General features: G+C 38.2%; 2 protein-coding genes and 1 non-coding gene across 3 annotated transcripts; all 3 read right to left on the reverse strand.

Annotated features, from left to right (window-relative positions):
* Nucleotides 1-14614: 14614 nt before the first annotated feature.
* On the reverse strand, nucleotides 14615-17388 carry LOC145594149 (uncharacterized). Its single transcript, XM_081650485.1, has 3 exons — nucleotides 16320-17388; nucleotides 15410-16187; nucleotides 14615-15062 (listed from the first exon to the last, which is right to left on the reverse strand). The coding sequence occupies exons 1-3, from the start codon at nucleotides 17386-17388 to the stop codon at nucleotides 14615-14617; spliced, it is 2295 nt and encodes a 764-aa protein (XP_081506611.1).
* A 37599-nt stretch (nucleotides 17389-54987) lies between these two features.
* On the reverse strand, nucleotides 54988-55386 carry LOC145594150 (uncharacterized). The gene has a single exon (XM_081650486.1). It carries the CDS (start codon nucleotides 55384-55386, stop codon nucleotides 54988-54990), a length of 399 nt encoding a protein of 132 aa, XP_081506612.1.
* Nucleotides 55387-59732: 4346 nt separating this feature from the next.
* On the reverse strand, nucleotides 59733-59839 carry LOC145596334 (small nucleolar RNA R71). Its single transcript, XR_014103179.1, has one exon. It is a non-coding gene; the product is annotated as a small nucleolar RNA R71 (small nucleolar RNA).
* Between the last annotated feature and the right edge of the window lie 9532 nt (nucleotides 59840-69371).

Below are 69371 nucleotides of genomic sequence, written 5' to 3' on the forward strand. Positions count from 1 at the left end.
ATGTAAGGTAAAAAATGTACCCAAAAAGAAAACGTGTCAACTAAAAAGAAACTTCCTAAAAAGGAATACGTGTCAACTAAAAAGAAACGAAGGTAGTATATTATACTATAAAGTATTCTTAGCCGTACAAGTACATATTTGCATTATCAAGCTAAGCTTGTACTTCTCAACTTTGAGGTCGGGTTCAATTCCTTCTAGTGACATTTTGAGGGTGAAAATTTCCTTACTCTTCTCCTTTACTTTCAAAGTGTTTAACCCACAAACACTAGACATAAAAAAAAAAAAATATTTGCAATTACAAACTTTTAATGTATATTTGACGCATAATAACCCCTTTATTTCTTAAAATTTGTCCCATCTAAAATTCTTATTTTTTTTTTGCACTGAAAATTCTTAATTAATTGTTGTGTGAGTCGTTGGTACTTCTTCTGAATTTTATACTTGCAACATACTTCCTCAGTTCTTCCGTTCTATTATATTGCAATTATTACGCCCAATACACATTTTATATGCTAAATATCGATAAATGTGTAAGAGTAAAAACTATAAAATGTTGATATGGTGAAAGTATTTTATGACACGAATCCAACAAGATCTCACATTATTATTATATTTAGCTCAACGTATGAATCATATAATATGGTCAAACAATAGTGATGAATAGTGCAAAAAGTCCATTGTTGCAATATTAAGGGCTTGTTCTCTTACGTTGAAATTCAGTTCAGTTCAATTAAGTTCAGCTCAGTTCAGTTCAGTTCAATTCAGTTCAGTTATTCATTTCAGTTCAGTTTAGCTGAGTTCAGTTCAGTTCAGTTTAGTCAATGAGAACATGCCCTAACAGAACGGAGGAAGTATTTGTTAGGCGCGCTATTTAAGGAAGTGATTAAGCCGAGTAAGCATATAAATTGAATTATAAAATTTAAATTGTAGTAATTTATTTCTTTTTCTTATCAGAGGTTAAATTTTGTCAATTAATTGTCATTTTATCTTGTCTAATATCTATGTGCCAAAATTTGCAAGTAAATAAAAACAAATAAAAACAAAGTAATCGTCTTTTTATGAAGGAAATTTTATAAGATACACCTTTTAAAACTAAATTGTTGTAAAAAAACACCTTATAAAATATTTCTTGTTAAAACACACCCAATACCAGAATTTTTTGCGAGAACACACCTTAGGGCGGTTTTAGGGGATTGACTCAGTTTTCCGGGATTGACCATCAAGTGCCGACACCCTTCCTTTCTTTTCCCCTTTTTTCTCTCTCCTCAAAACCACCAAACTACACCCTAGCCAGCCCAGCCGCCGACACCGACACCACCGCGAGCCTAGCCAATCCAACCGCCGACACCACCACCCACCAACCTAGCCGCCATCACCAGCCACCCATATCATTCTAAACCCACCACGTACACCATACATCACCCTCCAAAACCACTAGACCCACCATGAATACTACCAAAAAAAACCTTAAGCACCTCATAAACAACCTCAAACATCTTGACAAAAACTCTTAACACCCTAAAACAAAATAATAGAGAGAGAAGAGGGTTGGTAGTGGTTTTTCCCCATTTCATACCTCCAATTGGAAACCCTAAACTAAGGTAAATAATAAAAAAAAAATAACGAAATTAGGGGTCGTTTGGCATCACTGTGGTTTTCTGTTATTTGTTTTTTAAAAGTATAAAAGTATATTACATATGTCATATAACGAATCAAAAATTATTTAGACTTATTAAAATCATGATAATTTTTAAAACTGGCAACAAAAAAGTGGAAACACCTTTTTCTTGTTTTCTATTTTTGGTTTTTAGTTTTAAAAAAAACAGAAAACTGAAAACCAAAAATGATGCCAAACAATCCCTAAACAATCAATTTCATTAATTTTAACAACTTACCTTCCTCAAAATTAGGTTATCTAAGGTTCTTTGCAGCAATTTGAGCAAAAACTAGAGTTTACCCCATTGATAGAATTCGAAAAGTTCGTTGCTAGGAAGAAAAGAGGAGAGAGAAAGTCTAATTAGAGGGGAAAGGGGAATAAAAGAAAGGAAGGGGTTTTTTCAAGTGGTCGGTGATGGCACCTAGGTTGGTGGGTGGTGGATTCGGCTGTTGGGTTGGCTAGGCGGTGGTGTCAGTGTCGGCGGCTAGGTTCTGGTTTGGTGGTGTTGAGGAGAGAGAAAGCAATTGGAGAAAACAGGGGGAAAAATAAAGGGTGTCGGTACGTGACCTTCACGTGATGGTCAACGCCGAGAAACCGAGTTAATCCCCCTAAAACCGCCCTAAGGTGTGTTCTCGCAAAAAACTTCTGGTTTTAGGTGTGTTATAACAAAAAAAAAAAAAAATTATAAGGTGTGTTTTCACAATAAAAGGGTTATAAAAGGTGTTATTTAACAAATTTTCCTTTTATAAATGTGGGTATCACATTAACACATAAAGTAGAATGAGATTCTAAGGGTCATGTTAAATAATTAAATTGGAACAACCTAGAATAAAAAATGAGGCAAACTTTACGCTTTGTTTGGATAGCAAAGAAGGAAGGAAAAGAAGGGGAGGGAAAATGGAGGAAGGGAAGGTAAAAGAAAGGGAGGGGGAGGTGAGCTCCATTTTTCCTCCAAATCTCTCCAATTTTTGAGGGATGATGCTTATTAAAAAGAGAGGGAAAATTGATCCCTCCCTCTCCGTTCCCTTCCTCCCCCCAATCTTTTACCCAAACAAGAGAATTTGTCCCCTCCATTTCTCTTCTCTTCTTTTCCTTCCATTTCTTCGTATTCAAACAAAGTATTAATGAGGAGTATTTGGGGAGGCAATGGGGAAAAAGGGTAGAGTACCAAAAATGTAGTTTTGTTTATGTGATTTGTAAGCATAAACTTCTTTTTACAACATTATAAGGAAAATAAAATAAAATAATATGTGGAGAGCAAAGTAGCAACTAATAAGGCATATTGGGTATGCTAATTTCAGTGCAAAAAGAAATTATCGGTTAGCATAAATTCAATGGTATTCAACTAAGGTATCAAAAAATGAATAATGCAAGTTTTTTTATAATTAGTTTTATTTTTCTTTTATTATTTTTTTTTTCAAGTAACTTTAAGGTAATATTACACTCAGTGACACCAACTGAACGCGTATTACAATCATTGATACAACCTTGTCTCTAGAATTAGGCCCCGTTCTCTTCACCTTATTTTTGCTGAATAGAAATTATTTTTTCCTGAAACAAAATTATATTTGTTGAACTTAAATTATATTTACTAAATTTAAATTAATTTAACTGAATTGAAATTATTTTTGCTGAACTGAAATTATTTTTACTGATTTTCAGTTATAATTCTTCTTTAAGAAAACTGAATTTTACTGAACTGAACTTATTTTTACTGAAATGAAATTATTTTTACTGAACTGAACTTTTTACTGAACTGAACTTATTTTTACTGAACTGAAATTATTTTTACTTAATATTATTTTTCAAAGGTGAGGAGAACAGGGCGTCAGGGCTTTGATTTGATGCTAACTTGCTCATTAAAGACTGTAATAATAATGATATTTCAATGATTGAAGGGGGTTTTTGTCCTCAAAATTTTAGGATATTAATTAAAAAAAATAATGGCTTTTTAATCATAATTTTTTTTTTTTTTTGAGGAATATCTACTATAAATAAACTAATTCTCTCTCTCTCTCTCTCTTCTTCTTCTTCTTTTCTTTCTTTTTTTTTTTTTATAGGATTATTTTAATTTTTTTTAAATTGAATTCTTGCAACAAAACATTTCTGATCACTGAAATGTCAATTATGGATTGTAATTAGTGCCCAAGTTGGAGTTGATTTAATTATAGAGACATAAGGTTGTATCAATGAATATAGCATACTTTAAGTTTGTGTCACTTAGGGCCTGATTTACTGAACTCAGCTGAAGTAGACTAAATAGGACTGGAATAAACATTTTATGAGAGAAGGAAATTAGTAACTGAATTGAGCTGAACTGATTGGAGCTGAATTGAACTAAACTGAACTGATTGGAGCTAAATTGAACAGAACAAACTAAACTAAACTGAAATTCAGCTGAATATATAATTTTGCCTAAAACTAACAAGGAGAGTTCAAGCATTTGAACTACAAAAATATCAACCAAAAGGGGAGGATGTAATTGTCTAATGCTCACTTTAGGCGAGAGGAGTTGTTTGTTATGATTATATGTTTTGTTTGTACATTGCTGATGATTTTACCAAAAAGTAGAGAGCTGGGCTACAAAGATTATTTTACTAAGAAAGAAAACATATTTGGCAGACTTTTGGTCTTCACTTTGTCAAACATAGGGTCTTATATATCCAACAACTCCACGATGTCTTTCTGTCATGTAACAGCTATATAATCCCCACATTTGCTATCATGATAGTGCATGATTAGATTAAAGGTTAAACTTGAATAGTAACTAATTAATTATCAGCTTATAATAACTTTGGTTTTTAAAGACCTGTTACTAAAAGTTTTTTCAATCTACAAAACCACCATATTCTAAAAGTTTTTTAAAAAGGGAAAGAAAAGTCACAAATGAAATACTAGTAAGCAACCAACAAGAGTTGGCTCAAGTGCTAAGCGATTTGATGTCGCTTAAGAGAGGTCTCGGATTCGAACCTCACCGTATGCAGTAACTCTTTTTGGGAGACTCGCCCATCTTAAGCAGTGACGGTCCAGGATTTTAAGTTAGGGGTAGCACAATCTAAAAAAAGAAAAAAAGAACAGTCAGTTGAACACTAATCTGGGTTAATTATTTTATATAACGCGTTTTGTTGTCGCTAGTATATTCCTTTCGGTTTTTGTAAAGTGTCCCATTTAAACTTTTTTTTACGATTCTTTAAGTAATATTAGTGTTTTACACGTACGATTAATCGTATAAATATGGATATTTAGCTTGTTATAATTGTCTCAACGTACAATTTGATTTTCAACTATCAACGTTTACATTATTGACAATATTAGCTTAGTCAAAATTTTATGTTGGCATATGTGTCAATCATACTGTTGAAACTTGAAGGTTTTGATGACGATGAACATAAACTAGCAAACTTCAACCAATAAAGAATTTTCTTAGTGTCATGATTAGATAGGTGAATTAGGCTTTGTAAGTGGAAGAGTATCTAAGAAGACATGAAGAAGTTCCAAGGAAAGTTTAAAAAGATAGAAGAAGAGTTCTCTCACAAGAACTAGATATGTTCCTTAACAGGAACTTGAAGACAGCAAGTTAAAGTCATTGACTCGGTCTGCGTTGAAGACAACAAGTTCCACAAGAACTTGGCCTGTAAAGTTCCAGTTCTGAACTGGAGTATAAGTGACAGCAGGAACTTATTAGTCATGGTCTGTGTGAAGCCCAAGTATTCTGGAATACAACATATTGATAAGGAAATTTAGTTTTGCTAAGTTTTTATCTTACAGATTTGCTGTAAATATGATGGTTAAGTTTATGTGTGAAGACCTATTAGAAACGTGACAAAAGAGCTTGGTAAGCTTAAATTAGGAAAGTTTAAAAAGGATAAGTTGTTAAGAAAAGATTTTCAAAAACGATTTATTTCTTAAAAAAAATTATCAAACGATATTGTTCTTTTGATGATTTATCTTTGTTAAGTTTTCCAAAAAGTTTTTCTTCAAACTGATTTACTTGAAACCGTGTTTTGGAATTTTGGTAAAATAATATATTTATCTTTTGAAAACCCTACTTTTTATACGAGAAAGTCTTGTATAAATTGTAGAAATCTCGTTTCATTATTTTCTGTGAGTTTATGAGTGAAGAAATAGAATTTCGCTTAATTGTGTAAGTTTGCCAAGTTCATAACTTTGTCATATTAGTTTCGGGTTTCATGTGTAGCTTACCTTTCATATATATACTAGAAGTCAATTGTTTGTATTGGTTGGGTTCTTGGGTGTATGTATTATTTATCTTTGCATACAGTGGTGTAGGCTTCTAGGTTGAAGCTGAGTGCTCATGGAGTACGAGTGAATCTAAGTTAGGGACTTAGGTTGGGTAGGATAGAGTCCTAATGTGTAGCAAGTTTAGTGTGGAACTTGTGATTAAAGGTCTGACTATAATAGGTTGTAACTTGTGTGTTTGCTCTACTATAGTGGATTGGTTGCACTAGGCGGAAAAAGCATTTGCCCACCGGTTCAAAACCGGTGGCAAAAGGGGGTTTTGAACCGGTGGTTTTTTGGGGGGTGGTAATAATATGTTAAAAAGCCACCGGTTCAAAATCGGTGGCAAAAACAAGTATTGCCACCGGTTAACCGGTGGCAAAACTAATAGTATTGCCACCGGTTTTTGATGTGAACCGGTGGCAATAATGCCCTTAAAAAACAATTTTTTTTTTTTTTTTTTTTTTTTTTTTTTTTTTTTTTGCATTTTTTCACTTAAAATGTAGCAGACAGGTATATAAATACATAATATACATAAACTACATATATATTGATCAATAATTAGTAATCATACACTTTTTAAGAGTGAAAAATCTAAATTCATAACTACAAATAAATTACTCATACAACAATTCCAATTTAAAAGAACTAAATTAATCAAATTACACCAAACAAATGGTTAATACATCGGTATTCTTCAAAGGATGGTAAAACTTAATCTGTAGAGCATCAATAGCAGCAACATTTCCTATTTTCCTGACAAACAAAAGATGTCATGCAATTAGTATGGATTAGGCTAATTGGCCTAATTTTTAAGGCTAATCTTCTAAAAAAAAAAAACAAAAAAACCACCATAACCCACCACCTAGGAACACACGACCCCCTACCACCACCAACCATCACCCCACACCACCCCAACACCACCAGCTCCAACCACAGACCCGCCCAAACCCTCGCCCAGAACTCATGACCCCCCTACCACCACTAACCGTCACCCAACACCACCCCAACACCACCAGCTCCAACCACAGACCCGCCCAAACCCTCGCCCAGAACCCACGACCCCCCTACCACCACCAACCGTCACCCAACATCACCCCAACACCACCAGCTCGAACCACAGACCCACCCAAACCCTCGCTCAGAACCCACGACTTCCCTACCACCACCAACCGTCACCCAACACCACCAGCTCCAACCACAGACCCACCCAAACCGCATCCATGCCACCAAGACCCATCACCGAAACCCACCACAACCCATCACCTAAACCCACCACGACCCGTAACCGAACCCACAACCAAACCAAAACCCTACCCAACGCCACACCCACCACGACAACAACCACAACAGCGACTTAAACCCTACCCACCGCCAAAACCACCACGCCAGTAAACAAAAAACAAACGGATCGGAAATTTTTTTAAAAAAAAACCAATAAACATACCTTTATAACCGAAATTGGAATGAATTTGGTTTAATAAGGTCAAATTCGACCATGAAAAGTCTAGATCTAGATATTTCATGGTCGAATTTAACCATAAAAACCATTAATTTTTTAACACCACCGCCGGCGACGAGATAGCTTTGAGATGAGAAAGGAGGAAAGAGAAGTGAGACGAGAGAGGGGTGAGACAACCGCGCGGCGACGAAGCTAAGCTTCGAGATGAGAAATCGTAGAGAAAGGGTGGACGAACAGGAGAGAGAAAGGGTGAGACGAACATACAGGAGAGAGAGAGAGCAGGAGGAGAGGTGAGGGAAGAGAGAGGCTGAGAGAGGATTTAGTTAGGGTTAGGGGTTTATAAAGGGGAGGGACCGTTTTTTTTTTTTAACAAAGCCACCGGTTTTGAACCGGTGGAATTAATATTTTGACCACCGGTTCGGTTTGAACCAGTGGCAATACCCTTCCCAGAAAATCCCGCCCATTTTCCCCTATTTTTTTGCCACCGGTTTTTAAAAACCGGTGGCCATTTGGCGGTGCCAAATTCAATTTTTCTACTAGTGTTAGTTTTGGAAATCCCTTAGAGGGTCGACGTTTTATTTACAGTTGGGCCTTGGAAGGTTTTTTCCTCGTAAAATACTGTGTGCATTGCAAGTTCCTTTACATTTTGTTTTTATATTCCGCAAAAGTAGCCACTATAGGTTCGTCTCAACTAACACATACCGAGTAGAAGTAATTATTAACCATTAAATTCACCCCCCTCTTGTAGTGTTTCGTCTCAACTAACACATACCGAGTAGAAGTAATTATTAACCATTAAATTTTAAGTAATTATTCAGATGGAAAATTCCTGCAAATAATTTATATTCTATGTATCAAAATACATAATCAAATTTTGTGCTGTATATATATGACAGGGTAAAGTTTTATCCCCTAATCAAAAGTAATTACCTAAGTCCTCTAACTAATGCAGATAGGGAAGTAGGGTCGAATCCACAGGGAAACAAGTCTCTCTATTCCTAATTAATTATTATACTACGTAATCTAAATTATCAGGGTAACCAATGTTGTTATAATTAAAGTCCATACTATGAATAATATGAGTAGGGAAAGTAAAGTAGGGAGAAATCAAATAATAAAAGCCTAGGGCATAGGTTCACTAATAAATAATAATTCAGGGTAAAACATAATAATCAATCATCAATTAATCAAATCATAAAGGGCTTTCGCTACGTATTACAATCACATAGTTTATTTACCGGTATTAAATCTCATCTCTCGAATCTCGACCTAACCATTTATAAATTAATCTGCCTTTGAAACTAGACTTAAACATCAATTCTCATCTCTCGAATCTCGAATCAATATTGTCAAACTCATACAATTAAACCAGACCTAATCTAATTGCATATCATTAAATCAATCAATAGGAAATTAATTAAGCATTAACAATCAATAATCATAATTTACCCCTCCATATTATTTATTAGATTCCCATAACCCTAGAAAGTAAACTACTCAGACATAATTAAAACTAAAAAAATCAAAGCAATTAAACAAGTCATAAGGAATTGAAGGAATAAAAATACTGAAATTAATAAAGTAGAAATCGTACCGAATCGAGGGAATTACAAAACGGAGTTAAGAACAAGAGTAAAAAGAGTTGAGAGAAAATCTAGAGAGAGAAATATTAAGTAGAGAGAGAATAATAGTAAGAGTATCTAAAAGAAGGTCCTCAACTTGCTTAACAAAATTATATTTATACTAAGCAAGAAATCCTACCGAAAAACAAACTTAATCCGGAGCACAATCATTCTTCAGAAGCTCGCGCCCGGTCCGGCGCGACCACCGGGCGCTGCTACTGCTGTGAGGTTGTCTCGCCCCGTCCAGCCAGGCGCGCCTTCGGCGAGGCTTCATGCCCGGCGGAGCACTTGGGCCGCCAATTGGACTTCGATTGGGCTTCCGATCCTCGGCCCAATCGGATTTCCTCTTTGGGTCTTTAACACTTGGTCCAAAACGCCTCGGAATCTCAAGTATCGAGCCCTTAATGACAAGTTCGAAAACTCTAACCGACCTTGGGCTTCAACGAGTGGTCGTGCTCCTCCAATGCTCGTAGTCACTCCATAAAAATCCGGGAAAATGCTCCAAAAGTGCAATTTCCTACAAAACTCAACCAAAACTACGAAAACACTAGAAAACAGCAATTAGTAATAAAAGTGGGTCAAAAGAGCTAAAAACACTAATAATTATGACCAAGGGACGGGGGTAAATCACTATATAAAATAAACATATCAATATAAAAAAGGAAAATGATAAACATTACCCTTCTATGTATAAGAAGCTCAAAAAGGAAATATTGAGGAAAGATTAACATTAATTACACCTATCTACACATGATTTTATTATTAATTCCCAACTTAATTACATTTTGGGAAGTATATTTAATGCTTATACATAGATCTAAGGGTTGTATATATCATCACAAATGTTAAAAAAAACCCGATTTACAATAATGTATTGTATGGCGGCAACAAGGAAAGAAATTTGTTACTGCCAATTTCATTCACACGTGTGGCCAGTTGGCAAAATTAAAGACACACATTTTTATTTTTCTCTGTCTTCCTCTATTTTCTCTCTCTTACAATTTGATCTGATTTTTCTCCAGTTTTTTGCATTTTGATCTGATTTTCTACTTTTTCTTTCACTTGCGAATCTGTTTGTCGCTTAATTTAGGGTTGTTACTTAATTTTTGTGTATTTATGTTAGTTTTACAATTGCATTTTTTTTGAAAGAACGACAAAGGACGCAAGGGAGGAATTCGGGTCGGAGGAGTTTGGCGGATTTCGGTGTTGGGATTGATTTCGCCATTTAAGGAGAGAGAAAATGGAGGAAATTACTTGCTAATTATAGAAGAAAATTTTGATTTTGATACCCTGTTTTTGTGAAAAAAAAAGATCACTTTTGTGAAAAAAAGGGTAAATTTTGTGAAAATATAGGTCTTTTTTATAAATAAAAGGGGTCAATTTTTTAAATTAAATAAAAAAGGGGTCATTTTTTTTAAAAAAAAAGGGTCACTTTTGTGTAAATATGGGTCACTTTTGTAAAAAAAAAAAAGGGTCACTTTTATAAGAAAAAAGGGTCACTTTTGGTAAAATGTTCGATGTACAATAAAATTATTGTAAACCGGGTGCATGCAAAAGGTTTTGATATATCATTACCCTACAAAAAAAATTATCACATAGGATTTTTTTTTATATACTATATTTAAATTATGTTGCTATAGTTGAGCATTAGAAAACATGTTACTTCCTAAATTAATGGGAAAATTTTCAATTAATAAAGGAAGTATTCCAAATAATAAAGTTTGTCAATAGAGGGAGTATTATAAATTTAAAAGTGTGTAAAACTGTAAATGAATGAAAGTAAAGAGCTACGACGAAAGCCTACAATGGGTATTCTTAAAGCCTAAACAATTCGAACAGAGACCCCTTAAACAGTTCCTTATTCTGTTGCACTTTTCAAACCACCAAGACAATGCTATCTTTATCAATCTAACAACCAAACAATAATTTGTATACTTTATTTTTCTGGAGCTTATTTTAACGAAAACAGATTGTTTTTTTTCTAGAGTAGCATGTTGTTTCTCTGTAAATCCGCCAGTAATCATAAGTCAGGTGTGCAACTCGAGTCGGATCCAAATGTAGTCGGAGCTAAGCTCTGGTGAATTGGGTGGGCATCTTAAAAAAAAAAATACTACTAAGTAAATTACTCCCTTTTTATTGAAATAATTGGCATGTGTTTAGGCAGATCTCAACAAGGACATATGAGAATCTGCTAGGTTTGAGGGGTAATAACAATCATACTACCAAAAACATATAAAATAGCAGTAAAGCAATAATAAAGCAATAAGTAAGCAATGAATAAACGATAAATAAACAGAATAAGCTCTACTATGAAAAGAGTAAGTTTAGAGATACAGTACTGAATAAGGACTAGCCTCCTTCTTCAGTAGGGACGAAGCTCCGTAGATAAATGCAGAGTAATTCTATTATATTTAGAGTATATGTGCGTACATGAATGCTCAAAATGTCTAGTTTATGCTTATTTATACCTAGGGATCTCTAGGGTTTACAAAGATATTCGGAATATATTTAAAATGAGGAAGATCTTCTTGATTTATCTTCTTCCCTGTTCTGTAGGTGTATCTTTGGCAAGTATCTCTTTGATTGATATCCTTGATGCTGCTTTCCTTGTTTATTCTAATCAAGCCGTTTTGCTCATTTTGTTGATGTATTGCTTCTTGGACTGGTGCCCTAAATGTAATAGGTCGCATTACAATACGGGCCCAACAATTGCCCCTAATTTTTATTTCCAAGTATTTGGAAGTGAAAATTACTTAAAGAAAACTCTAGAGAATATTTCGAATTTCAGAAATTGTTCCAACGGTTAGCAAAATAAAAAGTGGAGGCAGTTTTAAGGCAACTTCCTCGATAACTGTGAAGGGCGGTTTATTTCCGTCTTTGGTATTTATTGGGTGTGCAGGCTATTGTCTAATCACTTCAATTGCTTTGCCCCAATTTCAATTTCATCAGGTATTTTCTCTCTCTTCTCTGTTTGCTCTGTTTTACACTTTGTACTTTTTCTTTGTTTTTTGCGATGGATGATCATGTGAGGGTGGTGTTTGCTGGGGTGGATGAGGGTGTAAAAAGGCCAAACTTGGTGGCGCAGAACGTTTTTCCTGTCAAGGATACCTATCCTTCCACCATTACGAAGGAGGAAGTTCAGAATATTGTTGCAATTGCGCGTTTTCCTGAGGGGTTGTGGTAAAAATTCCATCACCTAGGGAGAGGGCTGACTGGACTGCCCCTGGTTGGGTGTGCTTCTTTGAGTACCCCTTTGTAATTGGGCACACTTTTCCTTTTTCTGCTCTTGTTCGTCAATTCCTTTCTAGAGTTAGGGTTTCCCCTTGTCAATTGTTGCCCCAGACTTGGAGGGTGTTGAGAATTCTGGATTTGCTGAGTATAAAATTGGGCATAGAGCTTGATGTGAGGGATTTGTGTTACCCTTATACTATTAGGACCAGTGGTAAAGGTCGAGTTGGTCTTCGCCTGAAGGATGGTGTTGGTCCTTTGGTGACTGACTTGGAGAAGGCGTTTGACAAAAAGTGGTATCACAAGTTATTCTTTGTGAGGATTGATTCACTGGGTGATGATTGTGATTTTTTGATTGACACTGTTGAGGCTGAAGGTATTCTATTTTCTTATTCTTTTATGTTTTTCTTTCCCTCTTTGTTAATTTGGGCTTATTTGCTTGTTGGTTGCAGTCAGCAAATTGAAGCAGCGTTCTTAGTCTCAATCCCTGATAGACAAGTTGTACGAGTTGAGTGCAGACGAGAGATCTTTCATCAAGTTGACACAACCTGAAGCACTTATTCAAATTAAGTCTTTGGACGATTCTGATTCCGAGCAGAAAGCTGCCCCAACCATGTCTCAAGGTTTGTTTTCTTTCTTTCTTGTGTTTCGATGTTTTGCTGTTCTTATACTTTTGTGAATGTGTGGTTGATGTCAGTTTAGTTTGTGGTTTTTATTTTGAATTGGATGTATCATGTTTGAATATACTTGCATACAATTGTTAATCTTATTTGATTATTAGCGTCCTTGCTATATACATTTGATGTATTCCTTGTTGTGTGCATTTGTTGTGTTCCCTGTTGTATTACTTTTTGAACAAGCTATGTTCCTTGTTGATACATCAAGGTCACTGAGGTCTCATGATCTTCTTAGCACGTCTTCCATCCTGGGTCGTCTTAAGTCTCGTTCGTCACCCCAGACTTCTGAGTCTGTTCCTATCAAGATGGTTGCTCCCAAGAGTGTCCCTCCTCCGCCTCCGTCTCGTCCCAGTCTCAAGAGGAAATTGGAGATGCCCATTGATGTTGACGCTGCTGAATTTTCTTTTGACTCCCTTGCTCCGCATGTAGATACCCTGCTATTTCCTTCCTTCAAGGATCGCCAATCTTCGATGACTTTTGCTGACCTTTCACAAGAGGCGGCCGTACAGTCTTTCCAGGTATAGTATACTCCAAATTTTTTTTTAAATAAAATCGACCTTATTGAAATATGTTCCTTACACTTCATCTTTGCTGTGTAGAGTCTTCAGTCCTGCCTTGGTGTTTTAGGCAAAGTGTCAGAATTTTCTCGGGTGTGTGAGGCTATGAAGAAGGAACGTGATGCTCTGTCTGACAAATACTAGGCCGCTTCTGAGGCTTTGAAGGTTGAACGGACTAAGCACCGGGACTGTATTTCTGAGCGGGACGGGCGGAAGGGTACCCTGAAGGAAGCTGCTAATGAGGCCATTGATGCTGCTACGTACTACTACGGGAAGGCACGTCTTGAGATGATGGAGGAGTTCCAGCAAGGAAAGCATGAGGCTTGGGACTATGATGGTGATAAGGCTTCTTTTGAGAAGGCGTTTCCTGAAGGGACTGCTGCTCCTGGATCACTACTGCTGAGCTTTGCTGATGAGGAAGTGAATTCTCCTCACAATGAAGAGATTAAGGATGCCCCAGAGGTGATGAAGCCTCTTGCTGAAGATGTAGTTCCTGCTGACAACATGGGGGAGAATTAGTTTAGCTGGTGCTGTGTCACCTTTTTTTTTTTAAAAAAAATGTAAAACTTTGAATGCTGTTTCTGTGTACTGCCTTAGTGCAGTTTGGATAATTTGTTTTTATTTTGCGCTACACTTCTGTAGCTGGATGCTTTCTTTCATTTTGTTGCAACGCGACTAAGTATTTCTATCTTTCTTGCTGTGTGATTGTCTTTTCTGTATAGTGTGTTGTGATTGCAGCTGTATCACGAATGTATTACAGTTGTATTACAGTAGTGATGCTACTTACATGTGTTTGTATGTCTTGTAAGGATAGTAGGTATGTTCTTCTTAGGAATGACTTGTCTTTGTTCTGTAGTGAAGGGACTTGTTGCATTCTTGCTCAGTAATGTCAGTCGTGTTCCTTGCAAAACAGAAGAAGTTGAGGGGTGGTTGTGGGTTTCCCCAACGGCCCTCCGATGCCAAAGTCAGTACTCATAATGATCATAAAGTAAATTGACAAAAGATAGAGATAGATGAGTACCTTTCGTGCTGATTTTGGTTGTTGGAGATTTTTGTGTTTTTGTGTTTTCTGTTTTTTTGTATTTTTGCTTGTTTTCGTGTTTTTTTTGTGTTTTCTTTTTTTTTTGTATAAATTAAAAGGCAAAATAGAAATGACAACTGCGTACCTTTCTTCAGAAATGATATAACTTTAAATGTGCTGCGTTCCAGCTTCGCTGCACTTCTTTTCCTTCTGCATTCCTGAGTCTGTATGCTCCATTACCTACTACCTTCGTGATTTCATAGGGTCCTTCCCAGTTGGGTGCTAACTTTCCTGCATTGACTTCCCTGGTGTTTTCGTATACTTTTCTGAGGACCCAATCTCCTAGCTTGAAGACTTTAACTCTAACGTTCTTGTTGAAGGATCTTGCTACTTCCTGTTGATATGCTGCCATTCTTATTTGTGCATCTTCCCTAAGTTTCTCCACTGTGTCTAAATTGTGAATTAGTTCTGCTTGATTTCTTTCTTTTGTCATTAGCCCGTACCTTGCTGTAGGCACTCCTACCTCTGTTGGGATTACTGCTTCACATCCGTACACCAGTGAGAAAGGGGTATGACCTATAGCGCCTTTAGGAGTTGTCCTGTCTGCCCACAATATGTTGGGTAGTTCGTCTGCCCATTTTCCTTAAGCTCCTTCCAGCCTTTTCTTCATGTTGCCTATAAGGACTTTGTTGCTTGATTCTTCTTGTCCATTTGCTTGTGGGTATCTTGGTGTAGATGTGATAAGGGAGATGTTCCATTCCTTACAGAACTTGATGGTTTTGTTGCTGATGAATTGGGACCCATTGTCTGTAATGATCTCTGCTGGTACCCCGAATCTGCTTAGAATGTTCCTCTTTATAAATAAATGACGTGCTTATCCTTGATTTCCTTGTACCCTTCTGCTTCAATCCATTTGGAAAAGTAGTTTGTCATTGCTAAGAAGTACACTCTCTGTCCTGATGACGGTGGTAGCTTTACTATATCCATTCCCCACTTCATAAATGTCCACGGTGTCAATGTTGAGTGTAATTCCTCTAATGGCTTGTGTGTCAAGGGCGCATGTTTTTGGCATGCTAGGCACTTCTTGGCGAACTCAGCTGCATCTTTCCTTATACTGGGCCAATAGTATCCCATTCTAAGTGCTATGTTGGCTAGATTCCTTCCTCCGGAGTGATTTCCGCACTCTCCACTGTGTAGGGATTGTAAGACTTGCTGAGCTTCTTTTCTTTCCAGGCATCTTAAGAAACGTCCTGCTGCAGATCTCTTGAAGAGTACATTGCTGATTAGGCAGTACTTGGAGGCTTTCTGAGCGAATGCTTGAGCTGTTACTTTCCCTGTTGGTTTCGTGTTGCCCAGGAAGTATTCTTTCAGAGGTGTTATCCAACTGTTGTCTTCTTCTTCTGTAGGGCCTGTTTGAATTTCGTAGACACTCATGGTTGATTCCTTCTCTATGGCTGGTGAGAGTACATGTACTAGTGGGATTGCCCCAAATTCTTCTGGATTGATGTTTGACCCCAAATTTGCCAATGTGTCTGCTTCGGTGTTTAGGTTTTGGGGTACTTGTTCTATCTTGAATTCCTTGATGAGCTTCTTTGTGACTTCTAGGTAGGCAATCATTCTAGTGTCTTTTGCTGCATACTGCCCGTTGACTTGGTTTACCATGAGTAGAGAATCAGAAATTACTTCCAGGTGTTGTATCTTCATATCTCTTGCAACGGTTAGCCCTGTAATTAGTGCTTCATATTCAGCTTCATTATTGGTAGCCTTGAAGTTGCACCTTATTGCCTGTGCTATCTTGTCTCCTTGGGGTGATGTCAGTACTACTCCTAAGCCTACTCCTCGTATGTTTGCTGCACCATCTATATGGAGTGTCCATTTTTGTGTAGCTTTTGGTTCCTGTAGAGCTAGTACTTCCTTCTGTGCTTCTTCTTCAAGGGTAGGGCTGAAGTCTGCCACGAAGTCTGCCAAGGCTTGATATTTGACCGCCGTCCTGGGTTCGTACTGTATGTCGTACCTGCTTAGATGTAGGGCCCATTTCTCCATCCTTCCTAACATTTCTGATTTTCTCATGATAGCTCTGATGGGGTAGTTGGTTCGTACTTGTATGGAATGACTCTCGAAGTATGGACGTAACTTTACTGAAGCAGTGAACAAGGCTAAAATGATTTTCTCCAACGATGCATATCTTGTTTCCGCACTAAGTAGGGTCTTGCTGACGTAGTAGATTGGAAATTGTTCCTTCTCTTCTTCTCTTGTGAGAACTGCGCTGACCGTCCCTTCAGATACTGCAAGGTATAGCTGGAGTGGTTCTTCTTCTTTGGGCTTGGAGAGAATCAACGGGTTGGCTAGGTATTCTTTCAGCTTCTGGAATGCTTCATCGTGTTCTTGTTCCCACTTAAACTCCTTGTTCTTTTTTAGTACCTCGTAGAAAGCTCTGTTCTTTTCTAAAGACTTTGAAATGAACCTGTTCAATGCCGCGATTTTCCCTGTTAAGCTTTGTACATCCTTCTTGGATTTCGGCCGCTCTAGATCTAGGATGGCTTTGACTTGTTCCGGACTGGCTTCTATTCCTCTTTGCGTAACCATGTATCCCAAGAACTTTCCTAATTGTACTCCAAATGTGTACTTTGTGGGATTTAGCTTCATCCCGTATTGTTTCAGGATGACGAATGCTTCTCTAAGGTCTCTGACATGATCTTCTGCCTTCTTGGATTTAACTACCATATCGTCTATGTAGACTTCCATCGTGTTTCCAATTTGTTCTTCAAACATCTTGTTTACCAACCTTTGGTACGTTGCCCCTACATTCTTCAATCCGAAAGGCATCACCTTGTAGCAGTATATTCCTTGACTGGTAATGAAGGTTGTCTTCTCTTGATCGTCCTTATACATGAGGATCTGGTTGTAACCACTGTAGGCGTCCATAAAGGATAGCAGTTCGTGTCCTGCTGTGGCATCTACTATGGCATCGATATAAGGTAAAGGGAATGGGTCTTTTGGGCAAGCCTTGTTGATGTCTGTGAAGTGATAAGTCTATTTTATATATATTTTATTCCCCGTCCCACGGTCATATTTGTGCTTATTTGAGCTCTACGGAGCTAATTTTATTACTAATATTCGCTTTCTAGTGTTTTTGTAGAATTGGTATTATTTTGTAGGAATTTGCAGATTTATGACAATTCCCGAGCTTATTAAGCCACTACAATATTATTGGAGTTTGATCGTATTTTATGACTGTATATATGAACCTCAAGGCCTAACTAAATTAATTTAGTTTGGTGATTAAGAGCTCGATTATTAAAGAGGTCCAAGTTCTTAGAAGCTAATCAATCAAGTTAAGAGTTGGGCTCAAGGAAAACGGAAACCCGATCACAAGATATCAGTTGCTGGGCTGCTAGGCGTGATAAGCGGGCCCGATCGAGTGGATCAAAGTCCAATCGGGTGAGCTTGTATCTGGGCCGTTAGGATGCACTTCAATTTCGTTGGGCAGTTGCTTTGTTTCTTCCATTTTATTGGATTTGGGTTTGTTGTTTTTAAAACCAAGTAGGCTTATTAGTTGTCTTTAGTTAGGATTATGACTCCTAGCTAGGTGAGGCGGTTACTTTGCCTATTTATGTTAACTTTTAGTGAGGTTTTTAGGAGAAAAACTCTTCACGTAGGATTTTCGGTAGTTTAGATTTATTAATTAGTTTTAGTTTTAGTTTTGTTTTTATTAGTTTTAGTTTACTTCTTTCTCTCTCTAACTTTTCTCTCTCTCTCTCTCTCTTAATTAAACTCTTAGTATTATTTTCTCTCTTGTTTCTCTCTCTACAACTCTTGGTTTAATTTCAGTTATTTATTTTCTTTCTTCTATCATGTCTTCTATTATTGCTTTGATTAGTTTAGATTTAATTATGCTTGAGTAGTTCTCTTTCTAGGGTTTGTGGGGATCCATGAATAATATGAAGGGGTAATTTATTGTTGTTAATTATCAATGCTTAATTGATTTCCTATTGATTGATTTAATGCTCTGTGACTAGATTAGGCCTGATCTTTTATGCATGAGTTTGACAATATTAATTCGAGATTCGAGAGATGAGAATTGATGTTTTGGTCTAGTTTCAATAGGCAGGTTAATTTATAAATGGTTAAGTCGAGATTCGAGAGATGAGATTTAATACCGGTAGATTAATTCTGTGATTGTAATACGTAGCGAAAGCCCTTTATAATCTGGTTAATTGATGCATTGATGATTGATTATTATGTTTTACCCTGGAGTATTATTTATTGGTAAACCTATGCCCTAGGTATTTAATTCATTGATTTTTCTCTATCCTTTATTCTCCCTACTTATATTCTTCGTAGTATAGACTTTTATTCACAAAAATATTGGTTACTTTAATAATTTAGATTATAATAATTAATTAGGAGTAGAAAGACTTGTTTCCCTGTGGATTCGACCCTACTTCCCTATCTGCATAAGCTAGTGGACTTAGGTAATTATTTTTGATTAGGTGATACGACTTTAGCCTGTCATGAAGTCTATGCAGATCCGCCATTTCCCATTCTTCTTTCTTACTACCACCACGTTGGCAAGCCCTTCTGGGTACTTTACTTCTCTGATTTTTCCAGTCTTCAGTAGGTTTTGAATTTCTTCGTTGATGATCTTGTTCCTTTCTGGCGCGAATTTTCTTGTTTTTTGCTTCACTGGTGTATGCATTGGGTCTACGTTTAACTTGTGGGTGATAACTTCTGGGGAAATGCCTTTCATGTCTTCATGGGTCCAAGCAAACACATCTTTCTCTTCTTCCAGAAAGTCGTAAATTTGTTGTCTGAGTTCCGCTTTCAGCTCTGATCCTATTCTAACTTTCTGATCTGGATGTAGGGGGTTCAGCTGGACTTCTGTAGCTTCTTGCTCTTCAGATATACTCAACTTCTCTTGGCCCAGCTGACCCTCTGATTGCTATGCTTCTTTTCTGCAGATGTTGCTTTCAGTGCTATCTAGTAACATTCTTTGGCTTCCCTAGGATCTTCCCTGATTTCTTGAATTCCCCATCTAGTAGGAAACTTTATGACCTGATGGTACGTAGAAGGGATGGCTTTCATTTCGTGTATCCAGGGTCTTCCCAGAATCATGTTGTATGATGATAGGGTGTCGATCACTAAAAATTTGACTTGCAGGTTGATCCCTTTTGCATACGTTGCCAATGTAATCTCTCCACTTGTCTTCTTGGTTTCCCCCCAAAATCCTACTAGCATTGTTGATTTGTTGACGATATTCTTCTCATCTATGTTCATGTGCTTCAAGGTGTCTAGCATGATGATATTTGCAGAGCTTCCATTATCAACTAGGATTCGCTTAATCATGCAGTTTCCAACTGGGAGTGAGATCACTAGGCCGTCATGATGACCTTCTACTGCATCGCTTTCTTCAAACATGATAGGGATGTCTATCTTTGACTTCTCCCTCTTGTTTGGTTGCTCTTTGTTGCTTTCTTTTGTGTGCCGCTTCGCTGCTGAATATGTTAGACCGCATACTTCTGACCCTCCTGATATGAAACAGATGGTTTTGACAATTGGCAGTGGGGGTGGAGGACCTCCTTGCTTAGATTCTCTTTCCTTCCCTGAAGGTTTAGATCTATCTGACAAGAGTTCTTTGAGGTAGCCTTTCTTTAACAAGTATGCAACTTCCTTTCTAAGCGCGACACATTCGTCAATAGTGTGACCAATATCTGAATGGAAATCACACCATGTGGATGGATCCTTCTTCTCCCCAGGCCTATCACTTCTTCTAGGCCATTGAACATTATCCCCCATCTTGTTTAAGGTCCTTATTACTCCTGCAGGATTGACATTGAAGCAATACTCGTGCAACTTGGGTGGGAGCTCAGGATCTTCTCTCCAATCAGAAAAACTCTCCTTCGACAGCATTGACTGATCCTTCATCAAAGAGGGAACGCTGATACGACTTGAATCGATGATCTCTCCTGGGGAAGTTGTTGTTCCTTCTTGACGGACGATCTTCATCCTTTCTGAGCTCTGGAGTCTTTCTTGCATATACATCTTCTTCGAATCTGACTTGAGCCATTGCTTTAGCTTGTACATCTTCAAAGGTTGTGCATGGATATTTGGTTAATTCCTTGTAGAGCTCACTGTGATCTAGCAATCCTCTCCTGAACGCTTCAATGGTTGTAGGAGCATCGCACTTGTGTATTCCAATCTTTTCCTTGTTGAACCTGTTAAGGTAATCCCTCAAGGATTCACCGTTTCTTTGCACAACACGGTATAAATCCGATGATTGTTTCTCTATTTTCCTGCTGCTGGCGAACTGGACCTTGAATAGGTTTACCATTCCTGCAAAAGATCGAATTGTCCCATTATCTAAATTAATGAACCAAGTTAAAGCTGGACCTGATAATGTGGCTCCAAAGCCTTTGCACATGATGGCCTCCCTGATGTCTCTAGGGATTGAGCTGGTTATCATCTTCTGCTTGTAAAGGGATACATGCTCATTAGGGTCTGTTGTTCCATCATACATGGCCATGCTGGGTGTGCTGAACCTCTTTGGCACCTCTACCATGGCGATCTCTTCTGAGAAAGGAGACTCTATATAGCCATGTGATGCTTCTTCCTCCATGGGCTTTGGCATTCCAGGGATCTTGGCGATCTTGGCTTTGATTGCTTTGAGGTACTCTTTGACTACCTTCTCTATCTTTCCCTCCTCAGATCCTTCTTGACCATTCTGCTTAGGGGTTCATGCATTCAAAGATTCCAGATCTAGGGGTGCTTCCCTAGTGTTAGATCCTTTTTTCCTGTTAGGGGTATGAAAGACACCTGACATATCAAGCTGCATGGCTATACTTTCGGTGTTTTTTCTGGTATTAATGGTTTTGGAAGCGACTGATTGTATTTGGCTATGGAGGGCTTCATTTTGCTTGGTGAGATTGGTAAGCTTGGCTTCAGTTTGGACTTTTTGGGCCAACAGTGTTTCAATTTGGCTTTTTTGTTGGTTTAAGGTTTGACGGAATGCGTTCATTCCCTCATTGATTTCGGCTATGGTAAAGGGTACTTGGTGCCCAGACATGGTGTCTGTATTGATTTTTTGGCGAATTGTTAGGTTAATTGATCATTAGCCCCACGGTGGGCGCCAAATTGTTTAGGCAGATCTCATCAAGGACATATGAGAATCTGCTAGGTTTGAGGGGTAATAACAATCATACTACAAAAAGCATATAAAATAGCAGTAAAGCAATAATAAAGCAATAAGTAAGCAATGAATAAACGATAAATAAACAGAATAAGCTCTACTATGAAAAGAGTAAGTTTAGAGATACAGTACTGAATAAGGACTAGCCTCCTTCTTCAGTAGGGACGAAGCTCCGTAGATAAATGCAGAGTAATTCTATTATATTTAGAGTATATGTGCGTACATGAATGCTCAAAATGTCTAGTTTATGCTTATTTATACCTAGGGATCTCTAGGGTTTACAAAGATTTTCGGAATATATTTAAAATGAGGAAGATTTTCTTGATTTATCGTCTTCCCTGTTTTGTAGTTGTATCTTTGGCAAGTATCTCTTTGATTGATATCCTTGATGCTGCTTTCCTTGTTTATTCTAATCAAGCCGTTTTGCTCATTTTGTTGATGTATTGCTTCTTGGACTGGTGCCCTAAATGTAATGGGTCGCATTACAATACGGGCCCAACAGCATGCTACTTTGAATGTATTGTTTAAGAAAAAAAAAAGGTTGGATACATTAATTAAGTTGTTTAATGTAAGTTACAAGTATATAGTTAGTGACTTTATGTTTATATTATAAGGCAAAAGCTAACAAGTGTTCCAGGGGCGTTAGATAAGAAAACTAAAATTATAAATATTAAGGCCCCGTTCTCTTCACCTTATTTTTGCTGAACTAAAATTATTTTTACTGAATTAAAATTATTTTTGTTGAGCTTAAATTATTTTTACTGAACTAAAATTATTTTTGCTGAACTAAAATTATTTTTACTGATTTTCTATTATATTTCTTCTTTAAAGATATTGAATTTTACTGAGTTGAACTTATTTTTACTGAACTGAAATTAATTTTACCGAACTGAACTTATTTTTACTGAACTAAAATTATTTTTATTGAACTGAAATTATTTTTACTTAGTATTATTTTTATAAGGTGAAGTGACCAGGGCCTAACTTGAAATAAACATTAATTACACAAATCTAGAGGACATATGACACCTCGGGGCGCTCGTTAACAAGATCCATATTATAAAAAAGAGGACATATGACTGTGAGATAGAGTGGAAAAAGGTTGTGAGTCAAAGTGAGTATGTATGTTGAATATGGTTTAATAATGATAGTCCTTGCCATCAATAACATAATACCAAAATAGACACCAAAAATGACACGTGTCATTTTCTGATGTTGTTCCCTTCAAAACTCCTTTTATTTTTGGAAAAAATTGTATAATACAACTATAATAGTATTCCAAATCTTATATATTATCTTCACATAATTTTTATTTTTTTAATTTTGTGTTCTTAATTCTTCCATACACATTTGCTTAAAATATTATACTAACTCTTTTTTAATTATAGAAAAAGTGGGTCACTGGTTCAGGTAACGCATAGGCATCTTTTAGCCGGAGTATTATTGAATTTTAATTTCGCCGTAAAAGTAATAATAAAATTGATTAATATAATTGATATTAAAGAAATTACTTTAAAACATCACTTTATTTATTTTTTATTTTTTTATTTCAAATACCTCCTCTAAAATTTTGTTTCTTAGACTAATGGTGTTCTACATATGATTATATGATAAATGTTCAACTGTATTATACGTCTAAATATAGGAAAATGTGAATTATTAATCAATTTTGTTTTTTTTATTATGTAATTAAATAAATTTATATCTTAGTAAATACAAAAAAAAAATTATTTTATGCTAAAACATATGATTGAGATGATAAATTTATTATATTCGACATTATAAATAAGATCCATAGTAAAAGACACATCAGACATAGTGACAAGTGACATCTTCTTGTGTGTATCCTTTTTTTTCGATAAATATTTATCATCTACAAATGAACTTCTAAGACAATACACAAAAAATAATTAAGCTACAACTATTGGATTGGATAGCTTCAAACACATTTTTATATAATATAAGAAAGAGCGACGATATCATGTAGTGCTTTAATTCATAAACAAAATATGCATTATATATTAATAATAAATTCTTTTTTAAGAAGATTTCTGAGAGGGACTAAAGTAGATAGCTACGTCAAGAATTTCTACTAGGTGAGATCAGTTGTCTAATTGTTGATTATAATTGCCTTTAATGATCCATGTAGTATTTGTTAATGCCAAAAATTGTCAAGGAACGACCTTTGGTTGAGATACCAATAACTAGATCAAAAGGGGGGTTACCAAATGTAAACAATAGAAATAGAAAGAATAAAGACACAATATGGTGACGCGGAAAACCCCAATGAAGGTGGGTAAAAACCGCGGGTGGCTACTTGTCCACCAATTTACTATGATACGGGCGTTATAGCCATTATTTATACTAATAATTCGGGCGTCTAAGGCCATGGATATGATGGAAAACATAAGAACAGGAGATAAAGTATACATTAAAACTATTGAGAAGATATATGAAGATTTAGTTGATCATTGCAGCTTGTAGAACAATCGGAATAGAAATGGCGTCATGCAGACCGTCGAACGGAGCCTCGTAATGTAGCTTTTGATGATGTATCTTGTTGTGTATTCTTATGTGGTGATTTATGCTTGGAATATGGCGTGTATGATCTGCCTTAATGGCTGGTCGTTGCTCCCCTTTTATAGGCCTTTAAGTGGTAAAAAATCGGTTGAGGAAGATAGGGGTGACTTCCTTGATTCTAGGAAGTAGTTGGGTGACTTCAAGGCTTGGTCATATGATGAATGTAGACTTGTTTAGGCTTTATATTCATTGTAACAACCTTCTTTGAGTGGTTAAAGGCTGCCAGAAATTCTCTCCTTGATTATAGGATCCACTAGTAACAACATTGACTTGTTCCGCAGCTTTCTGGCGTCGCACTACGTGACACGTCATGGTTGGACGTCGGGCGTCAGCGTCAGTTTCATCTTCAGACGTCGCATGACTGAAGGACGTCGGAGGCCATTGGAGGTTGACGGAGGTCATTAAAGGCCGTTAGACTTCGTTGTAGTTGTCGGGCGTCGAGTATTGACGTCCGTCATTAAGGTGCGTCATTGACATTAGCTATTGCTTGGAAATGGACATTAGTTTCCTTGGAATTCCCCATCTTATTCAATCTTGAACACCAAGACTCGTCTAACATACAACCGTCTTGGTCATAGGACAACACTTAGGCCTTTACTTTGTGTCGTGAGAATTTCGCCCATAACAATAGCCCCCATTTTCTTAGTTGAAGCACGCCGTAAACTAAGAAAATAAACTTTGCACATGATGTTACATTCATATTGGTCCTAACATTGTTCAATGGAAACACTGGTTTGTAAGTTGTCATACTTTTGTCTTTACATGCGTTGTTGATATTGAGAGACTTGTGATCTCGTCTTTTCTTGAGACAACATGACTTGGTGTCAAAATAACCTGATTGCAACACTTATTGGTGATAAAGCCACTCGAAGAAAAATAAGTTTAATAATCATTGATAGCGACATAACCATGTAAAATGATAAACATATGATATAGTTAGGTGTCAAGACCATTTATGTTGTTGTCAAATAATGTTAGACAACATAAACACATAAGACACTGTAAAGTGATATCGGGCGACATGGCCATATAAGAAATGATATATGGCGATAAAGCCATACTGGCGACTAGGCCATATCGAGTGTCATCGAAAGATGTCGGGCGACTAGGCCTCTTAATGATAAACTGGCGTCAAGGCCACTGGCGTCTGAGGCCATTTGTGAATCTAGCGTCAAGGCCACTAGCGTTATAGCAATTTATGAATCTGGTGTCAAGGCCACTGGCGTTATAGCCGTTTATGAACCTGGCGTCTAGGGCCATTTATGAATCTGGCGCCAAGGCCACTGGCATCTAGGGCCATTTATGAATCTGGCGTCAAGGCCACTGGCGTCTAAGGCCACTTGAATAGCAAAGAGAAAACATTTGGCAACAAGGCTAATAAGATGTCAAAGCATAGTGTTTCAATGCTAAGATCATTAAAGAAGGATATTAATTAAGTAAATATCACATATTAGTGTAATTACTTAATTAAGACGTGATACAAGCGTCGTATGCTTCATGATTTCTTATGTATGTTCTTATGTATGCGAATGTTAAATGTATGCACTATTCAAATCGTATCGATCGTCGTCACGCGTAAGTAATTTGTATGTGTATATAACTATACATGCGTCATGAATTTTAGAAAATATAACAATGATGAGCAATAAATTGTAACTTAAGAGATAACATCATGACTTTCGAATTAAACTTCTGCTTTAGCCATCTAAGACATGAGTCATATGCATAACTAATCGACATGAATCACATGCTATATACTTAGGTTGATATCATGATATCAATAGTACATGAAATGCATCAACTAAGTCATGAAAATCATACCATTGAATATTGTCATCTTGTATCTAACGTTTAGAGTCAATTACCTTCGTTGCCAATCGAGTGTCATCGAGCAATTGTCACTAGAACTTGATGTTATATTCGTGTATCATGGTGTCAAGACGGTGATCATCGTGGTAATGTCAACAGCAGTGCTTTGGAAAGCATATGCAACAACACATGTAATGACAAAGAAACATATGAATTCATTAGATCACAAGTGACATGGGTTACGTGCAAGATAAATCATATGAAAATAAAGCAAAGTAACTAGATAGATATTGCCTGTGGGTTGTATTGAACATGCATGCCACGAATGATATTTATGTGGCATTAGATCTTCTATTGAAGAGGTAACTTGCACTCGTGTTACTTTCATCACTCGACTGTTCATCATCGTCGGAATCTGATGACGTTACTTGACTTACCGACGTGTCTTAGCTTGATGTCACGTCTCAACTCACTGTCACGCATCGGGATCTGATGACGCGGCTCAACTTACTGACGCGCGTCGGGATCTGATGACGCGTCTCGACTTGAGTCGGATCTGATGACGCGTCTCACCTCGCTGTCGCGCGTCGGATTTGATAACGCGTCTCGACTTATTGTCGTGCGTCAGAATCTGCCAACATCAATTATTAAGATTTGTTGCCTGCTTATACATCGTTCGAATGTTGATAGTCAGTTCACCATTGGAAAACACGACTTGTTTCTAATGATCTATAAAGCAGTACCATAACCGTTAGTATGGTTAAGCTTAAATATGTTAACATGAGTCCATATTAAAGTAATAATCACTTTGTCATATGCATGGGAAAGCTTGTTTCAACCAATAGAGAAATTAATGGTAATGAACGAACGAGTGTAAGGCATGCTTTTTCTCAAACGGTGGATATATGAAAATGATAAGGAGTATCAAATCACAAAGAGTTGTATGACATACCTTAATAACACTCACCAATGTTAAACTTTAATTTATTGCTTACATGACTATATTCAAATTTACTTACAATCATGGTATCATGTTCAATTGTAAGGGTACTAGCCCCCAACTACTGTTGTTGCAACATGTGGCTTAAGTTTCTTGTAATTGTCTCCATTAGGTTTGTTCTGGATGTCTTTAGGACAATCCTGTGCCAAACTCACAATAATTCAAACGTTAATAGATAATGGACATAGCGTATGCTGACAACTTAGTCATAGTCATATACTGACAACTTAGTCATAGTCGAAGTTTCCGTCTCTTCGACTTTGATGTCAAATCACCATGTTGCTATTATATACTTTTGTTACCATCAACCCTATGACATGTGTCGCATGTGTGGTCCTACACACATTGCAAAAACATAACAATATTAGGAAAAATTTACTTTGAGACTTAGGAGTTTACCTCTCATGCACTATGCATGATGTTGTGTAACTTATCGTTTTTGGCATGATCATTGAGTGTGTTTAGTATCACCACTATCTTGGTGATGATTAACTTAAGGTCGTCAAAATTTGGTCCTTATGATCTTTGATCCTGTCACTTTATTTTATCTCAAAAACACTAGACATAGAGGTTAGTCATTACAAACATTGAGAAATTCGTAGGATAGCAATATGATACTAAACTAGCATCATGAACCAAGATTAACATAAAATATAATAATGTTGAATTCAAGGATGTCAAAATAAGTAAAAGATGGCTTATTGATCACTTTCAAGGGGGCAATAATGTCGTTGATGTCTGACGTCATAGTCGAAGTCGTTGCAGCGACAGATTGAAGACAGCATCTGCATGAAACTTTCTAAAGGCGTAACTTTTAGCTCCGAACTCCAGATTGAGTGATTCTTGAGCCTAAATTCATTAAAATTTCAAGATCTACAATTTTTCAGTTGCAAAAGAGGGCTAAAAACGAATGCAGAGTCATGAAAATGTAAGTAGACAGAAACAGACCGAAAATGGCTAATATTAGAATAATGGTAGTGTGGTGTAGCACTACGACTATAGGCTTTTGTGTTTAGAGAATATTTTGTGGAAATGTGTTTGGCTATAGAAATGGAATCTAGTTATCTTCCCCACAGACGGTGCCAAATTGTTAATGCCGAAAATCGTCAAGGAACGACCTTTGGTTGGGATACCAATAACTAGATCAAAAGGGGGGTTACGAAATGTAAACAATAGAAATATAAAGAATAAAGACACAATATGGTGACGCGGAAAACCCCAATGAAGGTGGGTAAAAACCGCGGGTGGATACTTGTCCACCAATTTACTATGATACGGGCGTTATAGCCATTATTGATACTAATAATTCGAGCGTCTAAGGCCATGGATATGAAGGTAAACATAAGAACAGGAAATAAAGTATACATTAAAACTATTGAGAAGATATATGAAGATTTAGTTGATCATTGCAGCTTGTAGAACAATCAGGATAGAAATGTCGTCATGCAGACCGTCGAACAGAGCCTCGTAATGTAGCTTTTGATGATGTATCTTGTAGTGTATTCTTATGTGGTGTTTTATGCTTGGAATATGGCGTGTATGATCTGCCTTAATGGCTGGTCGTTGCTCCCCTTTTATAGGCCTTTAAGTGGTAGAAAATCGGTTGAGGAAGATAGGAGTGACTTCCTTGATTCTAGGATGAAGTTGGGTGACTTCAAGGCTTGGTCATATGATGAATGTAGACTTGTTTAGGCTTTATATTCATTGTAACAACCTTCTTTGAGTGGTTAAAGGTTGCCAGAAATTCTCTCCTTGATTATAGGATCCACTAGTAACAACTTTGACTTGTTCCACAACTTTCTGGCGTCGCACTACATGACGCGTCATGGTTGGACGTCGGGCGTCATCGTCAGTGTCATCTTCAGACGTTGCATGACTGAAGGACGTCGAAGGCCATTGGAGGTCGACGGAGGTCACTAAAGGCCGTTAGACTTCGTTGTAGTTGTCGGGCGTCGAGTATTGACGTCCGTCATTAAGGTGCGTCATTGACATTAGCTATTGCTTGGAAATGGACATTAGTTTCCTTGGCATTCCCCATCTTATTTAACCTTGAACACCAAGACTCGTCTAACATACGGTCGTCTTAGTCATAGGACAACAGTATTTATTTCCATTGAAATTGTTTTACTACTATATATATAAAGGTGAGATATTAGTTTTTTTTTAATGATTAAATTCTATTTGCTTGAATTCGAAAGCATTGTTGTACATCTTGAAACACATTAGCTTCTTTTATCATCTAGCTCCTATGACTCGCATGATTTTACACTTACATCATGCTTGGATTGAGGGAGATGTAAGTAATAAAAGTCAAATTAAGAAAAATGAAAGTGAAGTTAGGAAAGGAGGAGATAGTGATAGTGTGATTGTAAGGTAAATTATGTAGTTATGGTGTGGTATGAGGTGAAAAAAAGGAAATAATACCCTCATTTTGGGGTTAATAGTTACACTAGGGGGAGAGGTTGGGTAACTATTACCTTCATTTTGAGGGTTCCAACTCTCTCTTTTCCTCATGGCACAACTATCATATCTCATTTGTAAACACCTTGTCTTCTACAACACCTCTAATTACTTATAATTTTTCAGGTTTGACTTTTAGTATCCCCTTAATATAATACCCCCAATTCAAGTATGCCCTTAGTCCAAAATTCGTCTAAATTATTTTATATGTAAACATCGCAACAATATACAAGTAAATAAAAATATTATTTTATATGCAAACATCGCAACAATATACAAGTAAATAAAATTCATTCTCAGCCTATACATTGTATTTTATTTGGGACAACAGCTAATCATTCAAAATTACAACTTCAGTTTGGGAAGCTATTTTATGTGCTCTATGCGCAGGACTACAATCCAACTTAAGAATACACACTTGGCAAAGTGTAAGGATTTGGTAAAAATTGGAGAAGAAACATCAACTTCAGTTTGGGAAGCTATTTTATACGAAGAATCGGTGAGGAAAACAGTTGCCATCGAATTTATGAACAAAGAGGGAGAAGGAAGATGATTTTTTAGAGGATTTAATGAAGAAAATGAATGAGGGAAGGGTTTGGTTGAGTTGAATTGAATAGTAAGAGGGTGAAATCGAGAGAAAATAAGAAAAAAAAAAGAGGAAGGAAATATGTTAGAGGGACTATTGACGAAAAAGCCACCTGGTTTTTGAAAAGGGTGGGAATCTGAGTAATTTTTTAATGGGTTGTTTTACATTATAACTCTCTAACTTTCCATTTTCTATGATGTGCCCCCCTTTTTGAGAAATCTACACTGTAACCTCAAAATACACTTAGATTTTATATGGTAAGATTCGATTTTATATTTTCGTAAATTCTAAATCTTCTGCGAACGCATCTCTAGAGGTTGCGCTGAGTGTCGCACGTAACTGAATTAGTTGCGCATGCCTGCCTAGCGTGACTTATTGAGATGCGTGCAGCTTTTTCTGCGGCAACATTAAAATTTAACCTAGGCGCTTCTAAATCCATCATTATTGGGTTTTAAGCACATGCTTAAGCCTAATTATTATGATCGGCTTTAGTTAATTGCACCTTGTTCACACTTGTTATTGGATTAGGTTAGTCTTTTTGTGTCTTTGCGGTTTAACTAGTTATCCATAAGCATTCTTTACTTCGATCTAACACGAAGATGGTTTTATTTATCATCATCGCACTTCCTGTCGGGACAGGAAGCCAAAAGTAGATGTCTATAGTTAGCCCCCACTTTGAACGAGTCTAGAATAGACGAGGATCAAAGTAGTCAAGGAATTAAATCCGAGACTTGTTCTGCAAAGTTCTCAAAGAGTAGAGAATCTTTCAGAAATGGTAAGGATGTCGAAACGATCCTTGGCTCTCTAAGTGTTAAAAACAGGTAGCTATTAAGGCTAGAAAAAAGTTATTTCTAGTCTTAACATGCTAAAGAATCTAGATTGATCCTTTGCTTTTATAGAACACTTTTACAAGTAAAGGTGTTCTTGGTGATGTCAAATCATGAGAAGAGATCGGTTTAAAAAAGGAAAAAAGGGGATGATTTTCTCTCAATCATGTCATCGTTGGTCTAAACTCCCTCGATATGTCATTGAAACTTTAGCCTAAATTTCACAAAGTAAAAAGATGAAAAAGGTGTTTCGGCTTTCGCGGCCTAAACGTTTCAACTTTCGCAGTCGGAATAAAGTTCTGGACAATTCGCTTGTCAAAACGCAATACTCGATGTCCACAAGATAGAAATACATGTCTCAAGACTAGAGGCACGTGAGAGAGAAGAAAGTCAACAACTCTCTCAGCAGTTTTGTGCAAAAGATGAGTACATATGTCTCAGGACTGGGGGCACGTGACTACATAGGTGCGACATCGTCTCGTCGCTCTTTATACAGGGGGTGGACGGACACCCTAACTGTCCGGTAAGCTAGTAAGCTCACTAACTACCGTATTTGCTTCCAATCAAGAAGTGTTTATTCCTGATGGTTCGGCGCGCCTATCGACTCATGAGCTAACGCCTTAAGTAATCCTCTACCTTTTAGTTCCAAGAATTAGATCTCGCAAAGCTTGGGCTAAAGTGAAATTTTACGCAACAACTACGCCATACAATTTTGTGTTGTACAATACGCCTTGCATTTTTACGCTACATGATAAGGCCTTCCTTTCTGCTTTGGATGTGAAAAAAAAGAAGAAAAGTCGGACATTTATAACGTTAGTACAGTAAAATGACAAACCTGTCTTTGGGAGCTTTTACGTAAAGCACCACTACGGAACGTCTTAAGACACTTTTACGAAAAACGTTCAAAACGTATGCTTAGGAAGGCACAAAGCACGGTGCGCATGCATAAATGATGCAAAAAATTATCAAAGAAGAAAAAAAAACTACAAAATGCAAAGCAATCTGATAATAAGAAAAAATCGTTAAAAAATGATCAAATGGATCAAAATCTGGATATCGGTCATTTTAGTGACCATTATCCACGCGCAACTCAGTAGGTCATGCTGGAGAGGCGCGCGCATCATTCGGATTTGCGCGCGACACATATTTTAGCAAAAAAGAAATCGCTAAATGCAATTTTCGTTTTGCATTCTCTCTTCTCCCTCTTCACCATTTTTGACCCTTGCTCTATCTAGAAAGCTTGAATTTTTGCGTTTTTCAAAGCCAAGGGAAGCTGATCTCGCTCTTAATTCACATTTGCCGCAATCCAATGTAAGTTTTTTACTTGGTTTCATTCGCTTTGGCTGGCATTGAGCGTTTTTCGAATTGTTAAAACCCCAGATTTTGAATTTGGAGGTTTTTAATTCGGTCCATTATTCTTGAAATTGTTTGTTCCATGATGTTATGCTATGTTTAAGGAGTATTTTGCAACAAATTTCATGAAAAACGGTTAAGTATTGAACCTTGTATGAGAATTTCTTTGTTTAAGTTCGTTCTTGCTTTTTCTTTCGAATTTTGCTCGAATCTGTTGCTTTTTTTGCTCATTTTGGTTGTATTTGCTGATTATGAAGTATATTATAGTATTAGAACTAGTATTACTTTCATAATTCTCATTTTGCAAATTTTGGAATTGAAAAATGGCGGAAGTATACTCTTAGCTCATGTTTTGCCATGTTTAAACCTCAAAATTGTTTGGTAGATGGTAATTATGTCTGTTTTACTGTTATTCGTCTAGGAATAGTTTAATCTTTGAGATTTTGAAATACAATCCCTTGAATGCTTAGTTGAAACTGGTATAGGATGGCTTTTAGAAGCCCCCATTTACTAAGTTTAACTGCAGGTATAGTAGCCCCCAAGTATGTGTGGCATTCGATTTATATGTTTTACCCTATCGGCAACCGTTATGCTGCCGAAATGGGTCTAAAACACGTATATTAGCTTAATTTAGAAAGAGAATAAACTAATAAAGTGATGTGTGTCATAAATGGCACACATTTGACGAGCATTTAGGTCATTTCTATTCTCTTTTCATAGCTTTCATGCTTAATAAGTGATTAGTTTTATGCTTTGTTGCTTAGTTTTACCTTTCTTCTCTTATTTTGTAGCTTTTGTTCATTTCGTTGGTTTTCTAGCCTTTTCTTCTTTATTTGCTCTATTTTCGTGGTTGTAGGTATTGGAAGAGGTTCGGGTCTTGATTTTGGTGATCCACTATGGTGGAAGAAGCTTTTGGATCAAGTTCATGGAGTTTGGGAAGCTCAAGATGCAAAGAAGTGGAAGTTCCAAGTCTTGGCTCTTCTCTTGTGCTCCCTTCAAAGGAAGTGTGTGCCCTCAATAATAAGCCTTAGCTTCTGCCTACCTTGTCCTCCATCACCATCATAAATCATGTGTGCAGCCCTTGAGCTTGAAGAGTTGAAGATTCGAAGAAACCCAGCTGAGTGCGGCCGCACGCGCAGTATGTGCGGGCGCACATCATGGTGGTGCGGGCGCACATCCCCTGTTGTGTGGCCGCACCAGCGTGGGTCTTTTCCGATCGGATTTCGACGATTTTCTCTCTCTTCTTATACCTATTTGAACCCAATTTTTGTAAGAAGATTCAAAAGAGAATTAGATTATATTCTTAGCTTAGTTGAGAGCTTCTCTCTCTAGATTTAGGGGTTAGTTTTAGGAGTAGATTTTAGAGAGAGAAAGTGAAGAATTTCAATGGTGATTGAGAGATTGAAGATCCAATGGTGACAATTGTATTGGAGATCTACTCTATTATCAATGAGCATTTCTAAACTCTATCTCATTTATTGTTTTGTTTAGTATTCATGTTTAGATTGTTGATTTTGATTGAGTTTTGATGATTTGATGATTAATGTTTGATTAGAGTAATTGTTCTTCTTTAATTGTTGATTCTTTGATTGTAGATTGTTGATTTCTTTAGTTGTTGGTTGAATTGATGATGTTGCTAGAGTAGTTGTTTGGTTAGGGATTTGGTGAAGCTTGTATAATCCATATTCATTGTTAGGACTTAGCCTTTAATCAGCTCTTCGAACTTAGTCTATCAACTTGACTTGGTTCTTCTCCTCTGCGTCTATCGACCCTACAATAATCTTGTGTTTAGGGACTGCTGATCTGTTCCGGATAAACCTTTGCCACCTGAAGTGTCTACCATATGTAATGAATTGATGTAGATTGGGGATTTTGATGGAGTTCATGATGTGATTAAATTGGTTAATTGATTATGTGCATGTGTGTGTTTGATTTAGGCTTGATCACCCTTATTATTCACACTAGATTGCATTGTAAGTTCACATTGATACGGACCATTGATTTGTGGCTTGCATTTACACGATTGAGGTATCTTGTGATGTTTCCTAGTTAGAGTTTATCGTAGTTGATGCTAGTTAGACCTCTAGGAGAATAGCTCGACATGCTCTTTTGGTTGCATGATTGATTTTCCCTCACATTGCTTGACTTAGTCGACTTTCCATTTCAATTTGCTATGTTCATTACTATTATTTGCGGATCCTAATCCCTAGCTCTTATATTCGTTTGGTTTCTTCGTTTTAGTAGTTGTTAGAGTAACCTTTTATCTCTCGTCTTCGACCTAGCTTAGGCATATAATTGGAAGCACTTAAGCATTACCGTTCCTTTGGGTTCGACCCTTGACTTACCTCTATACTTGTATTTAGGTTTGTTGAGTGTTTATAAATTTTGTTTGGCTTAGGGAAGATTAGCCCAACGACCTAGTTTTCCCCACGTCAAAATGGCGCCGTTGCCGGGGAACGGTGTCTATGTTTGAGTGTTTTTGATTGCTTGAGTCTAGGTCTTTGTGTATACTTTTCTTTTATTTGATTTTTGCTTGTTTTGTATAAAAATGGAAAACACCTCGTTTCCTCAATTTGAGAATGAGTCATTTTGGGTGTACTTCAATAGACTAGAGGACTTCATTAGTTACCATGGTTATGATCTTTGGGAGGCTTGTGAGATTTGTTATCATATTTTGACTAAGCAAACTAGAGACATTGTTGAAAGCATGTTTAATGGTAGATTTCGGGCATTGTCAATTGATGATGCTTGGGATTTTTATGTATGGTTTGCTAGAGATAGTTATAATCTTGGTCATGGTTGTTCAAATGCTTCTATTGATGATTGTTATGGTCCATGTTCCATGAATAATGAATCTTGCATGCCTTCTTGTGCCCCTATCCCCCATGTTAATGATGCCACTCATATCTCTAGTGTTGATCCTCATCACATGCTTGCTCATAATTCTTTTCCTCATTATGCTCCTCAACTCCCTTCACCTTTGAAAACCTTGGAGCCTAACATTGAGTCTTCTTATAATCAAATTGGTGGTTCTTTGAGAAAATTGGAGATGAATTCTAATTTGGAACCAAATGAGATGAGACATTTGGAGATTTTAAGAAGCCAAATGGAATTGTTGAAAAAGTTGGAAGAGAGCAATGAGGTTGTTTCTAGAAGGAATGAGGAGATGGAGAATCAATTGTCATCAATATTGAATGTAAATGAAGTTTCTACTACTTTGGTAGATGTGGAAGAAGATGATGATGATTGTTTTGAGAGGCCTAAGGTGTGTGAGGAGGACATTAGAGAGCCTATGAGTGAGGAAAAGGGTGTAGAGATGGATGTTCCAAAAGAGAGTTTGCATTTTGAACCTCCTTCCCAACTTGAATTTTGTTCCATTGACCCTTTACATGGAGTTGAAGAGAAACTAAAATGGTTGACTTCTTTTAATTTTGAGGAAACATTAATTCAAGTTAAGAAGAATGGGACATTGCAATTTTTGAAGCGTGGAGAAGTTGTGAGGAGAGAGAGTGAGGATGAGAAGGATGAAGTAGTCTCCATGGGAGATTGGATGTTTGAGGGTGATGAGAACCAAGAGGTTTTGAGTGTTGAAAAACCAATTGAAGAGTCCATTTCCCCACCCACCTCCCTTGATTGCAATTTCATCCCCCCATTCCTCAATTTTGAAGACCAACCTTCTTCCACCCCATCTCCTTTGCATGATGACCATGGTTTCTTTGAGGGTGAGGCCTTGAGCTTAGATGATTTTGATGAAAAAGAGGTTCCATGTGATAAGGTTGAGGAGGTAGAACCTACTTTAGATGATTGTGAAGATGAGAGTGAAGTGTTTGGTGAGGTTGAATCTCCAACTCCTATCTCAAATTTTCAACCATTGCCCTCCTCTTTCACCTTTGATGACCTTTTCTCTTCTACATTTTCCACCATTGAGATGGATGAGGCCTTTTTAGAGGGAAATTGTACTTTTCATGATTATTTTGAGCTACCTCCCAAGTTTGACCCTCAATTCTTTGATGAGCTTCCTTTAAACCTTGATCATGATTTAAAGCTTTTGAGAGCTCTCTTAGGGTGTGAAGTTTGTGAGGAGGATGTGATTGAGAATGAGCTTGATTTGAATGATGATGAGTTGGAGGAGAACCCTTTGGATGTGAGTTCATTGGATGAGAGAGCTTGTGTTTCAATGGATAGTGGTGTAAGTGAGCAACCAATTCCTATTACTTCACCTTACACCTCATTTTCAAGGAAGCTTGATCTTGTTCCCTCTTATCCCATGTCATTACCTTCTTTTCTCATATCCCCTCCTCTTGAAAAGCCTTTAGTCCCTCAAGTGCCTCATTTGATGACTTTTGAGGATGATGGTGGAATTTTTAACCAAAAATATTTTTTTGGGAAGAGTATGCCTTCTTCTTTTTCTTTAATTTCTCTTCCTTTTTCTTATATTCTTGTTTTTCCCTTCTCTCCTTCTTCTTCTTGGCATACTTCTTCTCAACTTCATAGGTGTGCACTATGCTTGTTGCATGCCTTATTTTTGTCATATGCATACTTGCTCTCATATGAAATGTGTAGTAGTGCATTTGACAAGCTCTTGCGATCGTTGCAATATTATTTTACTAGAGCGGTCAAGCTTGGACCTTAAGCAAGCCTTTCTCGGGAAGTAACCCGTGTTTTAGATTAGTTTTCCTTTTTCTTTTTAGAATAGATTTTTCTCTCATGGAAATTTTTGTGTGCCTTTTGCTAGGTACATGACTTGATATACTTTGGTGCTTCGATTTGGATCAAGAATCAAGCAAGGTTGACTCCTATCTTTGCGAGCATATGGAGACGAGGTTTAATTCTTGAGAAATTAGCTTTGAAAGGTTTAAATTGGGTCATTTGCGGGTATTTACACCCACCTAATATCCGGTAATATCTTTCCTTGCTCTTTCTCTAGTGGATGATGCCATGTTGGACATATGTTGGTTTGTTGGATTAATCTCCTTGTTTTCCCCTCCCATGGATTATATGATTTATGTTTGAGTGTATTGTCTCATTCAAGCTTGGGGGACGGTATTCTATCATGTTTGGTGGAATGTTGATTCTTATGTGTTGTGCACCTTTGTATATGGTTTTCCATGTTTCTTATATTTTGAAAAACTCCAAAAAGATTTTTGTTTCTATCAAGGCAAATTTGCAATGTGTTTGGTTTTGTTCTTGCTTTGGACATAATAACATTTGGACTTGTATAATTGAATGCTTTTCTTCCTAAATGGTAGTGGTGTGCACAGTTTGAGAGTACGCTTGGTTGATTCTAGGATAAAGCATGCTAAGGTAGTTGGTTAGAACTAGTGGGAACATGAAGTCGGATTCTACTTGTTTGCTTGGTAGTTGCTTCCTATAGTCGATTTGACGCCAATAGTGAGTTTTTGCTACATCCGTGTGAGTTCTTTGTTTTTCAAGCCTTCTACCTATATTTGCATGAGCGGCATGGATCCTTGACTTCTTGCAAACCTAATCTTGAAACTTAACTCATAGACCTTGAATCCGAGACCGAACCATTTAGGGAGGATAAAGGCACCTTTTTCGGGGTGGTATTTTTCATTTTTAGGATAGTTCGTTTCTTTCTTTATTTTTGGGTTTACATTTGCCTTCTTGCAACCATTTGAGCCTTATCCCTTCTTTTCAAGCCACATCTTTAGATCTTTGGCCTTGTGTTTCATTTTTCTTTCTTTCTTGGTTTTTGTGAAGCAATTGATCATTCTTGATGGAGTTTGTGGAGGAGAAGTTGAAATGTTTGGTTCTTATGAAAGCAAGTTTGTGTTTTATCTTCTTTGCGAATAATGGCAAATGAGTATGAGTAAAAGTCGTCCTATATTATAAAAGGCATGGACAAATAAGTGCAAAATCGAAAAAGCCGTCCAAAGTTAAAAGAGGCGAGGACAAAGCACTATTAAAAAAAAAGAAAAAAAGTGAACAATGAAAAATTCAAAAAATATTTTGATGTGAGTATTCTCCCTTTTTGAGCATTGAGGACAATGCTCCATTTAAGCTTGGGGGGAAGCGTTCTCACGCTTTATATATATATGTTTGTGGTTTATAGCTTTGAATAAGCTTGGGGGTATGAGTATTTTTGTTTGGATTCGTGTCTACTTGATTGTGATTCTAAGAATTGGCCGTTCTTTGCTTCACTTTTAGGAAAACCACCAAATTTCAAATTTTTAGCCTACCTTCACCCTTATTGCCTTACGTTACAACCTTGGGGAAAGACCTTTTGACCTAAATGGTTGAGTCATTCATCGGTGGAGAGGAATGTGAGTTTTAGGAATAGGGAGAGGGGATGCAAAAGTCAAGATGTCGAGTAGCCTAAAAATTCTCTTTTTTTTTCCGGTTCCTTCGTGGAATCATTGGGATGCTCACTTGAGGTCGATTTGAAGCTATTAGGAAGAACGCGGTAAGATCGTTTGGGATGAAAGTGGATTGTGAAAGCTAGTTCCTATGCTTAGCATATTTATGTTTCAATCAACCTTGGGTATCTTGGAGCGTGCACTCCCTTACTTGTTTAGAAAGATTTGCATCCACTTGTGCATGTACATTTGCAAAAAGTCCTTTCATGAACATTTGTTTGCTTTTCTTGTATTTTGTTTTCTTCTTCATGCTTTACCTTGTTTGTATTATTGTGAGAGTTATGGGTCAAACTCTTAGGATACCCTTACGAGACCTCACTCGTCCTCATAGGCGACTTTGGGGTTTAAAGGGCTTGTTGTAGCTAAAAACAACCGTGATTCCTACGAAAGTGAGTTAGTGTATATTCTCATCTCGTCTCTTCTTTAGTTTGTTTTAATAAGCTCGTCATTTCCGCTCCCTTGGTTTTGTTTTGCTCGAGGACGAGCAAAAGGTAAGCTTGGGGGTATTTGATGTGTGTCATAAATGGCACACATTTGACGAGCATTTAGGTCATTTCTATTCTCTTTTCATAGCTTTCATGCTTAATAAGTGCTTAGTTTTATGCTTTGTTGCTTAGTTTTACCTTTCTTCTCTTATTTTGTAGCTTTTGTGCATTTCGTTGGTTTTCTAGCCTTTTCTTCTTTATTTGCTCTATTTTCGTGGTTGTAGGTATTGGAAGAGGTTCGGGTCTTGATTTTGGTGATCCACTATGGTGGAAGAAGCTTTTGGATCAAGTTCATGGAGTTTGGGAAGCTCAAGATGCAAAGAAGTGGAAGTTCCAAGTCTTGGCTCTTCTCTTGTGCTCCCTTCAAAGGAAGTGTGTGCCCTCAATAATAAGCCTTAGCTTCTGCCTACCTTGTCCTCCATCACCATCATAAATCATGTGTGCAGCCCTTGAGCTTGAAGAGTTGAAGATTCGAAGAAACCCAGCTGAGTGCGGCCGCACGCGCAGTATGTGCGGGCGCACACGAGGGATGTGCGGCCGCACACCATGGTTGTGCGGGCGCACATCATGGTGGTGCGGGCGCACATCCCCTGTTGTGTGGCCGCACCAGCGTGGGTCTTTTCCGATCGGATTTCGACGATTTTCTCTCTCTTCTTATACCTATTTGAACCCAATTTTTGTAAGAAGATTCAAAAGAGAATTAGATTATATTCTTAGCTTAGTTGAGAGCTTCTCTCTCTAGATTTAGGGGTTAGTTTTAGGAGTAGATTTTAGAGAGAGAAAGTGAAGAATTTCAATGGTGATTGAGAGATTGAAGATCCAATGGTGACAATTGTATTGGAGATCTACTCTATTATCAATGAGCATTTCTAAACTCTATCTCATTTATTGTTTTGTTTAGTATTCATGTTTAGATTGTTGATTTTGATTGAGTTTTGATGATTTGATGATTAATGTTTGATTAGAGTAATTGTTCTTCTTTAATTGTTGATTCTTTGATTGTAGATTGTTGATTTCTTTAGTTGTTGGTTGAATTGATGATGTTGCTAGAGTAGTTGTTTGGTTAGGGATTTGGTGAAGCTTGTATAATGTAATGAATTGATGTAGATTGGGGATTTTGATGGAGTTCATGATGTGATTAAATTGGTTAATTGATTATGTGCATGTGTGTGTTTGATTTAGGCTTGATCACCCTTATTATTCACACTAGATTGCATTGTAAGTTCACATTGATACGGACCATTGATTTGTGGCTTGCATTTACACGATTGAGGTATCTTGTGATGTTTCCGAGTTAGAGTTTATCGTAGTTGACGCTAGTTAGACCTCTAGGAGAATAGCTCGACATGCTCTTTTGGTTGCATGATTGATTTTCCCTCACATTGCTTGACTTAGTCGACTTTCCATTTCAATTTGCTATGTTCATTGCTATTATTTGCGGATCCTAATCCCTAGCTCTTATATTCGTTTGGTTTCTTCGTTTTAGTAGTTGTTAGAGTAACCTTTTATCTCTCGTCTTCGACCTAGCTTAGGCATATAATTGGAAGCACTTAAGCATTACCGTTCCTTTGGGTTCGACCCTTGACTTACCTCTATACTTGTATTTAGGTTTGTTGAGTGTTTATAAATTTTGTTTGGCTTAGGGAAGATTAGCCCAACGACCTAGTTTTCCCCACGTCATAAAGAAACCTTATCCATTCATAGCATGGACTCGCCGCCATTCGTCGATGCTGAGGAGGTTCTAGGAGTACTCGTACCTGACGAGGCGGTTCGCCCTCGAAAGAGGGTGACTTGTCCTCGTGAGGAGGTTCGGGAGCGACACATTGGAGGTGATCGACGTCGCCAAGAGGATGTGGTTTGGGAGGCTCCCCCCAACTGGACCCTAAGGTCCTTAAGTGGGACCCAGACCATCACGTCTCGATCAGAGGGTGGTGCGGCATTGTGAGTCTCTTACGCCTTTGTTTTGTTTTTTTTTTCCTTCTCAAGCCATGACTATTTTTAACTGTTTTTATTATTCTTTACTTTTTTTATAGTGAGCCTAGCATGCGTCTATACGGCTCTGTTGACCTGCAAGCTCGTTTTGAGAGTTTAACCAAGGTGGTAAAGGAGATTGTGGAGCTTTTAGGGATCAGCCCCCAGCTAACGGCTCTACGGGATTTATCGAATCAGCCTGCGTCGTCAACTTTCCTTCGCGGTTTGCTGGAGTTTAGGCGGGATTCCACCAACACTTTTCAATTTCCGTGGGGAGAGATGACGGTTACCCCTTACGATTTTTCTATGATTATAGGTTTTCCTTTTGGAGGCGAGCCCGTAGCCATAGATATCGTTAAAGGGTCATAAGAGAGACTGCATGACCTTGTGGGGGACCGTCTTATGGCGGCCCTTCACGTGTGCCTGCAGTCTTGTTTGTACTCGGTTCTTGCTGATGAGTTGTCGGCCGACGAGGTTGATCGACTATACATTGCTGAAGTTCTTTTCGTCACAATTTATAGTGATCGGGGAGAGAGTTTCGCTATCGAGTTACTTATTTTTGCCTCAATGATTTGGGGTAAGTAGGTAACCTGAGCTGGGTGGAGGTGTCGTATGCCCATATGCTTACAGCTATAGGCAAGGCGACCCGGGTGATGGATCCTGCGGCAGCTACTGAGGCGCCTCGGATCTCCCTTACGTGGCATGGTCGTATCCTTGAGGTACTTAGTTTAAATTTTCTTTCAATCATCCTTTTTGCTTTTTCCCTTTAAGCTTAACATTTTTTGGTTTTCTTTTAGGCTTGGGGATACTTGTACCTGCCTTTCTTAGCCCCCAGGGTGCTCGGTGCTGCTCGCTAACCTATCGGCCATCGACTAGTCGCGATTAGGAAGAGGTGAGCCAGTTCAGCCTGCGACTTTCGCTAGAGGATTCTTTCGGCGACTCGTGCGTCGGTGAGTAATTTAATATAACGTGTACCTTTCTCTTTGATTTTTTATATTATTTCTTTTTAATGATTTTCATGTGTTTGTATTTTGTAGATCGATCTCCGTCCTTGGAGTTTGATCGACGGAGTCCCTAAGGCTGTCCGTTCTGGCATGATTCGTTACCGTTTCCAGGCCCTCTATTTGGGACTCCCGGTGCTTCAGAGGACAGATGCTTGGTTTTTAGGCGAGCATGTTCTCTGGCAGCTTACATCCGAGGAGCCTTTGGTTCCTACGGTTCGTCCACTCTGGATATTGTGTCCGGATTTGATGTCTACCGAGGATCAAGCTCAGACGATCCCTAGTTATCTAACGGAGCAGCTCGTGCTGCCGGATACATCTTATTCGACTTTCATTGCATCCAAGCTAACTCCTTTCCCAGCTTTTGTTTTGGTTAGTACTTTAACTCTTTTTTTTTATTTATATTTATTTTTTTTCGGAACCTTGACCCTTTTATTGCATTTTTAGCGGGTCAATTAAGCTAGGTGGTTGGGTGCCTCCTACGGCGGAGATCAAGTATACTGATGTTGTTGGATCGGTAATTCATGAGATCCTTCCAGCAACGGAGGACGAGGAGATACCGTTTGTTCCCAAGACGGTTGAGTCGGTATGTTCCTTTTGTATATGTATTTATTTGTTTTTTTTTATTTTGTTGCAATTTTCATATACATTTGTTTACTAACTGTCCTTGTAATTTTGGAACAGGTTCCGCGAGAGACCGTGAACAGCATGGTGAGGACTTTGCGTGCTTTCCGAGCTGCTTATCAGAGAGCCCTCGTTACTTTGTCATGCCGTGATCATCGGATGGTCGTGGTAAGTTTATTTCTCTTTTTTTTCTTTGAACGAAGTTATCACACATTTTATGTATTAATCTTCGTTTGGATTTTGCAGTACGTGCAGCAGCCGTCTGCGAGTCGCCGAACACCCTGACCTCCTTTGTACACATTTTTTTTTAGTTTAGGAAACAGATGTACATATTTTATTATTTTTATTATATTTTTTTACTTATATATTTTTTTTTATGTACATATGACACACATATTTGTATATATGTCCTTATTATTTTCTTTTGCTTCCATGCATACATTTTTTTATTAATTATATATATAAACAAAAATAAAAAATTTTCCGAGGGAGGGAAGGGTTCCCGACTTACCTCCCTTGAAAAAATAACAAAATGAGACAAAGGAAAGAGAATAGGAAAAAGAAAAAGAAAAGGAAGGAGAAAGGAAAAGAAGGGAATAAAAAAAAGGAAAATAAGAAAGAAATAAAGAAAAAGTCAAGAAAAAAAAAGACACAAGATTTAACAAAAAAAGTGTATGATTAGTCTTAAGACTTCGTCAATTTTCCGTTATTATGTAGTCCAAAATACGAAAACAATTAAATCTAACTCTCATGCCGTGACAGACCAAACACGCGTAACTAGATGAGTTGCGCGCATGTAAATTGGTTGCGTGCGGCTGGCGCACGCAACTTGTGAGTTGCATGTGCCGTCTGCTGGTGAACTTTCCTTTGAGTGAAAATTGCCGAAAATTTGCCCCTCTTGGGTCTATTTAACGTGATTTCGTGTAGGCTTTTGATTATCTCATATCCAATCGCTTAGTAATATTATAAGAAACTAAAAGAATTAATAATCTCTCTAAATTCTGTTTTTATTTTGTATTGAACAATGGTGAAAACCTTTGAACAACGTTTGAAGCAATGGGTCACTTCCTTTTCAACCGAGGACAAATTAGCTTTCAAAATTTACCACCTAGACTCTTTATTGAGTTACATGCAACTAGTGATAAATTTTTATTTTCTACATGCCGCCGTTGTAGGGAATTATTTCAAGCATTATGACCCCAAACTTGAACCCCACTGTGATCATACACTAAAGTATGGTGGCGTTCCAAAGGGAAAGAAAAGAGAGCAAAAGAGTCGCCAACAAGTTTTAGGAACTTGTAAACCCAAAAGACAATCCAAAAGGACCATCAACTCCATAAGGTCTTGAACAAAACAGGGTCCGGGGATGAGGGTACGAATCAAATCTACAAAAGAAAGGACCCGCCCTATAAAATAGGCCTCTACTTTATTCTGCTCGTATTCATGTGCGCTTTTCGAATAACATACAAACATTATATTAAACCTAAACCTGTTTATCTATGTTGGTTGAATATTAATGCACAAATAAGACTATTATTGGCGATCACTTGAATTAAAATCACATCAGCCTAAACCAAATTATTAATTATCTTATTAAGCGTGATTTCAAGTACAAATTCCCTTTAACAATCATAAAAGGTGTGATCAAGCAATAATAATAAATATATCAAACAACATAATAACAACAATATTATAATAACAATCATCATATTAATAATAAAGCTTAAATATAATAGCAAGATCCTAGGCATGATACTAACAAGATTAATAACAAATCCTAGCATGTCACTAAACATAAAGATCAAAGCTTTAAACCTAACATGGTACTAACATGCTATTAGAAAGAGTAAAGGCATCCTAAACATGACACTAGAAAGCAATAAAAAACATCCTAACATGATACTAGAAAGCATTAAAAGCATCCTAACATGACACTAGGAATATTAAACAATAATAAGCATGCTTTCTACATTGTTAAAGAAATAGAGAATAAGCTAATCTACTTACTTTGAAACCTCGTACTTCTTTCTAATAACAAAATACACAAGAAAGTAAACTTTAAGGAAAATAATAAATCAAAGAATTAAATTAAATAAATTGAAAGAAAGAGTTAAAAAGTTTAGACTGGATTTGGGACCAAACCCTCAGAAAAATATTAAACCTTTCACGTCTAGGGCGAAGGCAACTTCGAACTTGGCTAGGTGATTCTAAATCTTGTGTATGCGGTATTGTGTTTAAAAGGTTGGTTTAGAAAGAGAGAAAAGAAAAGAATTAAGTAATTCTTGATGAGAGTTGATTATTGTAATGAAAGTTGATTTAGAGAATTGATGAAAGTTGATGAATAAAAACAGAGGTTTGGACCCTATTTATAGGAAAATAGTCCGGAAAATCATAGAATTTGATAAGGAACAATACTCCACCCTGTCGCCAGAAAACTAGACCTGTCGCCAGAAATTTATCTTGTCACCAGGCGACAGGCTTGTCGTTTCGCGACAAGACAGTTTTTTGCGGATTTTGTTTTTATCATATCTTTTGATCTAGAAGTTTAAATAAGTCATATAATATGTCTTTGGAAATCTCTTGAAGTCTACTTTCTAATTCAATTAGAATCAGATTAAAATATTTTGTATATAAAAAGATATGAACGAAATAGTAGAAGGGTGTCAGTTTTGGATAGAGTTTCGTATATCTTTTATATCTTTTTCGTTATAGCTCGGATTTATTATTATAATATATCATTGGAAAGAGAATTTCAAGATCTATCCAATAATATAAAATTTGGATAAAATATATGAGGCACGAAAATAATATCTGACTATCTTTGAACATCTTTAAATCCGAATAGAATTAGGAAAGTTTTTAAAAAGGAAAGTTTATATTCAAATCAAATTCCATGATCTTGTCTTTTCAAAAAAGGATAATTAAGATATTTTAGAAACTTATAGAATATTCTAATCAATCCTAATTAGTTTCGGAATAGGATTAAAACTTTGATCCCTCCTCATGATCATTGGGTCGTAGGTAAAATCCGGTTTGGGCCCAGTTTAGTATTTTGGCCATAACTTCCTCATTATTCATCGGAATTGGGCTTATAATATATCGTTGGAAAGGACTTTTCAAGCCCCTTCCAACTACATTATTATTGTACCCTTATCATGGACCAAACTAAACTAGATTGGACGTTTTCATAAAATAGAGTGGGTTTTTGAAAACAGAAAGAAAGATTTTAATAAAAACTAACCGCAACACTTGACTTTTCCACAATTTCACCTTATTCGATTATGGTTCGACGCGACAGGTATTCATCACTGGGTTTGGTTTTGGGGAGACACAAATGGGTGTTTACAGCCGTCAATTATTGGGACTCTAACCACCATCTTTTCTTGTTTAAAGGGGACGATATTGTCCCACTACCTGGTGAGTTCGAGGCTTTGCTAGGCTTCCCTGCAAATACTCTCCTTGTGACCTATGCACCTATCTTATCAGATCCCAAACTTGTATTTCAAAGATATTTTGGTTTGACTGACAATGATATGACTAAACATTGGAATTGAAGAAGGCGTAAATTTGATCCAATTTATTGAACACTTCGTCGCCTCTCGTGACAACGACTTAACAACGCTTTAAAATTCGTGCTTTATGTTATTGTCTTGTTGTTAATTGTTTACTTAGGCTAGGTAAAAAATATGATGATTACTCCATGGTGTCCATAGTAGAGAAGATAGATGGATGTCATTCATCCGCTCCTTTAGCTTTGGCGGAAACCGTTCTATGCTTGAACCGCCTTAGAGGAGACCCTAACGAGAACGGATTCACGGGAAGTCCACTCCTATTACACGTACTTCTTTTTTTTCGTCGTATAGTAGTGCAAGCTAAGAAGTTGCGCTAGAATGACCAACACAATCTTCTGTGATGCGCGCAGATGGCGCGCACAACTAATTTTGATGAGCGCGTCACCTGCTTGTGTAAAATCGCAAATTAATTATTTTTTTATTTTTTCAGATTTGGCTCATGGAGCGCTTGTGAATTGTTGATCAGCCACAAAACCTTGAGGCTAATGGAGTAAGGACACTCCCTGGATGTCGAATTCTCTACAAACACAAGAATGAAGAAGAATGGACGTCGTTTTTTTGTCACGGGGTTCCTAACATACGCTTTGTCATTCCTTGGTGGAACATAAGTAGTATGGTTGGGATTAGTTTTAATTGCCCCTATATTAGGCTTCTAGGCCTATCTAGTACTACTTATATTTTTCCTTGCAGGGTGATGAGACAATATGGGATGAAACAAATTATTCCCCCGCAGGATTGTGATGCCCCTGAAGATGTGATCTTTAAACCCGAACGAATTCCTTGTTGGATGGAATATTGATCAAGTCTTCCTAGATGGGTAGTACAAAATCCTACTACGAGTAATGTATTATCTTCCTTTAACCAGGCTTAGATGAATGCGGCAGATAAGTGCGAGTTAAACAAGGCTCGATCACAACATCAAGCCGCCACGGCTCGCAATCCACCTAAGCCTTTGATGCATTCGGCCACCACTACTCCTTCTAGTGGCCAAAACAAAGGAGTGAGAAGAAAATTGGACTTCTCATCTCCTGAGGCTTGTTCGAAGGAAACAAAGAGGAAGGCTCCTTCCAAACCAGCACAACCAAGGTGTGATAATTAAAGAACCATCGCAAAATACTCACAAAAAGCCCCCAACAAATGTTAAAGGAAAGGGAAAAGAGTTGAAAAGACCCTAATTCCTAAATTGATGAATAATGTGTGGGTGAAAAAGAAGGGTGAAGGGGAAAGCTCTAAGGTTAATGACACTACTGCGATGGAAACTACGCCTCCGTCGTCTGTGATAATCGAGGACATAGTAAAGCCTTAGAGTGTTACACAATTTTCTCATTAGTTTAATTTTAATAAAGTATAATCGCTAATATGTTTTTTTTTATTTATTATCTAGTTCAATAGTGCCTCTTATTTTTGAATTTTGAATGAAATAAAATGAGCTTTATATTTTTCTTTTGATATGACCGAATCATTACGAATCAGGCCTTTGCGTAGTTCTTTGCAATGTTTATTTTTATTATTATTATTGTTTATTTTTCTTTAATCTCTTATGTAGAAATTAAATGAAAAATTAATCAAACTTTGTTTAGGAAAAACTAAAATCAAAGTTTAATTTTTATATTTCGAGTATTTGTTATTTTCAAGAAACACCCCTCTTTTATCGCAAGTAAAAGTCGCAACTCTATTCAAGCGTAAAAATTCTGGGTTCGCAGCTCATCATCAGGTGGCTCGCGCAACGTCTGAGGTTGCGCGAGCCTGTCGCGTGCAACATGATTTGTTGCGCATGACATCTGGGCGCAACTATTCTGGTTGCGCGCGACACCTGTACTACGTGTGTTAAAATTTTTTTTTTACTATTTTTCGCATTATCCCCTCCCCCCCAAGTGTTAAGAGTTTTTCGTGATGTTCGAAAAAATATGAACACTTAGAATGGTCCTTTTATATTTAAATTACCCCCCAAGTGTTATGTACTTTACCGTGTTATTCGGTAAAGTGCATAACACTTAGAATCTTTCAATTGAATGCTAAAAAAATGGTTTATTTAATGAATGAACGAGTTTATCCAGATTTCATATGTAATATTTTTTAAGTCGATCAATGTTTATTAATTGACGAATTTCATCACCCCCCATATCCATTAATCTGACGGCTCCTTCCTATAGGATTTCAATTACGCAGTAGGGACCTATCCAATTAGGCTTTGAATTTCCCTCTTGGATTGGTTGGTGGACTCCTAACCTCCTTTAGTATAAAATCACCTTCTTTAATATTTCTAGGTCGTAACCTTTTGTTAAAATGACGTGCGATGCGTCGTTGGTAGACTTGTACATGATGCAAAGCTCTTAATTGTCGTTCATCGAGGAATAAAAGCTCTTTATACCTCCCTCTTACCCATTCAGTTTCCTGTAGCTTACTTTCGAGTACGATGTGTAGGGATGGTATTTCCAGTTCGATTGGTTGAACTGCGTCCATTTCAAAAACTAAGGAGTATGGAGTTAATACTATTGATGTTCGTATGGACATTCTATAACCCCATAGTGTAAAATGTAGTTTATTCGGCCAGTCCTTATAATTTTCTGCCATTTTCTTAATGATGACTGTTTTGTTTTTATTTGCCAATTCTACAACTCCATTCATTTGAGGTCTATACGGAGATGAGTGATGATGTTTTACTTTATAACGAGTTAAGAGGGTCTCGACTTCAGCTTTGAATTGAGATCCCTGATCACTAATTAGGTAATGTGGAACTCCATATTTACAAAATATGTTTCGTTCGAGAAACTTTGCGACATGTTTAGTTTTGATATTCACGTAAGAAAGCAGCCTCAATCCACTTGGTAAAGTAATCGATGGCTACTAATACGTACTCGTGCCCTCCTGCTCCTGTTAGAGAAATTTTACCAATTATGTCAATTCCCCAAGTTGAATAAGGCCAAGGGGAAGTGAGATTGTATAGTTTGGATGGTAGAAGGTGTTGTAAATTAGAGAACATTTGGCACTCTGGACATTTTTTAACATATTGTATGCAATCATGTTCCATAGTGGACCAATAGTACCCTTGTCGTGAATTTTTTTGCAAGCATTTTACCATTTATGTGAGGTCAACAAACACCTTTGTGAGTATTCTCCATAAGGCGTGGGGATTCAGGTTAGTCTATACACAATAAACTTTAACCATTAGGTCCTTTATTGCATAATTGACCATTTAATAGACCATATTGAGCCGCAAGTGTTCTCAAGGCTCCTTGGTCTTTCGATGAAGTATTTTCAGGATATGTGCCATGGATAATATATTGGAGGATATGATCATACCAAGGATTGTCTCCTTCGATGTCATTTATTTCCTCTATTGCGTTCCAATATGCTAGTTCTTCTCTTCTATCAATGCATAATGGCATCATATTTAAGTGATATGGAATGTTGATCATTGAGACTAACTTTGCTAGCGCATCAGCAAATTGATTATCATCCCTGGTAGATATTTGAAACCAATATGTTTAAAATGTTCGATGAGTTGCTCTAAGTGTGCTTGGTATAATATCATTGTCGAGTTCTTTATTTTCCACTTTTTTCAGTATATAATTTATAATCAAACTAGAATCTCCATATACCTCTAATTTTTGCACACCTATGCTAGCTGCTGCTTCTAATCCAATAATGCACGCTTCACATTCCATGGAATTATTAGTAACCTCAAAGTCTAGTTTGACAGAGATTGGAGTATGTGCTCCCTCTAGACTTATGAGTAACACTCATACGCCACATCCTTTTTGATTGGATGCACTGTCAAAGTACATTTCCCATTTGTCATCTTGTGTCATGAGTGTTTGGGGTATTTTTACCCTTGACACTTGGACCAATGAGGGCATGCTACGTGTCAGAGGCTGGCAAGTCACCTCTGACTAATCCACAGCTGACACGTGGCAATCCCAGATACTTCCTCATAATTGCAGCTTTAAGGGTCCAATTCCCCCAAAATCCGCTCTTTTGCGGCGTATCCCATCTGTCCTAGGTCATTCTGACCTAGGGGATGGCACTTTTCCCAATGATCCTATAAATAGGGAGATATTCCCCCATTTTGGGGACATCTACAATCATTTATTACACCCCATTTTCTCTCACATCAGAGAATATCTGAGCTTGGAATCTAGGCAGATCCCCACCTAAATTTCCGCACCTTTTTACTCCTCTTTGAGTTACTGACTTGATCATTGGAGGCGGAGCTCCACCATCCGGAGTCTTCGTTGTTTTACAGGTACAGATCCAGTCGGACCAGTCTTCGAGTTGTAACTCTCCCGAGGGACAAAAACACCCAAAACATGTGGCACCGTCTATGGGGAAAGTACCTCTAAGATGGTTCAAGAGTCTGTACCACTTCCTGATCCTACTACTTTGCAACCGGTTATCCAACCGGGTAACCAAGATAACCCTCAACCCGTTTATCAACCGGGTACTTCTGGAATTCCTCAGTTGTTCTCTCAGCCTCAGCCGGAGGTCTTTACTGAGGAAGAAGATGATGATGATGATGACGATGTGGAGACCTATGTAGCCAAGGATGGCTCCTTTTTCTCCAAGTATAGAAGTTCCAAGGACCAACTGGAACGTAATGTAGACCAGGCAAGTCCAAGCAAGCGGCCCCTTGGGCGGTCAAAAGGGGAAACCCGAAAGGCCAGAGGAGAGGCTCCAGTCACCCGGGACGAGCTCATGAAATTCATGAACTCCTTCAAGGGTGAAATCAAGGAGATGATCAACAAAAACAAGGCTGGCTCTAGTAAGGGTCAGCCGGCTAAAAAGACTCCCCTAACCGGGAGGAAAAAGCCAGTCAAGGACAGGCAACCATCTTCCCATCCCAAGGAGAAGGAGAAGGCAACCGCAAAAGTTGACTGGAGCAAGATTATGTTGCCTAAGAGGCAGCCTCGGCAAGAATAGCCGGAGGCCAGTAAAAAATCCGTCTCTAACGCTCGACACATCATTGAGCGGAAAAGACACCAGCAGCTGTCTGAGTCAGCCTCTACTTCGAGCTTTTCGGACAACTTCAAAGAAACTTCTGTAAGGCACTCACTGTCCTTGCATGAGAGTCGAATAGGCGGCAAGACCGTTAACACTGAACCTCAACTGATGATAGGGTCTATGCCATACGCACCCCAGGCGCATTATGGGCAATATGACCTCCAATTCATGCAGTCACCCCCATTTGGAGGTCAGGCGGCATACAACAACGTCCAGCCATTGGACTGGCAGCTCCGGCTGCTAAAGCTTGGTCAACAACCCTTTGCGTTTGCCAAGAACAAAACCGAGGCGGCCTAGTCGGCCAAGGTTAAGAATGTGTTGGTGGGTACCTATGATGGTACCTCCAACCCAGAAGACCACCTGATGGCATAAACCAACCTCATGTGCTTGCAGGGTTGGGACGATGCCACCTAGTGCCGATGCTTTCCGGCTACATTGAAGGGCATTGCCCAACAATGGTTTGGCAACTTGCCAGCCGGATATATTGATTGCTTCAAGAAGTTAGCCTTCTTGTTTGCCACTAACTTCTCAATGAACATACCTGCTAAGAAAACAAGTTTAGACTTGAGCACCATTAAGCAGGGTGAGAGAGAAGGGCTACGCTCATATGTCAGGCGGTTCAACCTGGTCCGAATCCAGATCCAGGGACTGTCTGACGAGGTAGCATTTACAGACTTCTTCAAGGGTATGAGAGACGGGTCGAACTTCAAGTTCGACCTTGTAAGAAAAGGGGCATTTACGCTGCAGGCGACCCTGAGGGAGGCGCAAAGCTATATTCAAGCAATTGATCTCTGCACGCCTAGCAGCCAGTCGGACTCCAAAAAGTCTGACAAACAAAAAGAGAGCCGGTCTGCTCAGCCGGCGAAGAAGAAAGAAGAGAGCATGAAGAGAAAAGAAGTCTAAGCAATCAATGATTCTAAGTAGTCGTCCCAGAAAAAGAAAAAAAAGTTTCAACCATACGTTCCCCGGTACGAGTTTAACAAAGACTACAATTCCATCCTCATTGAGGTAAAGGATCGGCTGTCTATTGAGAAGCAGAATCCAATGAAGAGTTATGTCCAGTCACGGAACAAAAACAAATTCTGCCAGTTCCATGAGGAAGTTGGCCATGACACCAACGACTGCTTTAGTCTTCAGCAGACGTTGGACCGTCTAGCTGACAAAGGGATGTTGAAGTCCTACATTTCTAAGTCCCTCGCAGGGGCAAAGAAGAAGAACAAGGGTTAGTGATCCAAGACTACCCATTAGCCTGCTAGTAGTTCCGATACCTACAAGGATCCGGTGTACACTATAGCAGGCGGATTCTCATGTGGTGGCCCTACCATCCAGGGCACCAAGTGCCATCTTCGAAAGATGGATAAGGATGATGATGAGCAAGCGTCTGCTAGTTCCACCTTCCCAAATGTCCTCATAACTGAGAAGGATCGGGGAAGCATTCACCGTCCGCATGACAACCCGGTCATCATTGAATGTAAGGTCGCCAACCAACTGGTTAGCCGGATCCTTATTGACACCGGCAGCTCGTCGGACATCATCTGTCTCCGGTGCTTGCAGATTTTGAAATACAACACCAGCAGCACGCATCCGGTTACCCACCCCTTAGTTGGCTTTGGGGGTGGGATGGTCAACCCAGCCGGAAGAACTGACTTACCCATCTAGTTGGGAGAAAGAGGAGAGGGACGACATATAGTCGTTAGATTCTTGGTCGTTGAGGAGCTGACCGCCTAAAACATTATTCTTGGCCGGCCAACCCTCTTCAAAGCTAAGGCTGTAATCATCCTGTCTCTCACGCTCATCAAATATGAGAGGGATGATGGCTCTGTTGGTTCCCTGAACGGGGATGAGATGATGGCCCGGGAGTGCTATCTCTCAGCCGTCAAAAATACTGTGGCCGTAGACGGCCAAGGGAAGGAACCAATAGACCTTGACGATGTCAAGGATGCCAATCCATCCCCACCAGTAGCAGGAAAGAAAAGAAAAGCTACTCAGCTGGTGGATGTGAAGAAAGAGAAGAAATAGCAACTACTAACCTGTGAACGGTCAGATGAGCTCCGGCCCGAACCGGCTGGTGAAAACATTGATCTCGTTCTGGATGACAGCCGTCTAGAACAAACTGTAAAGGTTGGGACGGTTGCTTATGTTGTTCTGGGTGCAAGCTTGCACCATTTGAAAGAATTCAAAGACAACTTTGCCTTTAAGTGGAAGAGATGCCAAGCGTCAGCCCAGATCTCGCTGTTCACAAAATCGTCGTGGACCCAATAATAAAGCCCATCTGGCAAAAAAAGAGGAATCACGATGAGGAAAGAAGTCAGGCGGCAGCTGCCGAAGTTAAAAAGCTATTAGATGCCAAGTTCATTCGGGCCTGTAATTTCCTCGACTAGGTGGCTAATGTTGTGCTTGTGAAGAAGCCGAATGGTACCTGGCCTATGTGTGTTGATTACACATACCTCAACAAGGCATGCCCAAAGGACATTTATCCACTTCCAAAGATTGACAGCTTAGTCGATTCTACAGCCGGACATGCCTTGATGAGTTTTATGGATGCCTATTCCAGCTTCCATCAAATACCCCTGTGGAAAAAAGATCAAGAGAAGACGACATTCGTCACTGATTAAGGGTTATTCAGTTATACGGTGATGTCATTCTGGCGTCCAGCCCCACGCGTCTGTAAGCAAAAGAGCTTTGATGATATGTCCACGCGTCTTTGAACAAAAGAGCTTTGATAAGATGTCCACGCGTCTCAGAACAAAGAGCTTTGAATGCTTGAATGTTTGTTGAAGTCGTTCGGTTGGCTGCGAACAGGAGCTTTGCTGAATGCTTGTATACTGTAAAAATCAAAAGAATTGCCAAAAAACTCTACTGGTGTTTTTCTTAGGGTTGACCTAAGGTGATTGACTGACTTGAGGTTAACTCAATGTGTTTTGACACATTTGTGACTCTTGTGTGACTTAATGTGTTTCGACACATGTGTTAGACTTAACTCGATGTGATATGACATGATATGACTCAATGTACATGACTCGTGTGTGCATTGTATTGTGATGTGCTTGACTCAAAAATGCAAAAAAGCAAAATTTTCCGTCATTTTTGTGGAGGGTACCGACTTTCTCCCGAAAAAGAAAGACCCGAAAAAGAATCAAAGTGTTTAATGGTGCATGTTGAATGAGCTTAATGCGTTAATGTTGACTCTTGTAGTACAAGGATTTTAACATCTTAGAGCATAGCCATCCATTGCCTAAGGCAATGGTGGTCATCACATTTTTAATTAATTTCTCTCTCTTCCACCTCATTCATGCCCAACTCCCATACCCACTTATGCCCATGTCCTCCCATTGGTTGCCCTCTAATTTAGTGGTTATTGATTTTCTCTTTCTTACTTTTACTCTACCCCATCATAACTATATGAATTAAATAATTAATAATAAATTATTACATTATTTAATCAACATTAATTAAAAGTAATTACTAATTATTCATTGTTAAAGTAAAATGTGATCTAATAATCGTTAATTAAGTAAAAAAAATGATAAAGTGATACGATAACATATTATTTGACAATACGATAATAAATCTTTTTTTTTTTTTTGAAACTGATAATAAATCTTAAAAATACACCAATACATAAAACATTTCTTAAGAAAAAAAAGTTAGCATGATATTTAAATAAAGATAGCTAAAAGTGAAATAATACATTACTGTTGATTATTATGCCTATTATTACATCCAAACTTGAGCCACAAATGTTCCACTAAATCCGATTTTAGGGATCTATGCATATCTTCATCAGAAACACGAGCTCTATTAGACATGTAATTATCCAAACTTGCAATTCGATTTACACTGTTTTGATATTGAAAGGGTTCATTATTAGTTCTGTTGCTTGAAGATGGAGGTGATGCTTGATCATATTCAGTCGGATCATAATATGTTGTATATGTATTTCGTTCATCCTCAACAATCATGTTGTGCATAATAATGCAAGCTATCATAATTTTTCCCAACATTGATGCATCACGAGCAAGAGCGGGATTTCTTATTATTGCAAGGCGAGCCTGTAATACCCCAAAATCACGCTCAACGTCCTTTCGCATACTTTCTCGTTTCTTAGCAAAAAGACCATCTTTAATTTTTGTTTTGTAGGAGGGACATGGTGGGAATAAATGCTGCCCATCTAGGATATATACCATCAGTAAGGTAATATCCCATATTGTAATGGTGGTTGTTTACGACATAGTTAATAGGTGGTGCACGACCTTCAAACACATCGTGAAATAATGGAGATCTATCAAGAACATTGATATCATTACGACTACCTGGTATCCCAAAAAAAGCATGCCAAATCCAAAGATCATATGACGCCACAACTTCCAAAATTAATGTGGGCTTTCCGGCTTTTCCAAAAAACATCCCTTTCAATCTAAGAGGGCAATTCTTCTACCGCCAATGCATGCAATCGATGGATCCGAGCATTCCTGGGAAACCTCTTCGTTCTCCAATTCTCAATAATCTTAACAAATCTTCTTCATTGGGTTTCCTAAGGTATTCATCGCTAAAGTAAGAGACAATACCTTCTATAAAATGTTGTAAGCAATCTCTTGCAAGAGATCCACTAATCCGAATATAGTCTTCCACGGAATCAGCAGAGGTGTTGTATGCTATTAACCTCATAGCTATTGTGCATTTTTGCAATGCTGAAGCATCAAATCTACCAGTAGCATCCTGCCTCTGTTGAAAGAACAAATGACGTTCTTCCAAAGTGTTTTTTATACGGAGAAAGACATGTTGCCTCATTCGAAATCTTCGACGGAATAGATGTGCAGGGAACACCGGAGGATCTGCAAAGTAGTCATTCCATAAATGAGTCCTTCCATCTTCACCATGTCTTTCAACAGGTTTCCTTGGTTACCTCGGAATGTGATTTAAAGTTTGATATATTTCAACTGGATTGGACATCATTACTTGATCCATCATTCAATCAACAGCTCGATTTGTTTGTCTACGCCTTTCATAACGTTTGTCATCACTGTCATTTGATAATTGGGTTAGTAGGTTAGAAACATTTTCAGAATTTGAAGAATTAGAAGAGGAATTAGAAGAGTTAGAAGTTTCTTCTAAAGACATATTTTATGAAAGATAGTTTAATTTGAGAATAGAAGGTTGAATGAAAAGCAAATTGATATAAACCATTTTATTACACAATGGTGTATATATGCTATCAAAACACATACGTACACACAATAATTGCATTACTCAAAACAATAAATGTCTTCCATTGAGTAGTCATATCAATTGTATTTTTGTGATAACTCATGTACGTAAAGATGCTTATATATTGATACTTTAGGTAGTGTATTATCAATGCACCAGTTTTTTCAGTAAATAATTGTTACTTGTTGCAATGATACATACATCAATGCACTATACTCTTCAAAAAATAATTGATACTTTTGCAGTGATATGTACATCAATGCACTAGTATTTTAGTAAATAAGTCATAAAATAATATATTTATTTTTAAAAAAACACCAGTAAGTAAACATATATTATTAATTAAAAACGACAATACAATAAAACATAACTATTAATATCTAAAACACACTTAAACTTAATTGCGGAAGAAAATGAAATACAACAATGGTGGACATAAACTAATTAATTAGAACCAAACATAATAACTGAAAGCGAACAATAATTAACTAATCTGATGGAAATAACGTTTTCACCAAACTATTCCTCAGCTCCTGATCTGCTTCAGATAAGTATGGCTTTGAATCAAGATGCTTGAACAACTCCATATTACTTTTCCTTTGCTTTCTTGCTTCTCTTTCCCTTTCTAACTGAGTCTTTTCCCTTTCCACTTGAAACAACCCTACTTCCTTTTCTCTCCGGTACTTCAATCTTGTAATTTCAATTTATGTTTCCGTTTTTCGTGTTATGTTCATGTTTTGGACCGTGTCCAACCAATTTTTCCATGCTTCTGATGGCATATTCACCATCTTACTCTTACCTTTGTTTTGGCTGGATTCATTGCTTGAAGGGAAGCCAGAACACCCAATATCACCACTGGTTGGTGTATCTGGGTTTGTTGATGATGAGTAGTTAGCATCTTCATTGATCCTCATTCTTTTTGAGTCGCTGCCTTGAGTGGATGTCTTTTTCTTGCAAGTGCGAACAATATTTTCAGCCGGCTTCCAAGCAGCATGTTGAGTTAGAATATCCCAAGCATGCTGATCGTGAAAGGTTTTAGACATCAACTTTGTCTTTGTGTTGTCGGTAGCATAGATCTTATATGCTGTCTTCATAACATCCTCATCATTCTCACCACTTCCCCTTGTAGATTGAGCACTGGCAAATGAACCACAAAACTTAGAGCATGAAGCATTTATCCTTCTCTACCGACATCTAAGTTGCTGTAAACCTCTAACCTTTAACAAATCTTCTTGTGTAACCCCTTCAGTACCTTCCTCAAAACACTTTTGTTTATATACTCTAACATTATCATACATTTGTTTAATTTTCTTCCAAAAAACATCCCCTTTTTGGTTGGTGTTAGTTTTTTATTTTGACTAAGCTCAAGCCAAGCTTTGATGTGTTCATTTTATATATATATTTATCCCCGTCCCTTGGTCGTAATTAGTAGTGTTTTTGGCTCCTACGAGTCACTTTTATTACTAATTTATGTTTTCCAGTGCTTTGGTAGTTTTGCTTGAGTTTTGTAGGAATTTGCGTACTTGGAGCAATTTCCCGGGCTTTTCGAGGAGCATCTACAAGTATTGGAAGACCGCGACCCCGTTCGATAGCCCAAGGCCGATTGGAGGCATTAAATCAGTGACTAAGGGCTCAGTTCGATGGCATTTGAGCCAAGTTCGGAGGCCCAAAGGTAGAAGACCGAGGCTAAAAAGCCTCGCCCAAGCCACAAGGCTCCGCCCGAAGGCGCGCCCGGCCGGGCGGGGCGAAGCTTGAGGAGCGCCCGGAGCACGCGCCCGGACGGGCGCGAGAAACCCTTAGAGAGGAAAAAAGGCGGGCCCGGTCGGGCGGCCCCTTGCCCGACTGGGCGCGTGTAGATTTAAGGGAATTTGATTTCCGATTAATTTGTTTTAGCGGATAATTCTTGCTTAGTATTAATGTAATTTTATTAGGCAAGATTAGGACTTCTTCATTATTACTTATCTAGTTTTTATTCTCTTCCTTCTCTCTACTCAACTTTCTCTCTCTAGACTTTTATTTTCTTTCTTGTTCCTCAACTCTATTGTAATTCCGCCGTCTTGGTACGATTTCTCTCTTAATTAATCTCAGTATTTTATTCATTCTAATTTCCTTCATGTCTTGTTTAATTATTATGTTTTTCTTAGTTTTAATTATGTCTGAGTAGTTTTCCTTCTAGGGTTTATGGGGATCTAATAAATAATATGAAGGGGTAATTTTATGATTGTTGATTATTAATGTTTAATTGATTTCCTATTGATTGTTTAAATGCTATGCAATTAGATTTGGCCAGGTTTAATTGTATGAGTTTAGCAATATTGATTCGAGATTCGAGAGATGAGAATTGATGTTTAGGCTTAGTTTCAATAGGCAGATTAATTTATAAATGGTTAGGTCGAGATTCGAGAGATGAGATTTAATACCGGTAAATTAATTCTGTGATCGTAATACGTAGCGAAAGCCCTTTATGACCTGATTAATTAATGCATTGATGATTGATTATTGTGTTTTACCCTGGAATATTGTTTATTAGTGAACCTATGCCCTAGGCTTTATTATTATTGATTTCTTCCTTAATTATTCTCTTTACTCATAATCTTCGTAGTATAGTTTATAATCACAACAAATATTGGTTACTTTAATAATTTGGATTATAATAATTAATTAGGAATAGAAAACCAGTTTCTGGATTATAATCACAACAAATATTGGTTACTTTAATAATAGGAAGAATTTTTACAAGCAGATCCTAGCAGGTTCTGGGAGTAATAATATTCCTAGAAATCCATTACCTACTTCTAGTGATTCGGAGCATTCTTCTGATTCAGAACTAGAGATGGGTACACCACCACCACCTCCACCTCGCAAGCTTAGCGATTATTCGCAACCATCGCTGACGGATTTTCCACATCTTTCTCCTACGCCCGATCTCGAGGGAGTCCAGTTCGAGATCAAGCCCCAGTTCATAACGATGATAGAAAGAAAGCAATTCAGTGGAGCAAAGGGTGAGGATCCTAATATTCACATTGCAGATTTCTGTCAATACTGCAATACTATTAGGCAGAATGGGGTAACGCAGGATCAAATCAGGGAGATTCTTTTTCCCTTTTCTTTATGTGGAAAAGCAAAATTATAGTTTAATGGTTTGAATAGAGCTGCACTTGGTATTACTAACTGGGAGACTCTTGTGTTGAATTTTTATAATAAATATTACCCTGCAGAGAAAACAGCTTTATTGAGAAGCGCCATCCAGAATTTTGCCCAAGAGACAGATGAAGCATTATATGAAGCTTGGGAAAGATTCAAGGATCTTTAGAGGGAGTGTCCCCACCACAATTTGGCGAAGTGGCAGCTGATTCAAGCTTTTTACAATGGTTTAGGAAATGCATCTAGGACAATTTTAGATTCCGCAGCTAGCGGTAGATTTATGAATTTAAATGTTGATGATGCAGGTCAGGTTATTGAAGATATGGCAATCCATAATTCCCAATATGGGAATGCTAGAGGTTTTGCTAACAAGGGCAAGCATCATGTTGATTCAGTCACTTTATTGCAAGCCCAGCTTACTTCTATTTGTCAGAAACTAGATAATCTTACTACTAACAATCCTAATTTTGTTGCTAATGTTTCTGCTGTTTCTAATAATGCTAATGATGCTTTCTGTGAAAATTGTGGAAGTGTAGGTCATTATAGTAGAAAAATTCAATAAAACACCGGTTAAAGGCCACCGGTTTTTGAAAACCGGTGGCTTAAAAAATGCGCGGTTCAAACCAAACCCACATTGCCACCGGTTCACTCAAAACCCGTGGCAATAATCTAAAGGCCACCGGTTTTGAACCGGTGGCAATAACTGAGTATTTAAAAAAAAAAATCGCGCGTCCTTAATTATTATTTCTCTTAGCTTTCATCAGTTAGTTCCTGTTTCATTCGACCACCAAAAAAATCGCACTCTAACTCTCACTTCAGGACACTCCAACCCTAGCTACCACCACGAACTCCACCTCTGACGCCCAGCCGCCGCTGCACCCTCCACCACCGTCGAGCACCCCCTCCACCACCTATTCGCGGCCTTCCTCCTAGCTACAACTGAGCCCTCGCGTCGCCCTCACTGAGGTACTCCACCACCTGTTCGCGGCCCTCCTCCAGCAGCAACGCGGCCCTCGCCGCTGCATTACTGTGCCCAGCCGCCGCCCCACTGAGGTCCTCCACCACCGACCACCGTGCATCTCTCCTCCCTTTCATCTCCACCTAGGGTTAGTTTTAATTCATTTTGCATTTTGAACAATGCTTAGGCAAAATTAAAATTAAGTTTTGAATATAATTTACCCTAATTTTTCTGAATTTTAGGTTATTTTATTAAGAAATTTTGAACAATTTAGGTTGTTTTATTATTATTAGGTAGAGATTAGGAGAAAACTTATTTGAATTTTCATTAGTTTTAATGGTAATTTTTATTAAATTAGAGATTATTAGTAACCTTGTTACTTAATTAGTTGAATTTTGGTAGTAAGTTTTAATTTGTAATTATTAATTGGTATGTTTTAATGTGTAATTTTAGGTTGTTTTATATATAGTTCTTGACAAAATTACTAACTTTTATATGTTGTTGTTTTATTTTTTATTTTTGTAGATTGATATGTAGAGAAGCACAAGTTTGTTAGCTATTCAAGTGGGAAGTTCGAGACATTACATCCATTATAATTGCTATATTGGTATGAACTAGAAACTTTATGGAGCTATATTTCTTTCTATTTATTTATCCATTTGATAAAAGTTTGTTCATGATATTACAAATTGTGTCTATTTTAATTATAAATAATTGCCATAATATGTTGAATGTTTGCATCATCATATGCCTAGATACCCGTTCAAGGCTTTCTCATTAGGAGAAAGTCTTGAATAGTCCCCGGTTGGGACTGTTCTTGAATGTTTACTCTCACTTAGGTGGTGAATGTATGTCTTTTTTTCGATTTTAAGGAACATCTTGGCTTTTCATTTCTTCACCATGTTCTCTGGGTACATATGTGGGTAAGTAATTATCTACATCGTGTACTTGGAGAACTGGGGGGAAGTGTTGCCGGATTTTCCTTAAAATTGGAAAGTTGACATACATTCACTAGTGAGAGTAGACATTCAAGGATGGGTTAGGTTGGAGTGATAAGGACACTTTGGAAACATGCATTTTTTCACTATATGAATGGTTTATTCACGGTGTGTACTTGAAGTTGATTTACGTAAAATATGTAGCAATTGTACATTATTCATAATATGTTGCTATATATGTTTAGAGACACTTTACTAAATGGAGAAGGCTCGTGGTTGGATGTATGGTAGACGTGATACATTGGAATTTTGGAATGGGGTTCAAGAGTTTTGCAAGACGGCTTTATCTTATCAGCGCAAAATGGGTGAGGAAGACCTATATTATCCTTGTGTTGATTGTAATAATGTGAAGGTGGTCAATAGTGTTGAGATCATTAGAGATCATGTACTTTGTCGTGGGTTTAGACTTAAATACGATGTGTGGATTTGGCATGGTGAAAGTGGAGAGTATAGTGGGGATCTTGATGGGAATGATGTGCATGACAGAAGCAATAATGAGATTCATGTGGGGTTAGAATGTGAGAATGATGAATATGTTTTTGAGGATGGTGAGGATGGAGCTGAGGATGATCCAGTAGATGAGGTCGAGGATGAGGACGTGGATGGGATGTTGCATAATGTCGAAGGTGATGTGTTTGAATTACTTTCGGAGGCTTCCAAAAAGCCTTTGTACCCTGGGTGCAAAAAATACTCCAAACTTTCTGCCGTGCTAACACTTTTTAACATTAAGTCGAAGCATGGGTGGACGGACGTCAGTTTCACTTATTTGTTGACCGCATTAAGTGATATCTTGCCTGATGGGAATGAAATTCCTAAGTCTTACTATTATGCAAAGAAGCTGATGTGTCCATTTGGTTTGGAGTATAAGAAGATACATGCATGTCCTAATGACTGTATTTTGTATCGTAACGAGTATGAACAATTGGAGGAGTGACCACGATGCAAGCAGTCGCGCTACAAGCGCATGAGTTGCAATCCTGGTACGACGGGACCTCCTGCTAAGGTGTTGTGGTATCTTCCTATTATTCCAAGGTTTAAGCGTCTATTCTCAACTCCAAAAGACGCTACAAACTTGAGGTGGCATGCCGAGGGAAGACAGAAAAACAGAATGCTGAAGCATCCGGCTGACTCCCCGCAATGGAAGAACATTGATTTGAAGTTTCCGGAGTTTGGTAATGAAGTCAGAAATTTAAGACTTGGGTTGTGCACAGACGGGATGAATCCATTTGGCACTCTTAGTACCCAGCACAGCACTTGGCTTGTTCTTTTGGTGATCTACAATTTGCCTCCTTGGTTATGTATGAAACGGAAGTATATAATGCTTTCATTGCTAATAACGGGGCCTAGGCAACCTGGAAATGACATAGATGTTTACCTTGCGCCACTAATTGACGATTTGAGGAAAATGTGGGACGAAGGGGTTTCTTGTTTTGATGCTCATAAGAACGAGATGTTTACATTGTGTGCAGCCCTTATGTGGACCATGAATGACTTTCCTGCATATGGCAACCTGTGTGGGTACAAGGTTAAAGGGAAAAAAGCATGCCCCATTTGTATTGATGACACATCAAGCATATACCTGAAGAATTCTCATAGAGATGTGTACTTAAGGACTCGAAGGTTCCTTAGGCGTGATCACCCGTACCGTAGGCAGAAAAAGGCTTTCGATGGGACAGTGGAGGAGGAGATTGCGCCTAGGCCATTGACGGGTGTTGAGGTTTATGCTCGAGTTAAGGGTATACGAACGGTGTTTGGAAAATATGAAAAAGCTCCGGTCTCAACAGCTCTTTTTAAAAAAGAATCAATCTTGTGGAAGCTTCCGTACTGGAAAGAACATGATGTTAGGCACTGCCTTGATGTGATGCATATAGAGAAGAATGTGTGTGATGCTCTTGTGGGAACGCTTTTTAATATTTCAGACAAAACAAAGGATGGAAAGGGTGTACGGTTAGATTTGCAAGAGATGGGGATTCGTCCGGAATTATGGCCTCATGACAAGGTTAGAAAGGGGAAGGATAGAAAGGGAAAGGAACCGGAATAGGAAAATGTGAATGTTTCGAAAAAAGGAAAGGGGAAGAGCAAGGGAAAGGGAAAGGCCGCGGATGCTTCAAAGAGTAGAGATGATGAGGGTCAAGGCAAGGTTGAGAAGAAGTATTTACCACCGGCTTGCTACACATTGTCAAGGGTAGAAAAGCGGATGTTTTGTGCATGTCATTACGGCATTAAGGTTCCCTCTGGGTACTCATCTAACATGAAAAGATTTGTATCCTTAAGTGGTGAAATGAAGTTGACAAGTATGAAATCCCATGATTGTCACATGTTGATGCAAGTATTTCTACCGATTGCAATTCGTGGTATTTTACCGAAGCACGTGAGGGAAGCTATTACAAGCCTATGTTCGTTTTTCAATACAATATGCAGCAAAATGCTTGATCCTTGTACACTTGATGCTTTGCAAATGGATGTGGTTGTGACTTTGTGCAAATTTGAGATGTATTTCCCACCCTCATTTTTTGACATAATGGTCCACCTTATTCTACATTTGGTGCGTGAGATTAAGTTGTGTGGTCCAGTTTTCCTAAGGTGGTGCTATCCTTTTGAAAGACACATGGGCACATTGCAAGATAAAGTAAGGAATCCGGCTCATCCGGAAGGAAGCATGATTCAAGGGACCGTGAGTGAGGAGATTGGTAATTTTGTGGCCGACTATTTAGCCGTTGCTGAACCTATTGGTCTTCCTGCTTCTCGACATGAAGGGAGACTAGATGGTCATGGCACAATTGGGTCGAAACGAATGTCACCTGATCGAGATCAGTTCTTACAAGCACACCTTTATGTGTTGCACCATGTTGCAGATGTTCACCCATATTTAGATGAGCACATGGCTAGTTTGCGTGATGAATTTCTATCGAAAGGTGAAAGGGCACTGATGCAGTTGCATAATAAGAGGTTTGTGAGTTGGTTTAGTGAACGAGTGATGAGTCGTTTGGATGATAGTGTCACCGATACAGTAAGGTGGCTTGCTTATGGTCCTAGGGATGATGTTCGCTCATTTGAGGGATATGACATCAATGGGTACACTTTTTGGACAAAGGGTCGGGATTCGAAATCTTCGTCGACCCAAAACAGTGGAGTAACGCTTGTGGCATCGTCAAGGGAGTTTGCAAGTGCAAAGGATAAATCACCTGTCGATGCAAAATTGTCATACTACGGTCGAATTCAAGAAATATGGGAGCTTGATTATTGTAACTTCACGGTTGCACTTTTCAAGTGTAAGTGGGTTGATAATATTAGGCGTAATGTCAAGTATGATGACTTTACTCTTGTAGATCTTGGCCACTTGAATGATAGTGTGGAACCGTTCATCCTAGCATCTCAAGCTAAGCAAGTGTTCTTTGTCACTGACCCAGTCGATTCAAAATGGTCCATTGTGCTAGCTGGGAAAGAAGAATCCTAGGCATTGGAGATGTTGAGGATGAGGAAGAATACGATGCGTTTGATGATTCAGCACCTTTCACTGTTCCTAGACCTATTGCATCAAATGATATAGACGACCAAACAAGTTATATGCGGTCAGACCACAACGAAGGAATGTTAGAATGAGGTACTACAACAGTTAATTTGAGATTGTAAGCATTTAAAAGTATTATTTAATCATAAGTGAAGTTATTTTATTAATAGTTTTGGGAAAAATGAATGAAAGTGTTAACTTAGTTGCTAAACTTTTACAAGTTCTTGCCTATTTTATATGCTAACATGTACCGAAATTAGTTGCCTATTTTTACAAGTCAATTTGATGAAAATAGAATAAAAATGATCTACATGTGAACTTACTTGCCTATTTTATATGCTAACATGTAGTATGACCTATATGTCAACATTTTTATCTTTTATGGAACTAATATCGTTTTATGTTTGTAATGACAGGTTTTTACAACTCATGGAGGACGATCATGACCCAATACTAGAGGATTTGGAGGATGATGACGATGGCTATGATGGTGAGTATGAGGACAAGGACGAGCCATATGATGTCAACAAGGAGACTGATTTGGGTGAGCCAGAAGATCAGGAACAAGATGCTTTTGAGCGGAGGCTTGTAGAATTTGAATTGTCAGCTGAACGTGCGCCTCCTATTGATTCTACAATTGTTGAGGTCGTTGGTGAGAACGCTACTCCTCAAACTGATAGCCAAAGACATGAGCAATTGAACACAGGTGGTGGAGGGGGGTTAAAGGCTCCTGCTAAGAGAAAGGGTAGGGGTCCGACAACAAGTTTTAGGAAGCCAAACGGTCCCATGGTCTTGGAGTATGACAAAAGAGGACGACCTACTGGCAAATGGCTTCGGAATTATGCAAACCAAGTTGGCATGTGTGCGCGCAAAATCCCGATTACACTTGGTTGGCGGCAAGTACCTCCAGGCTTGATTCAAACATTTTGGGATGATACCAGGGCAAGTGTTTTGTTTCAATGCACATTTACACAATTACAAATACTTTCACTTAATAGTTGTTAGTGAATTTAACATAATAATTGTTTGTATTTGTGATTGCAGAAGCTGTTTAATATTGCAAATGATCCTGAAAAGAGAAGGGTGTTTGATTCTTTAATAGCGGAGAGATTCAGAGGCTTCAAGACCCGTTTGACCAATGGATGGATCTATAAGAAGAAGAAACACAATAAGAAAGCTTCCAAGGGGAAGGGTGGTGAAGGTGGAAATGAGGATGTTGTTGAGGAACAAGAACCACCGTGGAAAATATGGCCAAGCGTGACGGAGGAAGAGTGGAAAGAATTTGTTATTCAAAAAACAAGACCCAAAGCAATTGTAAGAACTAGTAAATCTAATGAGAATTGTATAATATATTGACTCTTTTTGCAGTAATGATTCTAACATTTGTATTTATGTAGGAACTTCGAGAGCAAAACAAGGCAAATGCATTGCAGAAGGAGTACCCTCCGACTCCACGATCACTACGTTGGTTAGTCGTGCTGGCGATTTCATTTGTTCTCTACATTCCTTTGATAAGGAAACCGGAAAATGGGTCATCAAAGAACCGGAAAAAAAAGTGGCTGATAAACTTGTAAGCTATTTGAAACTTTTGCACAACTTTACCATCTAAAAACATTATATGTATTCATGTTGACATTTTTTCTTATGCTACAGCTTGAGTACACTACAGAAGTTGTTGAAGGCAAGCTGGTCCCGACTATAGAGAAAGACCCGTTCAACTTGGCTTTGGGAAAGCCCTACCATCCAGGCCGGGTAGTAGGTATGGGAGGGACGTTTCTAGGATGGGAAAAAGTCATGGGTTCGGAATACACAAAATTGGGAAGATTTCGGGCAAGTGTTAACTCACTTGAGGACTTGGATGCCAAGGTGGCATCCATCAAGGAACAAGTACGCAATGAGTTAGTAGGTGAGTTCAATGCTTGGGCGAAGCAAATGAACTTACCCTTGTCGTTCCCCTCGACTACACCGGTCGACTCAAGTAGCCACCCAAAAGGACAAGGAGAAGAAGATAGAGATGGAGCAGATGAGATACATAAGGTAGTTTTCAATCTATTAGTTTTGGCATAGTGAGTTATGTGAGATCAAATGTGACATTTTTGAATAACTATTGCAGGTTGTTACTCCCACACATGCGGACTCGAGGGAGCTTGATAATCCAACACCCCATGAATTTCCAAATTTAGAGGTGAATTTAGGATAATCTATTACTTTTAACATAGTGAATTTCGTTAGATGATCAATTGTGTAGGAATAGACCATTTTTTTTATAATTTCTGCTTTTACAAGTGAATTTCGTTAAATGATGTAGGTAGACACCGAGTGTACGCTTCTAGCCCCGGGGATATAAAATAGTGAAGAGTTGCAGTTGGTGGCGCATGGTAGTGCACAAGCGACGAGAGGAACGGTCCATTTCCAAGGGCTTTGGCCACAACATTACGCGGTCAGGATCAATTCTGTCGTAGCTGGGTTTGAAAACATCCCACTACCGGTGCCTATAGTGGATGATGGGATTACTCTTCTTTGGCAAGCAAAAGGTAGCTATGTGCAATGGCCTCGTGCTTGGGTAAGGTTGATCAACGAGGTAATAATTTTTTAACATGTGCTAAATAACAAATCTGAATGCCATTAGATATTATTCGGTTTTTTTTTTTAAAAAAAAAAAATATTGTGCTGCCTGGGCTGCGGCAGCCTCGGCAGGTGCTGCCTTGGCCGCAGCAGCCTCGGCAGCTGCTGCCTGGGCCGCTGCAGCCTCGGCAGCTGCTGCCTGGGCCGCAGCTGCCTGGGTGGCCTGCTGCAGCCTGGGCAGCTGCTACCTGGCCTGCTGCAGCCTGGGCAGCTGCTGCCTCGGCCGCTGCAGCCTGGGCAGCCGCTGCTGCCTCGGCCGCTGCAGCCTGGGCAGCCGCTGCTGCCTCGGCCGCCGGTGCATCCTTGGCAGGTAAATCCTTGTTTATTGCGTTCGTATACCTTTTACTTTGTTTGATTAGATTTCGAAAAAAGGCCAAACCTCAAAGCGAAGGAAGGTGGAGAAGCCCAAAAGCGTTGATCAACCTACAAAGAAGATGAGTGAACAAGGGTCGAAGAGTGAACAAGTGTCAAAAAAGAATTCTTCGAAAGGTTCAGCCATGCAACCTACCCCACTTGTTGGAGACAATGTCCTTCAATCGCTCACTAAGGACTTAACTTTTCTACACAATCGTGTTAGTCATTTGCCTAGTGACGATCCCATTGAATTTGCACTACCTAAGGCAATGTTCCACTATGATGAGGATGCAAGTGCATGGTTAAACAAACAAGATGTGAAGGAGTTTTAGGAGGTTCTAGCCTTAACATTTCTCTCATTCAAATATTCATGAGGTATGGGAACATGGCACTAAAATTGAATATGTTAATTCATATTAGTGTTATTTATCCTTGATATGTTAATCAATTTTCCATTGTCCATGCACGTAGAGCACTACGGGAGCACTTAAGTGACACTAATTCCCCTGGTAAAGTTGGGTGGTTATGCCCCGAACAGACATCCGAGACTAGAATCTTAAACAACTCCCCTGAGGTGATGGACTATGTTAATCATAGTATTAGGGAATCAATGCGTGCGGGAGATGAGTTCATATTCGCCCCATGTTATCAGGAGTACGTTTAACCATGTGTAATTCAATTCTTTCTACATTTGAAATATATTTTGTACCCTAATTATTGATTTGTTTGTGAATTGTGAATTTATGTAGGTATCATTGGTTTCTCATGGTGATTTGTCCTGCTAAAAACACAATCTTTCACCTTGATTCAGCTCGATCAACAAAGAAGTACCTCGTGGCCTCTGTACTACAAAAGTAAATATAGCTACCAAGTGGTGATTATCTTAAGCTAACTCATTTAGTAGTCAAACTAATCAAATTTGAATTTACTTTCCTATAGTATTATGAAGAAAATACATGGTCGTGCTCCGGATGGTCCTACATGGAAATCACCTACGGTAATACCACATCATATTGTGATTATCTTAATAAACATTGCTCGAACAATTGTGGATTTTATGTGATGTTTGATTCATTTGATTTGTTCCTATGCTAGTGCCCACAACAAGATAATGGAGTTGATTGTGGATTGTTTGTGATGAGATTCATGCTTGACATAGCGACTCATTGTACCAACACCAAACATCTTGATGAGGTACGACCTTAAACCTAGTAAAATGCGTTTTTTTTTTGTGATTTCAAAGCTTAGCCACCTAAAACTAAGTATAATTGACATGTT

Source organism: Chenopodium album, chromosome 19 (assembly GCF_948465745.1).
Source record: "Chenopodium album chromosome 19, dcCheAlbu1.1, whole genome shotgun sequence".
NCBI classification, from domain to species: domain Eukaryota; kingdom Viridiplantae; phylum Streptophyta; class Magnoliopsida; order Caryophyllales; family Amaranthaceae; genus Chenopodium; species Chenopodium album.

Excerpts from the sequence above, each read along its gene's own strand:
- LOC145594149 (XM_081650485.1), bottom strand. The coding sequence starts at position 17,388 with ATGGACGCCTACAGTGGTTACAACCAGATCCTCATGTATAAGGACGAT. Across the intron at positions 16,188-16,319 it reads ATGGACACTCCATATAGATG|GGCTAACCGTTGCAAGAGAT; the intron begins GTGCAGCAAACA and ends CACTAATTACAG. Across the intron at positions 15,063-15,409 it reads CCGTCATCAGGACAGAGAGT|GACAACTCCTAAAGGCGCTA; the intron begins GTACTTCTTAGC and ends GTGGGCAGACAG.
- LOC145594150 (XM_081650486.1), bottom strand. The coding sequence starts at position 55,386 with ATGCGAAAGGACGTTGAGCGTGATTTTGGGGTATTACAGGCTCGCCTT.